The 72,089-nt window shown below is 39.5% G+C and overlaps 1 long non-coding RNA gene and 1 pseudogene across 1 annotated transcript, besides 1 other annotated feature; one reads left to right on the top strand and one right to left on the bottom strand.

The window, feature by feature from the left end:
* The first annotated feature begins 37,146 nt into the window (after positions 1-37,146).
* Positions 37,147-68,220, top strand: LOC105373633 (uncharacterized). Its single transcript, XR_923360.3, has 3 exons — positions 37,147-37,347; positions 66,346-66,389; positions 68,147-68,220. It is a non-coding gene; the product is annotated as an uncharacterized LOC105373633 (long non-coding RNA).
* Positions 66,699-66,869: a silencer, noted in NCBI's record as "fragment chr2:137303752-137303922 (GRCh37/hg19 assembly coordinates)". NCBI's record gives its function as "represses an EF-1alpha promoter that drives an FKBP-Casp9 reporter gene in an ReSE screen in HepG2 liver carcinoma cells {active_cell/tissue: HepG2}" and the evidence as "EXISTENCE:reporter gene assay evidence [ECO:0000049][PMID:32094911]".
* Positions 67,512-68,395, bottom strand: SMC4P1 (structural maintenance of chromosomes 4 pseudogene 1; annotated as a pseudogene).

The raw sequence follows: 72,089 nt of genomic DNA, 5'->3' as shown, positions 1-72,089 counted from the left end.
CATAGTGCCTGTCACATATTAAGCACTCCATAGATGTGTTAGAGGATGTTATTGTTGTTGTTATAATTCAGATATGATTATTACTAAGACGGTAAGTCCCCAGTGACATTGGAGCCCAGGAATGAGCCATGGTCCAGATGGCTCGAGGCTAAGGTTCCAGCCCCTGCTCTGTCCTCTCACCCCAGACCAGCCAGCCAAGCCCAGGAGCAGACGCAGAATGGGGTTACACATGCTGAGGCCTGCAGACAGTGGGGCTGTGAGAGAGCAAAACAGAAATCCAACACAGTGTTGAGCCTTGCCTCTCCCCTTCACAATGTTCTGACTAATTAAGATCCAACACCTTTCCCTCTTGGTCCCACTTCATTTTCACAGGTCGACTTCACAGAAGTCAGTATCAATGTTTCCAATTATTTTTCCTCTATGAAAATAAAAAGTCAAAAAAAAAACACTGCCAAAAATATTTCTCATTGTGTGTTTAGTTTGATTTGCCTAAATATTTTTTCCCCAGAAATTAGAAAAATTGAAGCAGATCAGCAGCTGCTTCTTGGGCATGGACAATACTGGATGTCAGCTTCTTCTCTAGAATTGCTGTCTCTACCCTGATGATACTCTTTCCAGAAGTTCCCTGAAAGAGAAAGTGGTAAGTGGGGCTAAAAACTCCAAGGAAATGGCTGAATGCATTGGCTTACATTTGTAATCCCAGCACTTTTGGAGGCTGAGGTGGGTGGATCACCTGAGCTCGGAAGTTCAAGACCAGCCTGGGCAACATTGCGAAACCCCATCTCTACAAAAAATGCAAAAATTAGCCGGGCATGGTAGCATGCATCTGTAGGCCCAGCTACTTAGGAGGGTGAGGCAGGGGAATTGCTTGAGCCCAGGAGGAGGAGGTTGCAGTGAGCTGAGATCATGCCATTGTACTCCAGTCTAGATGACAGAGCAAGACCTTGTCTCAAAAAAAAGAAAAAAGAAACTCCAAGGAAATGAGGTAGGATGGCATGTATACCCTGAGAACAGCTGGCTCCCCACACATGTCCTTAACAAGGGTTTTCAAAGTCTTTTCACAGATCTATTTTTAAAGGTTGCTCTCCTCACCCAGCTATGTCCCTGACCTTACCACTTCAGAATGTTAGCATTCTTTTTTTTTCTTTTTTGTAAATGTTTGCTATTTATATGTTTCTGATGATGGGTTTCTGCTAAGGCACAAACTTGTTGCCTCTGCTGGTCCTCTCTGTGACAGCACAGGCCTTGGTGAGATGGCAGAAGTGCAATCTTGGCAGCCTAAGGGAAGCTCTGGGCTTTGGAGAAAAGGCCTGGAACCTCCACCTTCTTAGCTCAGCCTTTCCCACCCCAGCAGGAGCTGCTGGAGCATTTTGTGGCATTAGTCTCTGCCTTTGCCCTCCCCCATCTCTCTTGCTGGGCCCTCCTCTCCATTTTCCCTTCCCTGAAGGCTATCTGCAAAACTGCTTCCTAGGAGGCGGCCTCCTCCATCTAGAGGTGTCACAACCTTGTCATTATACCAAGAAGACTAGATAGTGGTCTTTAAATTTTGCTTTTTATTGCTAGCATACTCCCTAAAAGACTTTTTTAAAAGTCTTTATATCCTCTCATAAATTTTTAAGCTTACACCTAGAATGTTTATCATGTGTTTAATAGTTTAAAAGCATGTGACAGGCCAGGCACAGTGGCTCATGCCTGTAATCCCAGCACTTTGGGAGGCTCAGGCGGGAGAATCACTTGAACCCAGGAGGCGGAAGTTGCCGTGAGCTGAGATCATGCCACTGCACTCCAGCCTGGGTGACCGCGAGACTCTGTCTCAACAACAACAACAAAAAGCATGTGACTTCCAGGCTGCATGTTGAATGTGTGCTCTAAATATATCTTCATTAAAACCTTGGAGCTGCAGATGTCACTCATTTAATTTGTAGAAAATGTCTTCCATATAACCCAATGAGCAAGATGGTCTCCATTTTCAAACCAAGCAGCAAATCAAGGTTGCTGACAAAAACATGATTTTATTTCTGAAAATTCAACCCATCTTAATAAGTGTCTCTATGACAAACATCTCATTTCTGAATTTTACATTTAAGGTAGATGAGATAGATTCATCTATCAATCAGTAGACCAGTGGATTAATCAAAGGAAGGAAGGTGTTGGCCACGATTCTGTAGCCAGCTCCCGTTAGTACTTCTTAAACTCTCTTTCCCAAAATTATTTCTCAGGAGTTGTACATTCTCAAATTTTCTCTCATTTTGGTGCTCTAGTTTTTGGGGTTTTTTTTGTTTTGTTTTGTTTTGTTTTGTTTACACCTTGGAGAAAGGAACAATAGTAAAATTCAGTATGGGTTAAAGCTTTTCTTTTAAACAGTGGACAAGGGCAACTGAGGCTATTGAACTCCAGCGTGGGGGACAGAGTGAGACTCCATCTCAAAAAAAAACAAAACAACAACAACAACAAAAACCTCATTTCAAAATTCATTGAAGATTTGAATGTAAAACCCAAACCTATAAAATCTATTTATGCTTTACCATATAAGACAGGGGAAGAAATTTTTTTTTTTTTTTTTTGCTTTAAGTTCCAGGATACATGTGCAGAACATGCAGGCGTGTTACATAGGTATACGTGTGCCATGGTGGTTTGCTGCACCTATTGACCCCTCCTCTAAGTTCCCTCCCCCCACCCCCCATCCCCCAACAGGTCCTGGTGTGTGTTGTTCTTCTCCCTGTGTCCATGTGACCAATACTTTATTTATTCAAATTTTATCCACCCTTTAGGACCCAGATTTCCCATATTTGTCTCAATATCAGTCTTTCCTCCCTCATCTCAAAGTATTCTTTTTTTCCTCCGAACTAGGCATTTACTTAAAGGTGCAACTCAAGTGCCTCCAGGAGTCAGGCATGTAGCAGAAATGGGTAATTAGGAAAACAAGAGAGAACGTGTCTTCCCTAAAGGTATTCCAATACAATTAAAACAAGGAAAAAGAAAAAATACGCTATGCCAGACAAATAGAGCGGTGGTCTGCTAGGCGGTGACCTTTCTAAAATCCACAAGAAATTCATTGATTCTCCTGGTGTTTTAAATTATTATTTTGAGGTTTCACTTTATCTTTGCATCCCCTGGTACAGAGTAGAAATAAAATAAACAGTAATGAATAAAATGTTTTTTTGTGTGGGTTTTTTTTTTTTTTTGAGATGGAGTCTTGTTGTCACCCAGGCTGGAGTCCAGTGGCGCGATCTCCGCTCACTGCAAGCTCCTCCTCCCAGGTTCATGCCATTCTCCTGCCTCAGCCTCCCGAGTAGCTGGGACTACAGGTGCCCACCACCACGCCCGGCTAATTTTTTGTATTTTTAGTAAAGATGGGGCTTCACCATGTTAGCCAGGATGGTCTCGATCTCCTGACCTCATGATCCACCCGCCTCGGCCTAAAATATGTTCTTTAATGTGGTTTCCTGCTTATCTCTCCAGCAAGAATATAAGCTCCCTGCAGGCAAGGACTACACTACACTAATATACTACGTAGATTGTGATACAGTGTTTTCATAAATTTTTGATACAATATACTGTGAGATCTTAGATGCAAATGGAAGGTACACTACAAATTATTTTTATAATTAGTATAGCATAGCATAGTGTATTTGGTTAGTATGCTTAAGTTTATTTCTCCTTAAAACAACCCATGTCATAGTAAAGAAATGCTCAGTCCTAATTATGCAGTTATCCTCCATAAGTGTTATTGTTCCCCGCTCTGGGTGAGTTGGGGTGGAGGATGGGCCAGGCAAGCTGAAAGGGCTCTTCTCTGGTTGGCATGAACTCTCTGTGTCAGCAAGTTCTTTAGAAAGTTGCTAGGTTTTAGCTGACATGGCCTAGGCCTCCATCCTGGCTTAGGAGCAAGTGGCAACAGATTATTCTTCTTTAAATAAAAATCCAGTGTCAACCCTTGTGAATGAGCTCCAATTGCTACTACACCTAGGTTGGACAAAGAAGCTTCTTTTATGGAGATTTTGGGAGTTGACCCTGTCTTAGCGCTTTTACCTGTTTCAATTTCATTCAGTCATGAGCAATTAAATTCATTCATTTTGAGGCTTTAATAATTCCTGTCAGTACACAATACAACCGTCACCATAAAACAACTTAAAAAAAAATCAATCAATCCTATTAACAGCCTCCAGAAGCAGCCTAAGGGCAGTTTTCTTCAGAGGCATGTCTACCCTCAACAAGATTTTTCTAGCACTGCTCCATAATTTTATTATTTCAAAAAGCTTATTAATCTAGCAAAGAATAAAAAATTTCAATAGCAAAGTTGCTTCGACCTTGGGAGAAAGTGTTGCATAGTATTATTAGAACCTCAAAGCAGGCTCTATTCAGAGAATGTCTGTTTGCCACCCCTACTACTTCATTCACTCGCATCTTTGACTTAAACCATTGTCCTGACACTTGGGGCCTGAGACACGCACTCTCATAGCAACTGGAAGCATAGTCACTGTCTTCATCATCACACCCTTCCTCTATTGGTATGTGTGTATTACACTGGACCAGGGCTTGAAATCCAAAGAGATTCAAGGGACCTGACTACATACAGACCCCTGATACGAAGTCAAGTTCCATTCTTGCTGCTGATGTGCTGAGCTGTTACTCAGAGCTCACATTTAAATGTGGCCCTCCTGTTCTCCCACTGTAGCCTGCATTCTTGATCTCTTTTCCCCCAGAACCACTATTCGGGTCCAAGAATCTTTTCCACCCATCTCTGGTTTTTGTTCCTGTTTGTAATATCTGCTCCTTCCTTTCCTAAGCTATCATTCAGGATTTCTTTTAGAACCTACTGATTTTGTAGCATGAGTCAATCCCTTGCTTCTATTGCTCTATGCTCCCAAGACGGAGATAGCTTTTATTTCTTCCTGGGCCTCCATGTATTTGCTATCCATACTATTCCTACTGCCTGGAACACACTGACCCACCATCTCTGAAGACTGGATTTTGGGAGTAGAAGACATAGGTGAATCTGGACTCTAAAAAGTTTTCCTGACTACTTCTCTCCATTCCCCAGATATAGTAAGCTAATCCTTCTTTGTGTGTCCAGACTATTCTTCAATCCTTCCCTTGATCTTATCATTGGCTTTCCTTTAACTTCCCTCTTCCTCACCAGACTGTGAGCTAGTTGAGAGTAGTATTCATTATTTATCTTTATGTCTCAGGCCTCTTGTTTTTTGATTGTTTGTTTTTGAGACAGGGTTTCACTCTGTTGCCCAGGATGGAGTGCAATGGCATGATTACGGCTCACTGCAGCCTTGATCTTCTGGGCTCAAGTGATCCTCCCACCTTATCCTCCTGAGTAGCTGGGGCTACAGGCATGAGCTACCACACCTGTTTAATTTGTATTATTTTTAGTAGAGATGAGGTCTTGCTCTATTGCCCAGGCTGATCTCAGACTCTTGAGCTCAAGGAATCCTCCCATCTCAGCCTCCCAAAGTGCTGAGATTACAAATGCGAGCCATCATGCATGGCTGAGGCCCGTTGTTTAATGAAGAAATGAATGAATGAATAAATTTCAGTGTATTTAAGAAAAGAGTTTCTGACTTTTTTGACCAATATTTTATCCTAACAGCTGATTTCTCTGAAATTTACCAAATAGTTTGAAAATCTTCCTGAAAAACCAAACGAATGAAAATATAAAACACAATTGATAAATGATTACAAATAATCACTTGCTTTTAATTAAAAGTCATTTTAGTTGGAAACTTCCTAATGCAGAATTTTACCTCTCCCACCCATCTTTTAAAGCTGAACAAAGCATTGCATTTCTAGGGCTAGGGATGTGACAGGCTGTGAATCTGCAAAGGATACTACCTTTAGGGGATTTCAATTACTGGTGAGAAATCATTTGCTCTTTAAAGTCAGTACCAACAACACAAAAAGATGCTCATAAATTTTAAGAGTCCGACCAACCAGCAACCGATCCACAGTGAAATTTAGGCAATGGAGTCCAGGGAAAAGGGAAGAAAGATAAATCTATTTACTTTTCAAATAAAGGAAGATTTTACCTCATTTGAAGATAATCTAGACTTTGGATCATATTTGGAAGACATTATCCATGGCCCTTCTGTGGCAAAAGTGCCCCCAGAAAGTTACAGACTTGAGTTGTAGGCAACCTAATTAATGAGAATGGTCTCTAACTGCAACCCGAAAGCATGAATAATGCCTATCTACTTACTTCACAGTTTATGGTAATGAGATTAATAAGCTACTTCCCTGGAATACTAGAGAGAGTCAGAAGCAACAATATATCCTCTACTGTGAGCCACCTTACATTTGTGTCATGGACTGAGGTTTAAATGGGAAGAGTGGAAGTCTAAGGATTTGAGAAGCTCTTTTCATAACTAGTAAAGTCCATCAAATCATCCAAAGATACACAGACAAATCTGCCATTGTAAAGAGATTCAGTTCTGTTAAAGAATCTACACTACATTTCAAATACGTCCTGTAATAGAAACAGAGGGTAGAAGGCAGATAGGAGGCAGTCCTTCCCACCAAGGAGCTCATAGTCTAGAAGGCAAGACAAGCTTTTAATAATTATAAACAATAAATTAGTAACACTTTAAATTTAGAATATTTCCAGTAAGAGGTAAATAAGGCAGATAATTTATTGAGAGAAGGAAGTAATCATCTGTCCAAAACATCATGGAAAGCCTTACATGGGAGATGATAAAGAATAGATTTTCCATGGTGTATATGTGCCACATTTTCTTAATCCAGTCTATCATTGTTGGACATTTGGGTTGGTTCCAAGTCTTTGCTATTGTGAATAATGCCACAATAAACATACGTGTGCATGTGTCTTTATAGCAGCATGATTTATAGTCCTTTGGGTATATACCCAGTAATGGGATGGCTGGGTCAAATGGTATTTCCAGTTCTAGATCCCTGAGGAATCTCCACACTGACTTCCACAATGGTTGAACTAGGTTACAGTCCCACCAACGTGTAAAAGTGTTCCTATTTCTCCACATCCTCTCCAGCGCCTGTTGTTTCCTGACTTTTTAATGATTGCCATTCTAACTGGTGTGAGATGGTGTCTCATTAAAATGATGAGTTCATGTCCTTTGTAGGGACATGGATGAAATTGGAAATCATCATTCTCAGTAAACTATCGCAAGAACAAAAAACCAAACACCGCATATTCTCACTCATAGGTGGGAACTGAACAATGAGATCACATGGACACAGGAAGGGGAATATCACACTCTGGGGACTGTTGTGGGGTGGGGGGAGGGGGGAGGGATAGCATCGGGAGATATACCTAATGCTAGATGACGAGTTAGTGGGTGCAGCGCACCAGCATGGCACATGTATATATATGTAACTAACCTGCACAATGTGCACATGTACCCTAAAACTTACAGTATAATAATAAAAAAAAAAGAATAGATTTTGCAGGATGAATAGGAGTTTTCAAAGTGAAAAGGTAAGAGGGCATTCCTGACAGGATGGCATCATGTGCAAAGGCAGAGAGTCTTGAATACAGTGTGCTCATCAAACTGCAAGAAGACTGGAAGTTCAGGACAAAGATACATAGAAACTTCAGGTTCCCTTACATTTGGGTATCTACATTTGAACACATGGAATGTATAAATGCTTGATTCTGTAGCTCTTAGGCTTTATGAAAATGAGGAGAGGGGTCACCCATGAAATTAAGATTCTCAGATTGTTTCTAAAAAGTCTTTGAGAGCTTGTTGCTGCGACTGTACTGCCAACCCCTTGAATTAGTGACCATTTCTGAGGAGAGGGTTTCAGAATCAGAATAAAGTAAGGGAGAGGTTGGAGAAGGGACAAAGACCTATGATTCAGCAGAACAGGAACAATAACTGGTCAGGTGACCCTTCAGAGATAAGCCCATGGAGTAGGTCTATAAAAAGAATGTTTTGGCTGGGTGCTGTGGCTCACACCTGTAATCCCAACACTTTGGGAGCTCAAAGTGGGAGGATCACTTGAGCACAGGAGATTGAGATCAGCCTGGGCAACATAGTGAGGGCCTGTCTCTATAAAAAAAATCAAAAAATTAGCTCAACATGGTGGCACACTCCTGTAGTCCCAGCTACCTGGGAGGCTGAGGTGGGAAGATCGCTTGAGCCCGGGAGGTTGAGGCTGCAACAAGCTGGGATCCCATCACTGCACTCCAGCCTGGGCAACACTCTGTCTCAATCAATCAATCAATAAAAGAATGTTTCTAAGTCAGGCTGCTGAACAGAAGCAGGAGCAGTTCCAGATCTTCTTACACTCCATGGGTTCTCTGTGCAGGTGGGCTGTGTACACTGTACTAAAAGCTTTATTTTAACAATTTTCTTTGGCTATTGCATTGTTGCTATAAAGACATGTGCATTGTACATCACTCGGAGCACATAATCACAGAGCACTGCAATGTAAGCAGCGAATAAGCAATTTTCCATTATCTTCTTGGTGACAGATAAATGTGAGATTTGTATGCAAAAGCAGAGACTACAAGATGACCCTGCGACAGGGACTATATCATGCATGCATATGTATATTCAAACACACCCCCACAGGTAACTATGTGGGGTGCCTACAAACATACTCATTCTTTTTCACCAGATAGAATTATTTTTACTATCATCTTTACCAGGTACTTAAAAGGTTTTATGCCTGAAATTGGCAGCAAAGCAAATCCACATCCATCACTATCTCCCCTTTTCAAATAGACTTGAGTTTAATAAATAAAGGATAGTGAAAATTGCTCCCACCAATCCAGGATTTAGGATTGTATACTCTAAATCACTTGATTCAGTTCTTCTAAAAGTTTTTTTACTATCTATAAATTCAGCCAGTCATCTGGATAGTGAATCTTTCCTTAGTAAAATTACAAAATGCATGCTATACTTCTAATTAATTGCCTCTTATTCTTGTTAGTCACTGAACTCAATTTCTGCCTCATGAGGTTTTCCCAGAGTTGGCTAGATTGTTATTGGATCCCAGGATTGTACTTTCAAGGGAATTAGGTTGACAAGAAGGTGCAGTTTATTTTTCATGAAGTAGAAAACAGTAATGGAAAACCTTACTAAATAAGAAGGTATATTTCAAAGAAGAAGAATGACCTTAGCCTTTGCAAAACAGTTTTCTAAAGTCATGCTTGTTTTCAGAAAACTTATTTAGTCAAAAAAATCCGGACCAGCCCACTGTGCTTCCTGCTTCTATAGGCTTCTAGTTTGCACCAGCTACTAATTTACCCGACCTCAGAAGACTAGGTGACAATCAATTAATTATTGATGATTGCCATAAATGCATATTTCCACTTAAAAAAAACCTACAAGATAAAATAAAAATCGGAAAAAAGCTAACTTTATCTCAAGCTACCTGTTTGATTTTAGTTAGGTTAATCTGAATATTTGGGGAGTTTCAGGTTGTTTTATATAAACACACACACAGGCCATTGCTGAGATTTGTTGCTCTTATTTAGAGATCGTTGGCACCAAGGTTTAAGTGAGTAGATTGATAACTGAGACTCTCTATATAAGCAAAGAAAGCCAACCAACAAGTGGTTAGATCAACCTCAGTGACATCTATAAAATCCTCCAGAAAAATAAAAAAGCTTCCAATTGCCTTCAGACAGGTTCTGAAACATCAGCCTGCTTCATGAATGATATGGTTTGGCTGTGTCCCCAGCCAAATCTCATCTTGAATTGTGGCTCCCATGATTTCCATGTGTCATAGGAGGGTCCCAGTGGAAGCTAATTGAATCTTGGGGGGCAGGTCTTTCCCATGCTGTTCTTGTGATGGTAAATAAGTCTCACGAGATCTGATGGTTTTATAAAAGGGAGTTCCTCTTCACAAGCTGTCTTGCCTGCCACCATGTAAGACATGACTTAAACACCTTTCCTTTATAAATTACCCAGTCTCAGGTATGTCTTTATTAGCAGCATGAGAACAGAGTAAAACAGTAAATTGGTACGAGTAGAGTGGGGTGCTGCTGTAAAGATACCTGAAAATGTGTAAGTGACTTTGCAACTGGGTAACAGGCAGAGGTTGGAACAGTTTGGAGAGCTCAGAAGAAGACAGGAAAATGTGGGAAAGTTTGGAACTTCCCAGAGACTGAGAGGGCTCAGAAGACAGGCAGATGTAGGAAAGTCAGGAATTTCCTAGAGATGTTGAATGGCTGTGACCAAAATGCTGATAGTGATATGTACAATAAAGTCCAGGGTGCGGTGGTCTCAGAAGGAGATGAGAAACTTCCTGGGAACTGGAGGAAAGGTGACTCTTGTTATGCTTCAGCAAAGAGACTGGGGGCATTTTGCCCCTGCCATAAAGATCTGTGGAACTTTCAACTTGAGAGAGATGATTTCTGGTATCTGGTGGAAGAAATTTCTAAGTAGAAAAGCATTCAAGAGGTGACATGGGTACTGTTAAAAGCATTCAGTTTTATGTATTCACAAAGATTTGGTTTGAATTTGGAACTTACGTTTAAAAGGGAAGCAGAGCATAAAAGTTTGGAAAATTTGTAGCTTATGTGACAAAAAAGGAAAACCCATCTTCCAAGGAGAAATTCAAGGATACTGTTCTCCAAATACTGCAGATCTGTGCTCTGACTGCTGATTGCTGCTTCTGATCACAGAGGGGCAAAGAGGTAGGCACTACTTATTGCACCTCACTTAACTATTGCAGGGCCCTTTCCTCTAGCTGAAATGAATTCCAGAAAATGTAAAGGTCCAGCATCCATTTTTTTCCCTTTTCATTTTTCTTTTTTTTTTAAGTTACTCAGTTTTATTGCAAAAATATTTACTTGGGTAATGCTGTCTAAGGTTATTACAGAAATGCCTTCATTGAATTATTAATAAACATCAAACCTTTTTTTCTTTTTATATTTATTTATTTTTTACTTTTTTTATTATACTTTAAGTTCTAGGGTACAGGTTCACAACGTGCAGGTTTGTTACATATGTATACATGTGCCACGTTGGTGTGCTGAACCCAGTAACTCATCATTTACATTAGGTATATCTCCTAATGCTTTCCCTCCCCCCTCCCCCCACCCCACAACAGGCCCCAGTGTGTGATGTTCCCCTTCCTGTGTCCAAGTGTTCTCATTGTTCAATTCCCACCTATGAGTGAGAACATGCGGTGTTTGGTTTTTTGTCCTTGCGATAGTTTGCTGAGAATTATGGTTTCCAGCTTCATCCATGTCCCTACGAAGGACATGAACTCATCCTTTTTTATGGCTGCATAGTATTCCATGGTATATATGTGCCATATTTTCTTAATCCAGTCTATCATTGATGGACATTTGGGTTGGTTTCAAGTATTTGCTGTTGTGAATAGTGCCACAGTAAACATACATGTGCATATGCCTTTATAGCACCATGATTTATAATCCTGTGGGTATATACCCAGTAATGGGATGGCTGGGTCAAATGGTATTTGTAGTTCTAGATCCTTGAGGAATCGCCACACTGTCTTCCACAATGGTTGTACTAGTTTACAGTCCCACCAACAGTGTAAAAGTGTTCCTATTTCTCCACATCCTCTCCAGCATCTGTTGTTTCCTGACTTTTTAATGATCGCCATTCTAACTGGTGTGAGATGGTATCTCATTGTAGTTTTGATTTGCATTTCTCTAATGGCCAGGGATGATGAGCATTTTTTCATGTGTCTGTTGGCTGCATAAATGTCCTCTTTTGAGAAGTGTCTGTTCATATCCTTCGTCTACTTTTTGATGGGGTTCTTTGTCTTTTTCTTGTGAATTTGAGTTCTCTGTACACTCTAGATATTAGCCATTTGTCAGATGAGTAGATTGCAAAAATTTTCTCCCATTCTGTAGGTTGCCTGTTCACTCTGATGGTAGTTTCTTTTGCTGTGCAGAAGCTCTTTAGTTTAATTAGATCCCATTTGTCAATTTTGGCTTTTGTTGCCATTGCTTTTTGTGTTTTAGACATGAAGTCCTTGCCCATGCCTATGTCCTGAAAGGTATTGCCTAGGTTTTCTTCTAGGGTTTTTATGGTTTTTACATCTAACATTTAAGTCTTTAACACATCTTGAATTGATTTTTGTATAAGGTGTAAGGAAGGGATCCAGTTTCAGCTTTCTACATGTGGCTAGCCAGTTTTCCCAGCACCATTTATTAAATAGAGAATCCTTTCCCCATTTCTTGTTTTTGTCAGGTTTGTCAAAAATCAGATGGTTGTAGATGTGTGGTATTATTTCTGAGGGCTTTGTTCTGTGCCATTGGTCTGTATCTCTGTTTTGGTACCAGTACCATGCTGTTTTGGTTACTGCAGCCTTGTAGTATAGTTTGAAGTCAGGTAGCGTGATGCCTCCAGCTTTGTTCTTTTAGCTTAGGATTGTCATGGCAATGCGGGCTCTTTTTTGGTTCCATATGAACTTTAAAGTAGTTTTTTTCCAATTCTGTGAAGAAAGTCATTGGTAGCTTGATGGGGATGGCATTGAATCTATAAACTACCTTGGGCAGTATGCCCATTTTCACAATATTGATTCTTCCTACCCATGAGCATGGAATGTTCTTCCATTTGTTTGTATCATCTTTTATTTCATTGAGTAGTGGTTTGTAGTTCTCCTTGAAGAGGTCCTTCACATCCCTTGTAAGTTGGATTCCTAGGTATTTTATTCTCTTTGAAGCAATTGTGAATGAGAGTTCATTCATGATTTGGCTCTCTGTTTGCCTGTTATTGCTGTATAGGAATGCCTGTGATTTCTGCACATTGATTTTGTATCCTGAGACTTTGCTGAAGTTGCTTATCAGCTTAAGGAGATTTTGGGCTGAGACGATGGGGTTTTCTAGATATACAATCACGTCATCTGCAAACAGGGACAATTTGACTTCCTGTTTTCCTAATTGAATACCCTTTATTTCCTTCTCCTGCCTGATTGCCCTGGCCAGAACTTCCAACACTATGTTGAATAGGAGTGGTGAAAGAGGGCATCCCTGTGTTGTGCCAGTTTTCATAGGGAATGCTTCCAGCTTTTGCCCATTTGGTATGATATTGGCTATGGGTTTGTCATAGATAGCTCTTATTATTTTGAGGTAAGTCCCATCAATACCTAATTTATTGAGAGTTTTTAGCATGAAGGGTTGTTGAATTTTGTCAAAGGCGTTTTCTGCATCTACTGAGATAGTCATGTGGTTTTTGTCTTTGGTCCTGTTTATGTGCTGGATTACGTTTATTGATTTGCATGTGTTGAACCAGCCTTGCATCCCAGGGATGAAGCCCACTTGATCATGGTGGATAAGCTTTTTGATGTGCTGCTGGATTCAGTTTGCCAGTATCTTACTGAGGATTTGTGCATCGATGTTCATCAGGGATATTGGTCTAAAATTCTCTTTTTTTTATTGTGTCTCTGCCAGGCTTTGGTATCAGGATGAGGATGCCCTCATAAAATGAGGCATTTATTGATTGGAAAGGTTTCCAAAAGAATGGTACCAGCTCCTCCTTGTACCTCTGGTAGAATTCGGCTGTGAATCTGTCTGGTCCTGGACTTTTTTTCGCTGGTAAGCTATTAATTATTGCCTCAATTTCAGAGCCTGTTATTGGTCTATTCAGGGATTCATCTTCCTCCTGGTTTAGTCTTGGGAGGGTGTATGTGTCCAGGAATTTATCCATTTCTTCTAGATTTTCTAGTTTATTTGTGTAGAGGTGTTTATAGTATTCTCTGATGGTACTTTGTATTTCTGTGGGATCGGCGGTGATATCCCCTTTATCATTTTTTATTGCATCTATTTGATTCTTCTCTCTTTTCTTCTTTATTCGTCTTGCTAGCAGTCTATCAATTTTGTTGATCTTTTCAAAAAAGCAGCTCCTGGATTCATTGATTTTTTGAAGGGTTTTTTGGGTCTCTATCTCCTTCTGTTCTGCTCTGATCTTAGTTATTTCTTGCCTTCTGCTAGCTTTTGAATGTGTTTGCTCTTGCTTCTCTAGTTCTTTTAATTGTGATGTTAGGGTGTCAATTTTAGATCTTTCCTGTTTTCTCTTGTGGGCATTTAGTGCTATAAATTTCCCTCTACACACTGCTTTAAATGTGTCCCAGAGATTCTGGTATATTGTGCCTTTGTTCTCACTGGTTTCAAAGAACATCTTTATTTCTGCCTTCATTTCGTTATTTACCCAGTAGTCATTCAGGAGCAGGTTGTTCAGTTTCCATGTAGTTGAGTGGTTTTGAGTGAGTTTCTTACTCCTGAGTTATAGTTTGATTGCACTGTGGTCTGAGAGAGAGTTTGTTATAATTTCTGTTCTTTTACATTTGATGAGGAGTGCTTTACTTCCAACTATGTGGTCAGTTTTGGAATAAGTGCGATGTGGTGCTGAGAAGAATGTATATTCTGATTTGGGGTGGAGAGTTCTGTAGATGTCTATTAGGTCTGCTTGGTGCAGAGCTGTATTCAATTCCTGGATATCCTTGTTAACTTTCTGTCTTGTTGATCTGTCTAATGTTGACTGTGGGATATTAAACTCTCCCATTATTATTGTGTGGGAGTCTAAGTCTCTTTGTAGGGCTCTAAGGACTTGCTTTATGAATCTGGGTGCTCCTGTATTGGGTGCATATATATTTAGGATAGTTAGCTCTTCTTGTTGAATTGATCCCTTTACCATTATGTAATGGCCTTCTTTGCCTCTTCTGATCTTTGTTGGTTTAAAGTCTGTTTTATCAGAGACTAGGATTGCAACCCCTGCATTTGTTTTCCATTTGCTTGGTAGATTTTCCTCCATCCCTTTATTTTGAGCCTATCTGTGTCTCTGCATGTGAGATGAGTCTCCTGAATACAGCACACTGATGGGTCTTGACTCTTTATCCAATTTGCCAGTCTGTCTTTTAATTGGAGCATTTCACCCATTTACATTTAAGGTTAATATTGTTATGTGTGAATTTGATCCTGTCATTATGATGTTAGCTGGTTATTTTGCTCATTAGTTGATGCAGTTTCTTCCTAGCATTGACGGTCTTTACAATTTGGCATGTTTTTGCCTTGGCTGGTATCAGTTGTTCCTTTCCATGTTTAGTGCTTCCTTCAAGAGCTCTTTTAGGGCAGGCCTGGTGGTGACAAAATCTCTCCACATTTGCTTGTCTGTAAATGATTTTATTTCTCCTTCACTTGTGAAGCTTAGTTTGGCTGGATATGAAATTCTGGGTTGAAAATTCTTTTCTTGAAGAATGTTGAATATTGGCCCCCACTCTCTTCTGGCTTGTAGAGTTTCTGCCGAGAGATCAGCTGTTAGTCTGACGGGCTTCTCTTTGTGGGTAACCCAACCTTTCTCTCTGGCTGCCCTTAACATTTTTTGCTTCATTTCAACTTTGGTGAATCTGACAATTATGTGTCTGGGAGTTGCTCTTCTCGAGGAGTATCTTTGTGGCATTCTCTGTATTTCATGAATTTGAATGTTGGCCTGCCTTGCTAGGTTGGGGAAGTTCTCCTGGATAATATCCTGAAGAGTGTATTCCACCTTGGTTCCATTCTCCCTGTCACTTTCAGGTATGCCAATCAGACGTAGATTTGGTCTTTCCCTATAGTCCCATATTTCTTGGAGGCTTCATTTGTTTCTTTTTACTCTTTTTTCTCTAAACTTCTCTTCTCACTTCATTTCATTCATTTGATCTTCAATCACTGACACCCTTTCTTCCAGTTGATCAAATCGGCTACTGAAGCTTGTGCATTTGTCACGTAGTTCTCATGCCATGGTTTTCAGCTCCATCAGGTCCTTTAAGGACTTCTCTACACTGGTTATTCTAGTTAGCCATTCGTCTAATCTTTTTTCAAGGTTTTTAGCTTCTTTGTGATGGGTTTGGACTTCCTCCTTTAGCTCAGAGAAGTTTGTCATCTGAAGCCTTCTTCTCTCAACTTGTCAAAGTCATTCTCCATCCAGCTTTGTTCTGTTGCTGGTGAGGAGCTGTGTTCCTTTGGAGGCGGAGAGGTGCTCTGATTTTTAGAATTTTCAACTTTTCTGCTCTGTTTTTTCCCCATCTTTTTGGTTTTACCTACCTTTGGTCTTTGATGATGGTGACGTACAGATGGGGTTTTGGTGTAGATGTCCTTTTCTGTTTGTTATTTTTCCTTCTAACAGTCAGGACCCTCAGCTGCAGGTCTGTTGGAGTTTGCCGGAGGTCCACTCCAGACCCTGTTTGCCTGGGTATCAGCAGCAGAGGCTGCAGAACAGTGAATACTGCTGAACAGCAAATGTTGCTGCCTGATAGTTCCTCTGGAAGCTTCATCTCAGAGGGGTACCCGGCCATGTGAGGTGTCAGTCTACCCCTACTGGGGGGTGCCTCTCATTTAGGGTACTCAGGGGTCAGAGACCCACTTGAGGAGGCAGTCTGTCCGTTCTCAGATCTCAAACACCATGCTGGGAGAACCACTACTGTCTTCAAAGCTGTCAGACAGGGACATTTAAGTCTGCAGAGGTTTCTGCTGCCTTTTGTTTGGCTATGCCCTGCCCCAAGAGGTGGAGTCTACAGAGGCAGGCAGGCCTCCTTGAGCTGCAGTGGGCTCCACCCAGTTTGAGCTTCCTGACTGCTTTGTTTACCTACTCAAGCCTCAGCAATGGCGGGCGCCCCTCCCCCAGCCTCTCTGCCACCTTGCAGTCCGATCTCAGACTGCTGTGCTAGCAATGAGCAAGGCTCTGTGCGCGTGGGACCCTCTGAGCCAGGCATGGGATATAATCTCCTGGTATGCCATTTGCTAAGAACGTTGGAAAAGCGCAGTATTAGGGTGGGAGTGACCCAATTTTCCAGGTGCCATCTCTCACCCCTTCCCTTGGCTAGGAAAGGGGATTCCCTGACCCCTTGCACTTCCCAGGTGAAGCAGTGTCTCGCCCTGCTTCGGCTCACGCTCAGTGGACTGCACCCACTGTCCGACAAGCCCCAGTGAGATGAACCCAGTACCTAAGTTGGAAATGCAGAAATCACCCATCTTCTGCATCACTCACACTGAGAGCTGTAGACTGGAGCTGTTCCTATTCGGCCATCTTGGAACCACCTCCTTATTTTTCTTTTTTCTTCTTTTGGGAGGCAGATATTAAAGACTAGGATTTTTTAAAGCAGCCACATACACAAGGGGAATTAGAAAGTCACCATGCATGCTTAGGGAAAGGTATAGCTTCAGAAAAGACCAAGAAAACTTTATGTTTATATCTGTATGTTTCTTGGCATAGAGATAGCAGATAACAATAAAAACAAACAAACAAAAACAACAGAAAACCCTGAGGAAGAGGAAGAATCTAATTTCCAGAGTTACCACATTATAAGGTGTAAATGTCCAGTTTTCAACAAAGCAATGGACATAAAAACAGAATAGTAATATCTACTCAAGATTTTTTTGAAAAATAAACAGAAACAGTCCCTGAAAAAGATTCAATGGCAGATTTATTACACAAAAACTTTAAAACAACAATCTTAAAGACATTCAAATAACAAAAAAAAAAATGGAAAATGTGACAAAAATGTATAAACAAAATGGGAATATCAATATAGAAAACTTTAAAATAATTCAAAAGAAATTCTGGGACAGAAAATTATAATAACTGAAATGAAAAATTCACTAGAGTGATCCAAAGGTAGATATGAGGATGCAAAAGAAAGAATCAATGAACTTGAAGATAGGACAATAGGAGTTATTAACTCTGAGGAACAGAAAGAAAAAAAAAGATTGAAGAGAAAGGAGTCACGAGACACCATCAAGAGGACTAACATACGTGTGATAAAAATTCTAGAAAGAGAAAAGAGAAATAAAGTGAGTATGTAAAGAGAAATAAAGTGAGTATGTAAAGATATAATGGCCAAAAACTTCCCACTTTTGATGAAACACATGAATATAAATATCCAAGATGCTCAGTGGAATGAAATCTTGGAGTAGGATTAACTCCAAGACACCCAGATCTAGATACATTATTATCAAATTGTCAAAAGTGAAAGACAAAGAGAATCTTGAAAGCAGCAAAAGAGAAGCAATTTGTCACATACAGGGGACGATCAATAAGATTATCAGGAGATTTCACATCAGAAACCTTGAAGGCCAGAAGGTAGTGGGCTGAGATATTCAAAGTGGTAAAAGAAAAAAAAGAAAAACCTGTCAACCAAGAATTCTATATCTAGCAAAACTGCCCTTCAAAAGTGAGGAAGAAATGAAGATATCCCCGGATAAACAAAAGCTAAGGGGGTTCATCACCTCACCTCTAGATCTGGCCTGAAATAAGTGTTAAAGGGAGTCCTTTAGGTTGAAATAAAAGGACACTAGACAATAACTTGAAGCAATATAAGGAAATAAAGATATCAGTAAAGGTAAATAAATGAGTAATTATAAAATCCAGTATTATTGTAATAATGATTCATAACTCCGCCTTTTTATTTTCTACATAAGACACTAATACATTTTCAAAGCAATTATTAAAATATAAAAATTTAAACATTAAAAAATTTATAAAGCAGTTATTACTCTACAAGCTAGTAATATTGTAACTCCACATTTTGTTTTCTACATAATTTAAGAGATGAGTGCATTTTTATTTTTTTTGAGATGGAGTCTCGCTCTGTCACTTAGGCTGGAGTGCAGTGGCATGATCTCAGCTCACTGCAACCTCTGCCTCCCAGGTTCAAGCAATTCTCCTACCTCAGCCTCCTAAGTAGCTGAGATTACAGGTGTGTGCCACCACACCTGGCTAATTTTTGTTTTAGTAGAGATGGGGTTTCACCATGTTGGTCAGGCTGGTCTCGAACTTCTTACCTTGTAATCTGCCCGCCTCACCCTTCCAAAGTGCTGGGATTATACATGTGAGCCACCGTGCCCAGACTAGTGCATTTTTAAAAATTACAGGTTGATTATTCCTTATCTGAAATGCTTGAAACTAAAAGTGTTTCAGATCTCAGGTTTTGGAATATTTGCTTTATACTTACCAGTTCTCAAATCTAAAAATTTGATATCCACAATGCTCCAATGAGCATTTCCTTTGCACATCATGTCATCACTCAAAAAATTTCAAAGTTTTGAGTGTTTTAGATTTTGAATTTTCAGATTTGGAATGCTAAATTTGTATTAGTTTATGTCTTTGAACAAACAATTAGACATTGTAATTTTTGGACAGAAACTAAAAAGAGTAAGGATAGAGAAGTAAAATAACAAAGTTTCTGTATGTTATTGAAGTTAAACAGGTATAAATTCAAATTAGAGTGTTATAACTTTAAGATGTTAAATGTAATTCTCATAATACCCACAAAAGAAAAACTACAGACTATGCACAAAGGGCAATGAGATAGGAGCTAAAATGTTTCACTACAAAAAATCAACACAAAAGAAGTAATGCAAGAAATGAGGAAGAAAAATAATTATAAGACATGTAGAAAACAAATAGCAAAATGACAGAAGATCCCCCTTATCAGTCAGCCTTAAAACCTGAAAATAGAAAGAAATTTTGACATATGCTATGACAAGTATGAACCTTGAAGACATTATGCTAAGTGAAATAAGCCATTCACAAGAAGACAAATACCGTATGACCCAACTTATATGAGGTACTCAGAGGAGTCATACTCATAGAGACAGAAAGGAGAATGGAGTTGTCAAGGGCTGGAGCGAGAAGGGAATGGAGAGTTACTGTTTAATGTGTACGGAGTTTCAGTTTTACAAGATGAAAAGAGTTATAGAGATAAACGGGGACTGAAGGCTGCACAACAACATGAATGTACTTAATACCACTGAACTGTGCACTTGAAAATGGTTAAGATGGTAAATATCATCTGTGTACTTTACCAGAATAAATTTTTTTAAAAAAAGAAGAGAGACTCAATGCTCTGGGGAAAAAAAAATGTACCATTCCAAAAGAGCTGGATGTTGGATAAATTACTACACAGAAAGTTAAAAACATTGCTGAGATCACAAACAGGGAGCTAAGGAAATTCCCAGTGGCAAAAACAAACAAACACAAAAACAAACAACAATACAAGGGAGGTAAATAAAGTCAGGGTGATTAACAATCCAATGTCTTTATCAATAATCCAGCAATTTGGAATTAATGGTGGGCCACGAAGGAAACTGGAAACTAAGGTTTCCCAAATTTGAAGTGGAATCTAAGGACCTGAGATGTCCTCCTTTCACAATACAGAGAGAGAGAGAGAGAGAGAGAGAGAGAGAGCCCGCCTTGAAAGAGAGATGACAAGGAAATCTGCCCATCTGTGTCACAACTCTGCTAGAACCTTTGTAAACAAGTGTTATGGACTGAATGTATCCCACCCAAGTTGGTATACTGAAGCCCTAACCCCCTAACATCACATGATATTTCCTCCTGCAAGCCAGGAGGAGAACCTTCAGCAGAAATCCAATAAGTGGCACCTTCATATTGAACTTCCTAGCCTGCAGAACTATGAGAAAATTAATTTCTGCTGTTTAAGCCACTCATTTTGTTATTTTTTTAATAGCAGCCCTAGCTGACTAATGCAACATGTAATTACAGGCCTTATTTACATATTTCTTTATATGTATGAAATACTAATCATATTGATTTTATTCTGTAAATGTTGGTGATATATGTTTTGGACAAGAGAGTAGTAAAGACTAGACTATTCCATAATAAGAACTTCTCATTCCCTTCTACCAGTCAATCAACTGAGTTCTTATTTCAGTAATGTTGAAGGAGGTTTAGAGAGTATAATTCTTCAAAAGCAAAGAGCTTATTGAAATATAATACACACACGCACACACACACACACATACATATGTTCAAATTCAACTGCTTATCTAGCTTTTCCATACCTCAATTTCCTTGTCTAAACATATCATTTTCTTTAGGTCATTGTAAGAAATCAACAACAAAACATATGTCTTGGAAATTATAAAGTATAACACAAGCTTAAGGAGATTTTTTTAACAAGAGTAAAGATGCAGCAAAGAATTTTTATGGGTTCAACTTTTTGGCTGCCCATTTGCTAGCTTTTTGACCTTAGGGAAGTTTTTAATAGCTCTGAATCTCTTTTTGTTCATCTAGAAAACAGAAATAATAATATCTACCTCAAAGGGTTGTTGTAAAGACTAAACAAGATGAAGTATATAAAGAATCTAGCTGTTTTCATCATGAATTGTTTTCTTGAACATAGTAAAAAATTAGTCAGACTTTCTTAGACAGAAAAAGGGAATTTATTTTAATGATCAGTCACTTCACGTAACCCCAAGGCCTGTGTATGCAGTACCAAAGTACTTTCAGGAACCAAGACAGTGCTTCAGGCAGTTCCTTCTCTGGAGCTGCACGGGCTCCCACTTCTGCCCGTTTCTGCTCCTGGACTTCATTCTTTCCTATCCCGGACCCTGCAGGTGGGTGAAGATGCCCTTTCTCCCACACACCACAAAATGTCCTTCAAGAATTAGTAGTCATTATCCATTCACAGTCACAATTCCAAATTCTGATAGTAAATTCAAATTGGGTAAGGTTTCCATCACTGGTCCAGCCAGCAATCGCCAGAGATGGAGGGACACAAAGTGCACACATGGCCACTCTGGTATCCTTGTAGCACTTCATGTTGCTTAGGTGCTCAATAAATGAATTTTATAGCTATTACTACCCAAAATGCCAGGATAAATAAATACTGTCCAGTTCATCCTATAACCTTGCCTTCTCATGCATGTGAGATTTATATCCCAAAGATAATTACAGGAAATCCCAGGGAAATGAGTTGTTTATCATGTTCTGCAATACATTATTGAATTCCAAGAAGTTATTCCTTAGGATGGAATCAGAAGACCAGGATTGTTCAAATAAATTGCAAATTCAAACTCATCCAAAACCTCTTCAGCCACCAGACCTGCAGCAAATGCAGTTGTTGAATGGGAGGTGAATTTGCCTCACCAGGATCCCTGGAAGGAATAGGCAGTCAGTGAGAGGTTGTCAATATGGCATGTCTTCATGCTATTTGTTGAAAGGTTTTCTTTGATAAACTACTTATTTACAGGAGCACACTGTGGAGAAAAATCTTTATAGATGCTGTTGGGCTGCTTAAACAAGAGTGAATAAACTCAGCGGGAAAGGCTTGCAACACGAGTTCAATGTTTTCTGGTATCCCTTGGAACAGTCAGAACTTGTGGTCCTGGTGTCACCCGTCCAGAGAACACCATCTGCTCATTCCAGATATCAATGTCAGAAATCAAGACTTTTTCAAGACTCACATGGCACCTGTCCCAGATCAGCTCCTAAGAGCTGCAGCTTCACAGCCAGATGTGCAATGTATACATGGTGAACGTGTTGTGGAAACAGCGTAGGGTTTTTTTGTTTTAACTCAAGTAAATATTGTTTTGAATCTTGACTCTATCACTTACAAGTTTGTGTAATGTTGGACAAATTACTTCATCTTTTAGAGGCTCCATGTCTTTATTTGTAAAATGTAGAGCATAGAATTTTCCCGTGGATGGGTAGTTGTAAGGATTAAACAAATCGATGGACATTCAGCTACTCGAACAAAAACAATTTACATATCTTTAGAAAACTGGAAGGTAACACAAATAAGTAAAGCACAGTAGATATAAAGCAATAGAAATGATGAAAATTGTGTTTTGGATTGGCAATCAAATTCTATTTTTAAAAATTGTTTCTGAGGACAAAATCTCATTCAAGCTCTAAGTTTGTGAACTGCTCCCTGGCATCTAATAAATGTTAGTTTCTTGCCCTCTCTCTCTCTGCTGCTTCTCTTTCATGCTGATAGTGTGGTCTCCTTTTTAAAAAATAAATAAATGCCAGTTATTCTTAATGGGGTGAATTCTGAAAACCTCTGTGGGGATTTTTTATGCTACTGGCAGTTAGCAGGCAGAGAGATAAAGGGTGGTGGCCCACATAATGAATAATCCTACCATTAATGAGGGTGAAATATTGCTTACAATTATCTGAGCCTAGAACAAAAGCCTGTTTTACATAGAGACACAGGTATTTCTGCACCATTTTGTTGTATACACTGAATTTCCAGGAGCATAATTACTAGGGAAATTGAGGGTAGAATGCGTTTTGCTTTTTCTGGAACATCACCAGCAGTCCTTCATCATTTTAGAAAATCATATAAATAAAAATGATGTCACTTGGGTATTTGAGTTCCCAATAGCAAATACAGGGAGGATTTTACATTCAGTGTGATTCTTTATGAAAGTGTAAGCACTTGACAACTTCATTATGTCTTCTAATATTGCCCTGCCCAAGCATTTGCATTTTGAAATACATACTCATTTATTATTAATTACTTACCTCTTTTTTTGTTTATTATAGATAAGACATTATACTAATTTTTAATGAATATGACTAGGTAGATTTTATTACCTACGACATTTATTTTAAGGTGGTGAAGGAGGCATTACAAACTATTTTTATGAAAAAAAGAGGTGTTAAAGTTGTTAGGGTAAGAAAATCTCTGAGGTAGATTTGGGCTTCAGAACAAACTCAAGGAAATTGTCTTCAATGCCAAATGGGTCAGTCTCAAAGTGATAAACTGTTCTGCAAAAACAGGAAAGTACAAACCTACCTTGTTTTATTGTGCCTCAATTTATTGTGTTTTGCAGATATTTCATTTTTTACAAATTGAAAGTCTGTGCAACCCTGCATCAAGCAAGTTGATTGTTGTCATTTTTTCAACAGCATTTGCTCTCTTTATATCTCCATGTCATAATTTGATAATTCTCACAATGTTTTAAATTCTTATCACTATTATTATACCTCTTATGGTGATCTGTGATCAGTGATCTTTGATGTTACTGTTGTAATTGTTTTGGATCGCCACAAACCATGCCTATATGAGATGGTGAACTTAAATTGATAAATGTGTGTGTTCTGACTGCTGCACTGACTGGCCATTCCTTTGGTCTTTCTCCATCTCTCTCTCTGTCTCTCTCTCTCTCTCTTTCTCTCTCTGTCTCTCTCCCCTTTGGGCCTCTATTCCCTGAGACATAACAATATTAAAATTAGGCCAATTAATAACTCTACAATGTCTTCTTAATTGTTCAAGTAAAAGGAAGAGTTGCATGTCTCTCACTTTAAGTCAAAAACTAGAAATGATTAAGCTTAATGAGGGAGGCTTGTAGAAAACTGAGATAGGCCAAAAGCTAAGCCTCTTGGTTAAGCTTAATGAGGGAGGCTTGTAGAAAACTGAGACAGGCCAAAAGCTAAGCCTCTTGCATCAGATAGCCAAGTTGTGAATGCAAAGGAAAGTTCTTGAAGGAAATTGAAAGTGTTACTCCAGTGAACACATGAATGACAAAAAAAGTGAAACAGCTTTATTGCTGAAATGGATATAGTTTTAGTACTATGAATAGAAAAATCAAACCAGAAACAACATTCCCTAAGGCAAAGTCTAATCCAGAGCAAGACCCTAACTTTCTTCAATTCTGTGAAAGCTGATAGAGGTGAGGACGAAGAAGCTGCAGAAGAAAAGTTTGAAGGTAGCAGAGCTTGGTTTATTAGGGTCAAGGAAAGACACCATCTCCATAACATAAAAGCGCAAGGAGAAGCAGTAAGTGCAGATGGAGAAGCTGCAGTAAGTTACCACAGGATCTAGCTAAGATCATTGAAGACAGCGGCTACACCAAACAATATATTTTCAACGTAGACTGAGCAGCCTTATATCAGAAGAAGTGGTCATCTAGGGCTTTCGTAGCTAGAGAGGAGCAGTCAATACCTAGCTTCAAAGCATCAAAGGACAGGCTGACTCTCTTGTAAGCAGTTAATGCAGCTTGTGACTTTAAGCTAAAACCAATGCTTATTAACCATTCAAAAATTGAAGGGCCCTTAAGAATTATGCTAAATCTACTCTTTCTGTGCTCTGTATATGAAATAACCAAGCCTGGATGACAGCACATCTGTTTACAGTATGGTTTACTGAATATTTTAAGCCTGCTGTTGAGACCTACTGGTCAGAGAAAAGGATTTCTTTCAAAATTAGGACCTGGTCAGCCAAGAGCTCTGACAGAGATGTACAAGAGGATTTAAATTGTTTTCATGCCTGCTAACACAATATCCATTCTGCAGCCCATGAATCAAGGAATAATTTCTACTTTTAAGTGTTACATTTAAGAAATACATTCTATAAGCCCAGAGTTGTCATATACAGTGATTCCTCAGATGGATCTGGGAAAAATAAATTGTAAACATCTGGAAAGGACTCACCATTCTAGACGTCATTAATGACATACATGATTTATGTGAGGAGGTCAAAATACCAACATTAATAGAAGTTTGGAAGAAGTTCATTCCAACCCTTATGGATGACTTTGAGGGCTTCAAGACTTCAGTGGAGAAAGTAACTGCAGATGTTACAGAAAGAGAAATATAATTAGAAGTGGAGCCTGAAGATGTGACTGAATTGCTGCCATCTCATGATAAAATTTAAACGGATGAAGAGTTGCTTTGTATGGATGAGCAAAGAAAGTGGTGTCTTGAAATGAAATCTACTCCCAGTGAAGATGCTCCAAACATTGTTGAAATGACAACAAAGGACTTATAATATTATATAAATTTAGTTGATAAAGTAGCAGCAGGTTTTGAGAGGACTGACTCCAATTTTGACAACTTTATTAAATGCTATCAAACGGCATCTCATGCTACAAGGAAATCTGTCATGAAAGGAACACACAAACTTCATTGTTGTCTTATTTTAAGAAACTGCCACAGCCACCCCAACCTTCAGCAACTACCACCCTGATCAGTCAGCAGCCATCAACCTCAAAGCAAGACCCTCCACCAGCAGAAAGGTTATAACTCACTGAAGGCTCAGATGATCACTAGCATTTTGTAAACAATAAAGTATCTTTAATTGAGGCAATTAAGGTATATACATTGTTTTTTAGACATAACGCTATTGCACACTTAATAGAATACAGTATAGGCTGGGAACAGTGGCTCACGCATGTAATCCCAGCACTTTGGAAGGCTGAGGTGAGTGGGTCACCTGAGATCAGGAGTTTGAGACCAGCCTGGCCAACATGGTGAAATCCCGCCTCTACAAAACAACAACAAAAAAAAGCCAAGAGTTGTGGCGGGTACCTCCCAGCCTCCCAGCTACTTGGGAGGCTGAGGCAGGAGAATCGCTTGAACTCGGGGAGGTAGAGGTTGCAGTGAGTTGAGATAGCGCCACTGCACTCCAGCCTGGGTGACTCTGTCTCAAAAAAAAAAAAAAATAGAATACAGTATAGTATAAATATAACTTTATATGTACTGGGAAACCGAAAAATCCGTGTGACTCATGTTATTGTGATATTTGCTTTATTGTAGTGGTCTGGAGCTGAACCTTCAACGTCTCTGAGGTAGATCTTTAAAGGTAATCATTTATGTAGTAATAATAATAGAGACAAGACAAAAGTATTAAAAGATCATTGAATGTTATTGGAAAGAGTCACCAATGCAAGAAAAGGCAGATAAAAATCACACCGCTCCCGACAGAGCACAGCTTCAAGTCATTAAGGTGAGGGATTTGTCAATTTTCTGACTATTTGCTCCTTCACCAAGTCTGTCCTACAACGTTAATGTTATTTTAATGTCACTCCTCTTCTATAAATTTTGCAGGATAAAATCTTATTTAGTTATCACCTTTCAAACTAACTGCTGTAATTAAAGAAAATCACATATTTAATTAAAGAAATCTGCTTATTCACCACAAGTGGAGCAAACTCTGCTGCCTGTGTAATACCCGTGTTTAATGCAAAAGTTTCACGTAATGATTTTGTAAAATAACCTTTTGAAACTGGGTTTTAAATGCAAAGGAACATCTCACAATGGTACAACATATTAAAGAAAAGCTGCTTCAAGCATGTTTTCTATAAGCAAATTTAAGTGAACTCCTAACTTGTAAATGGCAAGAAAAAAGTTTGATCAATCCAGCAGTTATTAGTGCTGCAGAATCAGATTGACTTGTTCACTGAATTGATCACACTTTTGGCAGGGCTGATGATGGATTTGTCTGTGACAGCAGACTCCTATCCTCCTAGCACCTCTGTCACACTGTCAGGTGGGTGACAGCAACTGGCTGAGTGTGGTCCAGGTTTTTCAAGGCTCCTTAAGACTGCTTCAAAATGAGCTGAGCCTCTGTTAAAATGCTGATTCTTGGACCCACTACAAACAGGCTGTATCTGACTTTTTGGATTGGGGCCCAAGAAACTGCATTTTAATAAGCTTTCTAAATGTTTCTCATGCACCTATACGTAGAAAATTTCTAGTGCAATAACTGGCTAGGGTCCCTGTCCCCAGGACCTCATTATGACTTTTATGGGTGACTTTTGTGAACGACCTTGGCATTCTGGCTTTCGTGGGCCCCTTCCTTCATAAAAATATTAAAAAGTATATTTTATGACTCTGTCAGTATAAAGACTAATATATTAACATCACATATTACAACATTTTATTTGACCTAAAAGTTCCCTTTTCTTCTCATTTTAAGAGGAATTAGGCCGGGCACGGTGGCTCATGCTTGTAATCCCAGCACTTTGGGAGGCCGAGGCGGGCGGATCACAAGGTCAGGAGATCGAGACCACGGTGAAACCCCGTCTCTACTAAAAATACAAAAAATTAGCCGGGCGTGGTGGCAGGCACCTGTAGTCCCAAGCTACTCGGAGAGGCTGAGGCAGGAGAATGGCGTGAACCCGGGAGGCGGAGCTTGCAGTGAGCCGAGATCGCGCCACTGCACTCCAGCCAGGGTGACAGAGCGAGACTCCGTCTCAAAAAAAAAAAAAAAAAAAAAAAAAAAGAGGAATTAAAACACTTTGTGGGCCCATAAAAGTATTGTAGGCCTCATGGATACATCAGCCCTGCCTATCCCTATATCCTTTTATTCCCAATAGTCTGGGGCTACTTTAACTTCACCTCTGGGAAAATCCTTTAACAAGATGCTGCAACCTACACTGGTTTTGTGTGGATGATTTAAAAAAAATAAGAATCCAAGTGCATTAGGGAGAAGGCTTGGTAAGGAAGATATTAGAGTCTCCTAGAAAACTTCTAAACTATAATATGCATTCTCTTCCCTGAAACACAATGGTTGAGTTGGGCTGAGAGTATATATGGTTTGCAAAACACCTCAGGCTGACTCTGCAGCTCCTGGTCCCTGCTTAGAAGGCTCAGCACCAGCATCCTGTTACTAATCAAGCCCTATCTATATTTTCATTAATAATTATCTGCCAGTCATTGTGCTAAGTGCTTCACATGCTACATTTCATTTGATCTTCATTACAATAACACCCCCACTTAAGAGATGTGAACACTAAAATACAGAGAGACCAATTGCCCAGTCAGGTAGCTAGGAAAAGGTCGAACCAAGATTCGAACTTGAATTCCCTGATGCCAGAGCATTCATTCTTACCACTTGCTATCTGATGCCCTACAGCTGTGCTCTGTTCCTTCAACCTATTAACTGAATTCCTGTTGTGCTTCCTCATGCCTAAGTTTCTGCCTTGATAACCCACTCAGAAGTCCCCAAGCAGAAGCCTGTCTTTCACTTCACCTTCTGGTCCACAGACCCAGATCTCCACACATTGCCAGCTCCAAACTGCCTATCACCTTGCTCCACTCACCTGCCAGTACAACCACCTCTTGCTGAATCTCCCTGATGCCATACATCTGACTAGGTTTTTATTCAATTTATCATTCATTTTATCAATTTATCCATTTATTTTATTCAATTTATCATTCTATTCATTCATTCAACTGACATTCAATATGTCTCTTTATACCCGCCATCTGCTGGGCACTAGTATGTGACAACTTGGCCCTGCTCCAAGATGCTAAAGCTTGCTGAAGGGAAAGTGTATAGGGTGCAATATAGCATGTGAAGAGTCTTTAAAGGGGTGGGTGCCCAGTTCCATGAGGACACAAGGGACGATATAATCATCCCTGATCCTGACGCCTGTGTTCTGCTGACTTCTGGCCTCTCTGTCTCCTGCCCTCAATCAAAGCCCCACGCAGTGGACTGCTGATCCCCTGACCTGGGGCCTCTTCAGGTCTGTCTCTGCCACTATTTACCAAGCTCCATACATGGGGAGTCCTGGAATGGTCGGCCCCAGAACATGTGGATACATCTTAAGAGATTACCTCACTCATTAGTGATCCTGCCTAGAAAGAGTGATCTTGTCAAATCTTATTTCATTATTTACACTGGCATGTCGCTGTAACACTCCAAAGCAGAAATTAGCAAAGTATAAATTCTTTCCTCAAAAGGATTTATTTAGTGAAGTACCAAAAGATCTCATTATTAAAGTGGTCTCACTGTTAAGCCAGTCCCATACCACAGACCCCACAAACAGCAGAATAAATAGCTTCCCCTGGATATTTTGAAGTCCATTTACTTACTTAAGGTAGAATCAATATTTCATGTTAATATCATATAAAGAAAAATGTCTTCATAAAAATCTCTTCCTGTTGGGGCACCCACAACATTTCTGGACTCTCTTTTCCCAGAATGTATTACTTTTATCCTGCTTGTTATAGAGTTGGAATTTACAGGTTTCATTGCTCCACCATGAGTCCCTTCAGGACAAGGATGCCCCTTCTGAAAAGGATGATGTCCAGAGAGGACAAAATAATGCTTCTCACTCATTTTAGTGTTTCCCACAGCCCAGTGCCTGGCACAGGAAACATTCTACAAGTCAAAGATTTTGCCCACATACATGGATTTTATAGCTCACACGTTGTTTTAAAAAATTTTAGAACTATATATATTAAAAACTCTCACAGAAGTCTCTTTCTTTAAAAAAAAAAAATCAAAGCCAGCAACACTGGGTCTGAGCTCCCATCTACCTATAATCAGTGCACGCAGATAGTGCCCCTTTTAGAATGTTTTTGATAGGCTATCTCCCTCTTGCCTGCTTAACCCACTCCTGGGACCAGCCTGTCCTGGAGGCACTTATGTCTGTGGCCCCTGCAACCTGTGCTTTTTGGAATGAATTCTTCCTACGCCTTGTTCTCCTCTGCCAAACCAGACCCCAAAGCAAAAGACTATCTCAAAGCAATAGAGATAAATGAGCAAGATTGAATTGGAACACAGGAGACAGAAATGGGATGTGATAATGGAGCACAGGTGGATATTCAGACTACAACAGAATCATCCAAGGTGAGAGACTGGAGTCTTTATTCACCAGCTTCCTTTTCTCACTGTTTAATGGTTATCCCCCAGGAACATTGCTTCCCCTGCACTTTCTTGAGTTGCATCAGCGTGGCAAGCTCCCAGGGCTTTGGAGAAGACGCTGGGGCTGAAAGCATGTCCTTCTTGGGTCACTGTTACTGGGAGCTGTCCACTCGTGTTAGTGCTGAAATCAGATGTGGGCTGGGAGATGTGACAAAGGTGCCAGAAATGTCTGCTTATTCTAAAAAGAACTTATGGTGGCCTACAAATGTTTATGCATTAACATGCATTTTAACAAATATCTATACATAATGAGGAGTCAACAGATGCCATTTAATCCTATACACTTCTTAGATGTGGAACTCAAAGCCTTTGAATTTGGAAAGAGTCAACAGGAAGAGCAAAGCACAGTAAAGAACAAATTTGACTGAAAGGCAAAAATAAACTAGTTTTTCAGTAGGAGCACAACTATTTCTGGCACTGATATCAGACAGAAGTTTCTCCTATGGATCCTCAGAGAGGACAAGGGGATGCAATGAATTACATCATTGTCAAAATCTTTATTGTAAAATTTGGTGTGCGTTTTATCTTGCTGTTTCTTATGTTTGAATACAGGCAAATGGATTCCCACAAAGCATGATTAGTAAAAGAAAAGCTAAGGTAGGGTGGGGAAAAGGATATAAATAAGATGCAGTTGTGATTGGTGGTTCTCTGATGGTCCCATTAATAGATGGCCACTTTTAGATACTAGAGGAACGTGCCAACTACTTTCAGAATTAGTCTAACTTTGAATCTGTTTCTTATCCTCTTTTTCTTTTGTCAGCTGCTTCTCATTCTCATTAATTTTTTTCTTTAGACAGTATAAAGAGTAAAATAAAATTCAACAATGAAAACTCAGAGATTGTTAATCAACTGCTAATATAGGATAAAAAATGTATTATCTTTATCTTCAAATTTGCTACCCATTAGCTGTGTGACTATAGCCAAATCATTTAAACTTTCAAAGGTGAGGGACAGAGAGAAGTTGGGGGTGGCTTGCATGTTTTTAGCTTGGTTCAAGCAAGTAAAGAATGGTACTACTACATGATCTAGAAAAAATTAGAGTAGGTTTGGGGGTAAGGAAGATGATTTTGGTTTTAGAAACGCCCAGCTGGGGTGCTCATGGGTTTGGGTGGAGATGTCTCACAGGCAGTTGAAGATATGATCTTGGATCTCAAAGTAGATATGAGGCTTCAGGTACAGATTTAGGAATCATCATTTCATAGAAAGTAGTTGAATCTGGGAGCACAGATGATGATTCAAGAAGATGGATTGAAGAAGAGTAGTGGACTGAAGGAAGGACCTGGAGTCTCTGAGTGGGTAGGTAGAGAAAGAGAAACCCAGAAAAAGTGATGAGAATAAAGCAAAGAAATTCAAGGAGAACCAGGATTGCAGGGTCACCAGGAGCAAGGCAGTAAAGACTTTCAGAAAACAGGGACCTATTAAAGGTGTCAAATGCAGCTGAAAAAAAAGACTAAGAAGAATCTGGTGGAATCAAGCTCCCCTTTCTTTTAGCAATGAGCTTGATAATGCACCCTTATACTGACTTTCCTCTTTCCCTAAGTCACTCTCAAAGTTCTTTCCCTCACTCCTCTTCCTAGGATCATCTCTCAAATAAATCACCTGCCCCCAAGGCCTAGTCTCAAGGCTCTGCTTTCAGAAGAACCCAAACCAAAATGGTGTGGGAGGAGGAAGTAGGCAAATTAACAAATTGCTTGATGTTCATTAATTGTTTCACAAGAGAGAATTCTACCCAGCTTCCTGACTCTGAGTTCCTTGTCTGAGAAAAGTGAATACCCATAAAGTGATCCCCATGCCTACCAGACACACACACCACCCTCCTCCCAGATAATAATGTCTAGACCTTTGGGCAAATAGCAGCTAAAATTTGATATTTGACCAAACACAGTACTGATATGCCATGGATATCCCAAATCCACTTTTAATATTTCAGGCATCAGATGTAGGTGAGCCCTTTGCTAGACATATTGCCTCCTTTGGATCCTTGTAGAAACCAGAGGAGTGGAGCTCTGAGGAATAGGACAGGCAGTGCCAGGGAATCGCTCCCATCCAGTAACTACCCAATATGTGGTCAGTATGTACTGCTGCATGGAGTAAACAGACATCACAGGAAAGGTTTCAGAGGCCACAGGGAGACATTTGACCACCCATCATTTGTCCTAGAGGATACTGAGGATTTTGGAGAGTTCTGGGGTCTTAGAGCATAAAACATTCCACTTTACTTGCTTTGGGAGTGTTTCATATTGCCTTTTGTGTCTCACATGTAGCAGGCATTCAATCAAAGTTTGGTGAACTAATTGAACGAGATGCTTATTGCTCCTTCCCTTGCAACTCAGTCTTGTTTAATGGTGATGACAGTGGTAGCAGTGGTGATGACTGCCATTTATTAAATGCTTGCTCTCCAATCCCCTCACCTGACAATTAAGAAAAAAAAGCCCAGATAGATTAAGAGTCCTGCCCAAGGTAAACACCTGGCTATTAACAATGTTGGAACTTTTTCTCCCAAACCAATATTTGTTCCATTATTATTTGCTGCTTCTACTTGCTGATGTGCAGATGAGACTTTAAAACTAGGGATTTCCATAATGCATGTCATTTTTAAGAGACTATATATGAAGACTAAAAATTATCCTATCTCCCATAAAGTAAGATGGACAATTCTCCCTGGACACTCTGAATTCACACACTGTAAAATAATATCACAATCCATGGGCCACAGTCATCAGTCCTTGAGGTAGAACCTAGGGGAGAAGGGAGCTAATGACCCTCAGCATTACTGAGGGTGGTGGCTCATGCCTGTAATCCCATGACTTTGGGAGGCCAAGGAGAGTGGATCATTTGAGTCTAGCGGTTTGAGACCAGCCTGGGCAACATGACAAAACTCCGTTTCTATTTAAAAAAAATAAGACCCTCCGCCAGCCACCTCTACAATCTCTAGGGGTAAATATGCTTGTCTATTTGCCTCAATATTCCTTACAAGTAGAATTACTATTTTCCATTTTGCCATGGCATAATAACATTGGAAAGAACTATCTTAACATTGGTTTATTGGACATTCTGAACAGTCCCAGTGGAGTTCAAGCATGAAGAAGTTTTATTTTTCTCCCCAGCCACTGCCTTCTCCCTGATCTGACAAATCAACTCTTGATGACAGTTCAGTTTGAACAGATCCAGTAGATTTTCAGGCAGTTTCAGATATATAAGAATAAGTCCCATTCTAGATTCCCTTTTTGGTTTTGAAAAGTACAGGCCAGTGCAAATCAAAACTTGAATCTCACATGCAATTCAATGCTTCCCACTGGCCTCTTCCTTAGGCTCAACCCTTGGTTCAAGACCAGAAGTGGGGAAGAGGATATGGCCTGTTTTTTTCCTCTTCCTCCATTCCTTCTCTCTTCCTTTTCTGTCTTTCACTGGGGAGGAGGGAAGGGAAGTAGAGGATAGGAAACAAGCATTTCACTTAACTGTACTCATTGTTTTGGTTCACTATGGGCTGGCCACCAATGTACCCAGTAGGTAGAGCTGTATCATTGCTAGCTTTCTTGTGGGTTGCAGGAGTAAGTTCTTGGAGAGCCCCTTAACTGTTCCTTCACATGGTGATACACTCTGGCTGACCTCTAAAATACCTCCCTCTAGCACTCATTCCTATCCCAGACGGCATGTCCATAATATGTTATCCTGGTCCCATAGTCTGGCAGGGTACAGTAAGAAGAACTAATTCAGTGCTTTCTGCAATAAGCACTTGGCCCACAGAAAACTCAATCATCCCTGCTGAGTCAAATGCAGTGTGCAGGCTGCCCCATGACTGCCCTCTCTTCTCATCTTGCCTTCAGGCTACTCCAGGCCACTTCTAGACTTCAGGGTTCTCCAGGTAATCAGGAGACATGGTTTGGTTCTCACATGCCCCCAAACTCCCAAGACAGATGTGAAGAGGCAGAAGCCTTTCTCATCATACCCTACTCTGCTCCAAATGTGGGTCCAAGCAGAGACATGGATTCTGCTGCTCCACAGACACCAGCTCAAAGGGGAGGAAGGGACTAATCTTCCCTTATTGCAGGCACCCACCAATCTCCACAAACAATGCTCTCAACTGGCTTGGAAGAAAATACCTCAGGATAATAGAGGGCAAAATCTCCCCTAGATCTACAACCCACAGCTCACATTCTTTCCAATCCCAAGGCTTTTTTTTTTAAATATAGGCTGGTGGAGGAGGTGCTAGAGTCTCTGTAGTTTTCCACGTTGTCTTCATGTGTTGTGGACCATGTCCACTGTCCTTTTTAGAATATGATGTTATTTATTCCCTGCTATTCTCAACGTTGAAGCTTTATATAAAATTCTGACATGAAGATAATGCCTTCTTCAAATTCTGTTAACAGAAAATTTATATTTTAAGATCTATAAAAGGGAACATGCCCTAAAGAGAATGTTACTCTTTAGATAAAACCTAAAAGTAAAAATAAATAAATAAGTCAGGTAAACTAGACAGAAAACATTCTCTACCAAACATATCCCAGGTGCTTTAAAAGCTGACTGGGAAAACATACACTAGAGATGCACAAGCCCTCCTAGAAGAGTGGGCCTGCTGAGTCGAATTCACCAGCACAGCTTTCCTCTGTCTTCCTTCCCCAATTACCAGACACCCATAGATACCACATCTCAGCCCCCAATATTTCATTCAAGGGCTGCAGGATGGGATAATCCATTTTGAACACTTTTCTGCAGCTCAAAGTTCGCAACTTTCAATACACTTTCCATAGTTCTCTTATTTATCCTCTGTCCCCAAGCCTCAGTCCAACTTCATCGGTCTGTTCGATCCAGACATCTACCCCTCGGGACCTTCCCACCATGGGACCCCCTCCACAATCTCTATAAGATATGTGGTCCTCAATTTTCTCTCCACATCAGCTCTAAAATTAAAGTTCAGGAAAAGCAAAAAGGAGCTATCAGACTTAGTAGCCAACAAAGCAGCTTTTGCCTGAAATACTCTGGGTCAAAAAGAAGAAAATGGCAACGAAAATCAACCAACAAAATGTCACGTCTCCAAATATCCACAGATTCATATGACTGTAGCACACAGTTTAGCACTTGCCGCTGATCTTGTGAAACAATTTTAAAAGCTGGTTGTTTTCACTGAATCTGAATGCTCACTTATTTATCTATTCTTATCTTCATAGTGCTCTTGGTGCTAACACCTGGAAAGAAAAGGTGAAGCAAACTGTTTTGTGGTCTTATTTTGTACCTAGAACTGCATCAGGCATTTTGCATGCACTGTCACAGGGACTGAGGAGGAAGATTTATCTTTTTTTTTCTTTTTTTTTTTTTTTTTTTTGCCCCTTCCCAGCTTACAGCTGTTTTCATCTTACAAGTATTTTAGGTATTTCATACTAATGCTCAGGCCTCATCAGAAACGCAATGCCATCTTTAATTTTTTGGTTGTTGAACCTGGTGCCAGGAGCAAGTCAAGAGGGTGGCTACAAATCATGCTTTATTTATGCAGAGGAATAAAAATACACTCGTGTGAGTGAAGGGTGAGATGCAGCACAAGGCAGTGCATTTTTACAAGGCAAACGGAAGCCTTGATTTACTTCCCATTCCCTAAAACTTTATGGCTTCCTCATCAAAAGAGACAGGTTGCTTTCTATCTCTTAGATGGTAAATATGGTTAATGTGCTGAGCAGTGTTGCACCCACTCTCGGGCGCTTTATTAGGAACAAGAGTTATTTAGTGACTCTTCCTTTGTCGCAGAGATGAGTCCCTGAGATATCATTGAGAGCCCTAGAAATAATGCTCAGCCCAATACACCATTGCCTGGGGGTCCTCCTGGATAACAACAGTTGAAGGAAGAGGCATGCAGGGTGTTCCTCATTTCCAGAATCCTCCTTCACTCTGGAAGTTGAATATTCTCAAGGACTTCAATGGTAGAGAGGTAATTATTCATTTTAGCTTATTAATATCTTCTGAGTTCACAGTGGGGCACACGAGCAGTAGTAAAAAGAAGAGGGATGTGGTTTTTGCCCTTCCTAAAAGTATGGTCATGGGCAACTAATTACCTTATTAGAAATGCTCAGGTCAACTTAAGTTGGGGTTTAGAATAAGGTGGGCCTGGGGACACACAAAGCAATCAGAGTTCTAGGGATCCCATGCTCTAGCGTCATGCTCTCTAGCAGAAATAGAATGTGTACCACATAGCGGTTTTAAGTTTTCTAGTAGCCACATTTTTAAAAAGTAAAAAGTAGGTAAACTAATTTTAATAACATTTTTATGCTGTATATTACCATATTTATTAACATGTAGTCAATACAAAAAAAATCTTTTAGATATTTTACCTTTTTTTTTCATGCTAAGTATTCAAAATTTGCTATGTATTATATGCAACAGATGCATGTAGCTAACAACTACTGTATTGGACATGCAGTTCTGCTCAAGCTTTAATATGCATAGGAATCATCTGAGGAGCTTGTTCAAATGCAGATTCTAATTCCATAAGCCAGGGTAGAGCCTGAGAGTCTGGATTTCTAAGAAGCTTTCAAGTGATGGCAATGTTGATGGTCCATGGACTCTACTTTGAGCAGCAAGAAACTAGGATCCCCTTCAGTGGTGTGCTGGCACTGGCTCCTGACAGCCAACTATGTCATCTCCCAAATCTACATTCACTGTTGCCAGGTTGGTAGCTTGGAATCAGCCATGGTGAAAGTATTTACACAATAGAAATTGGTGTCACATTAGGACATGACTTTTCTGGAGAGCCAGTTGCTAAACATTTACTGACACACCCCTGCTCATGGTCCAGTGGGTAATCCCACAGTCTGTGGCTCTTCTCTGAGTAATGGGATCATGAGTAACCCTTCTCTTTCTTCTTTGCCTTCTGTTGCTGCTTCTGCTTCCACGCCTCCTTCTCCTTCTGCTGTGATTTGAATATTTGTCCCCTCTAATCTCATGTTGAAACTTGATCCCCATTGTGGCAGTATTGAGGTGGGGCCTTTAAGAGGAGATTGGGTTATGGGGGTTCTGACCTCATAAATGGGTCAATCCATTCATGGATAAATTGGTAGATAGCTGAATGGCTTATCATTGGAATGGGACCAGTGGCCTTATAAGAAGAGAGACCTGAGCTAGCACACACAGCCCCCTCACATGGGCCACCTCAGTACTCTGCAGGGTCCCCACCAGCAGGAAAGCCTTCACCAGATATGGCCCTTTGACTCTGACTTCTCAGCCTCCATAACCGTAAGAAATTCCTTTTCTTTATAAATTACCCAGTTTCAGGTATTCTGTTAAAGCAACAAAAAACAGACTAAAATATCTTCTCTTGTTTTCTTTTGTTTCTTCTTATCTGCAATAATTACTTATATAATAATTAACATGTACAATTCATGTAATTATTTTTAAAACATATTTTTCAAAACTAAAAAGTATACAGTGCCGAGAGATGTCTAGTAGTTGTTATGCTATGAATTAGCTTTGTAATCTGAACAAGTCTTGGAGTCTGGCACTCACTTTCCCCACCTATACAATGGGCATAAGCACATTTGCCCTACCTGCTTCAGGTACATGTTTGAAGAATAAAGTGAGATGATACATATTTGAATTTCAATGTGACACAAAGCCAAGGAAAACACTGAAAGTGACTAGCTACTTCAATCACCAACATCTCCATTGTTCTGGTATGGCCAGATTCTCTTTTAGGTTAGAGCTATTATCACGGGCAGAGATGTCTTCAATTCTGGGAAGGGGTATGTTGGGGAGTGGGGACAGTTATCTTGCAATCAATTTGCCAAACTCAGATGCTTGACTAAATCCTAGCTATCCCTGATGGTTAAGAAAGCCTCATTGGCCAAAACAATATTGAAAAAAAGGACAAAGCTGGGGGATACAAACTTCCTGATTTCAAAACTTACTACAAGGCTATACCGATCAAAATAATGTGATGCTGGCATAAGCATATATACATTTGTACCTATGTGTGTGTGCATATATCTCTGAACTCTCTCATACATATACATATGTGTGTGTATATATGGAATACACACACAATATATATGGAATACACACACATATGTATATATGTATATGAGAGAGTTCAGAAATAAACTAACATGTCTATGGTCAACTGATTTTTGACAAGAAGGACAAGACTGTTCAATGGAGAAAGAATAGTCTTCCAATAAATGGTGCAGGAAAAAATAGCCACATGCAAAAAAAAAAAATGGATTTGGGCACCTACCTCACATTACATACAGAAATTAACTCAAAATAAATCAAAGACCTAAATATAAGAGCTAAAATTATAAAACTCTTAGAAGAAAAGAGAGATGTAAGTCTACGTGATATTAGATTAAGCAATAGTTTCTGAAATATGTCACAAAAAGCATAAGCAAACAAAAAAACTAGATAAATTCGACTTTGTAAAAATTAAGAAATTTTGTGCATCAAAAGACATTGTCAAAAAAGTTTAAAAACCCACGGAATGGGAGAAAATGTTTGCAAATCATATATCTGATAAGAGATTAAGATCCAGAATATATAAGAACTCCTGCAACTAAAAACAATTCAAAAATGGGCAAAGGATTTAAATAGACATTCCTTCAAAGAAGATATTCAAATGGCCAATAAGCACATGAAAAGCTGCTTAATATCACTAATCCTTTAGGAAATGCACAACAAAACCACAAGTAGATACTTCAGATCCTCTAGGACAGCTATTTAAAAAATAAATAAATAAAAACAGAAAATAACAAATGTGGGCAGAGAAGTGGAGAAAATGAAGTTTGAGCCCTTCTGCGTTGCTGGTGAGAATGTAAAATGGTGCACACACTGTGGAAAATTGTTTAGCACTTCTTCAAAAAATTAAACACAGAGTTATCCAGCAATTCTACTCCTAGGCATATACCCAAGAGGATACTTGTACATAAATATTCACAAAAAACTTGTACATGAATGTTCATAGTAGCATTACTTATAAATAACCACAAATTGGGAACAACCCAAATGTTCATGAACTGATGAATGGATAAATAAAATGTGCTTTATCCATAAAACAGAATATTACTCAGCACTAAAAACAGAATGAATCACTTGCTCACAATACAGTTGGATAAATCTTGAAAACACTATGATAATTGAAAGAAGCAAGCTACAAAAGGCCACATATTATATGATCCTATTTATATAAAATGTCCAGAATAGGCAAGTCCACAGAGAAAGAAAATACATTCACTGTTGACAGGGCCTGGAGGGAATGAGGAGTGACTGCTTAATGTGTTCAGGCCTTCTTTTTGGAGTAATAATAATTGCAATGATCGTAACCTTTAATCCACTCAACAAATAAGACCACCCATGAGCTAGTTGTTGTGCTGCATGCTCAGGATAAAATGTCAAGGACAGTACTATCTATACAGTCTCTGCTCTCAGGGATCTTACTATTTAGTCTGCACATCCACGTACCTAAGCTTCATCATCAGCCCAGCCTGCTATTGTGACTCAATTAACGTTACACTCTACCATGACCAGAGTTGTACTGGCCCAAGATGTTGGTTGAGGTTGCTACTGACACTTAAATATTTTTACATGTGAATGTATGTCTATATTTATACACTATATTTTATACTGTGTTAGTTTGCTAAGACAACAGAAATTTACTGTCTCATAGTTCTGCAGGCTAGATGACCAAGGTGCCAGCAGGGCCATGCTCCCTCTGAAGGTATAGGGAAGGCTCTGCTTTAGGTCTTGCTCCTAGCTTCTGGTAGTTCTTAGGCTTGGGCAGCATACCTTCAATCTTCACACCATGTTATCCGTGTGTGTGTGTGTGTGTGTGTGTGTGTGTGTGTGTGTACACGTTTCTCCTTTTTATAAGGACACCAGTCATATTGGATTACGGCCCACCCTACTCCAGTATCACCTAATCTTAACCAATTGCATATGCAATGACCCTATTTCCAAATAAGGTCACTGGGGAGGTACTAAGGATTAAGACTTCAGCATGTGAATTTTGGAGAGACACAATTCAACCCATAAGACACACAAATGTGCACATACGCGGGTACGGTGTTTACAAAACTGACCTTAATATTATCTCTAAGAGATCAAAAAGGCAATTTATTTTTGTTCCTGTGCTGCAGAAAAGACGGCTGAGGCTCATAGAAGTTAAGGGATTAGGGGACTCCAAGGTCTTGAGGCTCCTAGTGGGACGCACTTTGTCCTCTGTTGGGGCAGTATGTCTCTTCTTGTGGGATCACTTCTGCTGTTGCAGTCTCCAACAAGCAGTCAAATTCCTGAGGGTTTTGACCTTGGCCAACCCAGGTGTCAAGCTGGTGGGCAGTCCCTGAAGCATTTCTTAGGCTGTGCTGACAGCATCCTGGCAGCAGAGTTGGCACTGGGATAAATGCCTGTTCCAACACATGGCATTCCTCTCAGACTGCTTTCTCCAGCAGCTGAGAGCTGTTGGCAGCTGTGGGTGCAGAGAGCCAGCGAATTGAGTCCATAGAAACTGTGGTACAACACATTTCCTACTGAAAGGACAAGCTTCCCATCAATCCAATTCCACTTAAAGCTCGCTAGTTATCACATGTTTCTGTGTCTTCAAAATCTTCATCAGCTCCAAATTTAATTTATTGGAAGCAGCATCTGAAAATCTGATATAACCTAGTCTTCATGCTAGATTAGAGGACAAAATCTTTCTCTAATCTATTCCCAGGACAAAATTATTATCTTTAAAACATTGCCTTAAAAGAATAAGGCTGTTGTCTTCAAACACTTGGGGAGGTAATTAGCTCTGCAAAAACTCAAATAAATGCATAGCACATAAGTGTCCCCTCCCAAAAATAGGTCATAGAAACATGGATATCCAGACAAATTAGCTGAAAACCCAAAGCAGAAAAAGAAGATTTCTACCCAAGCCACCCACTCAGAGGTGGTAGCATAGACATGCTGGAAAGGGAGGAAGGGGCCGGAAGTGCTGCCCCTGCCTTGGGACCAACTGTGGAGACTTGGCTAAGTTCCTTCCTCTCCCTGAGCCTCAATTTCCCCAGTTGCAAAGTGAAACAGTAGGATTCAAAGATCTCCAATGTCCCTTCTGGTTCTAACATTTTGCCTGGAAAGAAACCAGGTAATAAATTCGCAACAAACTCTCTAAATGAACAGCAGATTCCAAACAGGCACATAACTTCCATGCTGCTGAAAGCCACCAAGTTCCAGTAAACACCTCCTCCCACAGAGCTACCTTAGGCACTGTAAAGTCCTGAAGATCAAAGATCCAAGACTCTGAGGCATCACACAGTACTGACTCTGATTCTCCTGAGAACATGTAAGCCAGCAGCCCCCAACACCCAGGCTATGTAAGCAGTGTCAGATATGGAGACAATACAGACTATAGGAGCACGAGCTCTCTCTCAGAGAGGATGGGGATTTGGAGGAGAGGCAAACATTGCTATAGACAAAGTGCATCAAAGCACAATGTTCACCACCAAAAAGTTACACAAGCATCTCACAGTTCAAAGAACTGAACCCTAGAAAAGTGAAGATCACATTCAATAATAAATATCTACACTAGAGATTGCAGACTGGCCACTGTTGGGCCAGATTTGGGCAGGAGATCTGTTTTGTTTCATCTGCACATGTTTTCCTAAAGAATTAATTCATTTTCATCCGTGAAAAGTTGGGAGAACTTTTTACATAAAAATATGGATTTTCTGCTTCTCTTGAAAATTAAGTTATTTGCTAACACAGGTCCTACATTCTTACCTGGCCACCACCATTTGGGGCTGAAGAGCACCTACCTGAACCCATGATAAATGGAACAGGGCTCCCCAGTGCTACACAGGCCCTGCCATCAGTTTCACTGGCCTGTGGTCATTCTGAGGGCTCACCCAGGAATAAAGTGAATGAAGCCCAATCACAGCAGTATTGTATTTAGAAAGATACAGCCTGAGTTTTGTCTTTGCAAAACATTCATCTTCCTAAATGATAACCATGGACCAAGGGCAGCCCCCATTGAAATAATCAATTTGACAGCAAAAAAAGATACTGGGAGTAAGTTGCATGATCACTAGGAAAGGAACTATTGAATTAAAAGTGGCAGATCCATACTGTGGAATGTAATACAGCTATTGAAAAAAAATCAGATCAGTGGCTCTCAAACAGGGAAAATTTTTGTCCCCCCAAGGAACATTTGGCAATGTCTGTAAACATTTTTGGTTGCCACAACCAGGGGTGATGTGTGACTGTATGCTAATAAGTAGAACAGAGGTTCTCAACCCCCAGGCTGTGGCCTGGTCAATGGCCTGTTAGCAGCTGGGCCACACAGCAGGTGAGCAGCTGGTGAGCTAAACCACCTGAGGTATGCCTCCTGTCAGATCAGCTGCAGCATTAGATTCTCATAGGAGCATGAACCCTATTGTGAACTGTGCATGTGAGGGATCCAGGTTGCATGTTCCTTATGAGAATCTAATGCCCTGTGATCTGAGGTGAAATAGTTTCATCCTGAAACTATCCCCTCCCCCATCCACATCTGTGGAAAAACTGTCTTCCGCGAAACCAGTCCCTGGTGCCAAAAAGGTTGGGGACTGCTGAAGTACAGGACAGCAGTGGTACTGCTAAACATTTTACAATGCACAGAACAGCCCCTGTAGACAACACACAGGATGGCCCCAGGGACAGCCCCTGTGCACTGTAAAATAATGAAGGAATTATCCTACCCAAAGAGCCTATAGTGCTGAGGTTAACCATGAGTTAGATCCATACTGGTTAACATGAAGAAATTTCCAAAATGTTAACTGAGAAAAGCAAGATGTAGAGCAGTGCATATACACCACTTTTAATATGACACACACAGAAAAACTATGCCTATGAATCTGATAAACAGTTATAATTTACATGAAATTAGATATTTCTAGATCCACATGCATAAAAAGTTGTATGAAAGAACAGATCACCAAATGTTAATGCGAGTAATCCCAGAATGTTGGCATTCCAGATGATTTCTCCTTTTCTCCTTATACTTCTTGGTATTGTACAAGTATTTTTAAAATGAGTATGTATTATTTACAGAATCAGAAAAAATAGTATAGATGTTTTTTCATTGTGAAAATAATCGCTAGGTAATTCTTATACATAACCTTCAAAGCTAGATTTACCAGCCACCTCACCAAATCTTACTCCTGTGTCATTAACAAAGACAACTGTAATTGGCATCTGCCTCTTCTCCCTTCTCCTACCTGACCTTGAAAGGGCTTTTCTCACCAAGGCCCAGAAAAAGGACATGTCTTTCTCAGCAAGAGGAGTCCAGATGGCTAATCAGCTAAACAGCCAGCACCTGACAGTCAGGTGGCAATCAATAACTGACCATCTTACAAGACCACAGCTCCTCCCTCCTCTTCTGGTCAATACGTTTCCCCTGAGTAAAAAGAACTCCCAGGGAAATAGGACGGCAAGGAGACATGGGTCCTACCCCTAACAAGCTTACACACTATTTAACAGATATGCAAAACACACAGCAGAACTTGATGAAGTTCAAGAGCTCTCAGCCCAGCTCTGCCTGGCATCAGATCAGCCTCCCTGTCTTTATATCATGCCAACCACTTTGTGGTCCAAAGGGTAGGGCTTTCTGCAGTGTCAGAGACTCCAAAAAGCTGGAATTCAGTTAGAATGCATTTGTATCTGCTGGAGCAGACACCAGTACAGGGCCAAAGGCTCCTCCTGCAATCAGCTCTCAGCTTCCCTTTCCTGGGCATCACAGCATCAGCATCAATGGGTTGAGTAGAAAGTGGCATCAAGCTCTGTGACCCACCTCCCATCCCCTTATGCACGTCTTATTAGTAGGTGCTAAAAGCAGAATCAGTCTAACCTTAAATTGAGTGGGTTTGTGGGTATTTGTATATAGTTATATGAATGTGTAAAACTAATTTGTGTGTAAACACAGGTAAGAGTTATGACTATGCACATCAATGGGCAAAGGTTTTAGGACATGTGAGAGGGGGATCAGTGTAAGAATGTATATATATTACTCAGTTAAACTTCAAGCTGGAGAAGTCAGCCAATGTGCATAAAAATAAAAATGAGCTTCTGAATCATGCTTTGTACCAGGAATGCTAGATGCTCTTCAAGCATGTCTTCAACCTTCACAACAAATCTGTAGAGAAGGTATTTAATAGATAAGGAAACTGAAGCTCAAAAAATTTAAATATATCATCTAGGTTCACCCAGCTATTATGTGTCAGAGCTGAGGTTCAAACCCATGCTTATTTACATTCAACATTGTTTCCACTACACCATGCTTTCTTCATGTTTACTCCGCATAAGGTATTTCAAGCAAAGGGCAGCATACAAAGTCAGTCAGAAGAGTTACAATCAAAAGCTGGTGTTTTCTGGAATTTATGCCTGTGCCAAATACTTGTCTGCCTTTTGATAAAAATAAACAATTGATTATATGTTATTATGTAGGTAAGATGTAATATTCAAAGCTGAATATCCAAAGTATCAATATTGGGAGATTCACTTGAGTGAAACTAGAGGGTTTTACGGTTATGAGTTTGGCCAGCAGTTCCACTTTTCCTAAAGTATGATGAAATAGCCAATAACATTGGGGCAAATAATAGAAAAACCCAAGGAAGGTTATCATCAATTTCATATATCCAGTTCACACAGGGATTGTTAATTCTACTTATTGAAGTAAAAAAGTGGTGCTTATTATGATTGAGACTTCATGTGAATTTTCTGTAATGGGCAGATAAACATCAAATTAAAATGCCCCAAACAAATACAATGGGCATGTGAATCTCAGTTGGTTTCTCTTAGACCAGCTTCTCATTAAATAGAAACGGGTCTCCTAGGAGCCTCCAGGTCAGGCTGTCTTGCTTGGGTTGTGACGACTGTTTTGCTAACTCCATAAACAGTATTTCTCATCAGTGTTTGTACTTTTTAAAAATGTATTCTCTGTTTGGTGAATATTCTCTATGCAGTTCCTCCTCAAAAAACAAAAAGAATAATTGAATACTAAACCCTCCTACTGATAATCTATATTGCTCCAAAGATAAAGTCTATCTTCCGAGGGCTTTTTTTTTTTTTTTTTTTTTTGCAGTTTTATTTAAGAAATCAGTGTTTGGTTTTATTTGGTTTTGACTTAGTCTTAAAGTAGTACTATAATAGTGAATGTGCTTTTCAACCCACCTGTCCCTTCCTCAGAGAAATCCTGATTTTCTCTCTAGGATGTCTAAACACCCAGGTTGACAACCACAGTCTTAATATTTCATTAACTCCAGAAATAGAAGAAAGTGTCTAATTTCAGCAGGATTGGTGTATTCTCCCTCATTCTTGGTGGAAAGAAAAGTGCTTGAGATAGAGAAGCTGGGACGGGAGCAGAAGGAGGCTGTACACCTCCCCTCAGAGGAGCAGTCCCTCTATAGAAGACCAAAAGCGGGCAGAGAATATTCAAACTTGCCCCTGTTTGCCAAGGAGACTGAGTAAATGTCCAGCTCAGCATGAAAGTGATAAAGCCCAAGTGGAGTCCACAGACTGCTCATCCTCATTCTGTCTCCATGCTAGAGAAGCAGGCCAGGTCTTCATTTATGAGAGAAGGGATTTATGAGAGATCGACCAAAAAAAAAGATAGAGAGAAATGATGACAAGTGTGAGAAGACTGACTTATGAAGGGATAAGACGATAGAAGAGGAGAGGGAGGAAAAAAGAAGAGCAACCAATGGAGCCACCCAAGAAGTTTAGATCTTAGAGAACAGGAAGGATCACAATGACTCTTCTTGCATTAGTAACAATAACTACCATTTATCAGGCCCTTGCCATGTGAGACAGGGATGAATGGATGGATGAATATATAAATAGGTATGCAGCTATGCATATATGTACATAGATGTCATGTAGTTTAATTCCAGTTAACTTAATCCTTATTTAGGAAGAGTCACTAAATAACTCTTGTTCCTAACAAAGTGCCTGAGAGTGGGTGCAACACTGCTCAGCACATTAACCATATTTACCGTCTAAGAGATAGAAAGCAACCTGTCTCGTTTGATGAGGAAGCCATAAAGTTTTAGGGAATGGGAAGTAAATCAACGCTCACTGTAACTTCCGCCTCCTGGTTTCCAGCGATTCTCCTGCCTCAGCCTTCCAAGTAGCTGGGATTACAGGCACCTGCCACCACGCCCAGCTAATTTCTGTATTTTTAGTAGAGACAGGGTTTCACCATGTTGGCCAGGCTGGTCCCAAACTCCTGAAATCAGGTGACTCACCTACCTTGGCCTCCCAAAGTGCTGGAATTACAGGCGTAAGCCACTGCGCCCAACCCAAAAAAGATATTTCAATACCCATTGTCCCCCTGCAGAATCTGAAATTCTCATAGCTAATGACTTCTCCAAGGTAGCAGAACCAGAATTTAAACACAGTTTATCTGGCTCCAAATCCTATGCTGTTGATTACTATATCAAGAATATGTACACTTAGTTGCATATTTTCTTGTTTAAATTTGTCATCTTGAAATATGACACTGTTCCAATGATGTTACCATTCATGAAAATCCCCTAGGGACCCACTTTTGAAATTTCCATTCTAGCCTTGAGTACATTCTTTTTTTTATTTTATTTTATATGAGCACTCATTTATTTAAATCAATTGGAATAAAATTTCTTAAGGGATTTTTTTTATTATTATACTTTAAGTTTTAGGGTACATGTGCACAATGTGCAGGTTAGTTACATATGTATACATGTGCCATGCTGGTGCACTGCACCCACTGACTCGTCATCTAGCATTAGGTATATCTCCCAATGCTATCCCTCCCCCCTCCCCCCACCCCACAACAGTCCCCAGAGTGTGATGTTCCCCTTCCTGTGTCCATATGTTCTCATTGTTCAATTCCCACCTAGAGTACATTCTTGATTATCTTCAATAATGACAGAGCCTTGTGCTTTCAGAGCGGAGCTTACTTAGGGGACAGCCAGAAGTCACACAGAGCAAAACCGGTAAACACTGTAGGTGACACTGTTGGGTGATAATCATGTAAGGTTTAAGAGAAAACAGCATGATTATTTTATGTGTTTTATTGACTGTCTCAGAGAAATTCCCAAAGGAGAATTGCTATCAGATTCTGAGCAAATGTCCCATTGCTGCAATAAAAAGGAACCTAAGATTGTGCCTTCAAACTTCAACATTGAACTGGTATAGTTAAAATACTATGCTTGTGGCAATAAAGTCACACTTTATTCATCCTTCAAGGCAAATCAATTTGAAGTTGTTTTAACTACTGCTGAATGGAACATTCTATAAAAAGAAATAAAAAAACTGAGTGAAAACCTAATAGTCTTTGATGTTAATTCTGTTAGGTCACCTGGTGCCCTAACTTCTTGCTGAAAAGTCCAAAGAGAAATGATAATGACCTTGGGACATTATTGCCCTTAATTTGAAAACTTCTGATCATTGTGAGCACCATTATGGATGATAAGACATTTGGGACAGAATGTTCAGCCCACCTCCTGTGCTTAGACTGACTGACCTCTGACAATCTAACAGGGTTTTCTCTAATACATTTGAAGAATGGCATCATATTTGGGCTGGAGAGGTTCTTGTGCTGTTTATGGTCCATGTAGCAGGTGCTCTCCTCAAAATGGTTACTGTTTTTCTCAAAAGCTGCCAATTTTCATTACAGCAGTGAACTGGAGGAGGGCTGAAATGTCAGAGGAAAAGAAAATTACTGGGCAGCCCCCTTTTTCTCCCATTAGAATTTCAGCAAAGCAAGTGAGGCAAGGGCAGACAAGATAATGAAGGGGTTGCACAGGCATTTATTTCACTTTTATTTTTCCTTTGAGAAAGTGTTAATAAAATTAGCAGCGTTCCAATAACAGCAAGGATTATAAAAGATACATTTATCAACAATGTACAATTTTCCTACTGGAATGTATAATAAAACTTTTCAAATGCAAATCTCCTATCAATGAACGTACAAAGGGGCAAGATAAAAAGGAGGAAAATGACATGAAGCTAATTCTCTGTCATCTCTGAAAACTAGATGGATTAACATTGTTTAAAGTTAACTGATAAATCTCCCAAAACTTAATTTTAAACTTTCATTCAGTTTTCTCTCTGTCATGGCTTTAGCCAAAGCTTCTTACAAAAATATCATGCTAATTCCGCTGATTTTCAGGGATTGGGTCAAAATCAGCAATGCCTTCTCATTGCCTACCATACAAAGCCAAAAATCCTCTTATATCAGGTATTTTCCAACAATCAAAGCCCTTTGTAATCCAGTCCACACTGTCTCCCAAAGTCGCTTCTCCTGTTTGTTCATAGCACATCCCAGCTGAAAAAAAAATGATCCCTTGAAGGTCTATGATGCTCTCCTCTCTATCTTATTTATGTCTAACTCTTCTTCATCCTCCAAAGTCTTTACAACTAAGATGCAACCTCTCCTCAGCCTATGCATTAGGAAAAGCCTAATGCTTTTTCCTTCTAGGTTTCACCCACCTCCTACCCTTCTCACATAGTGTAGACCACCAAATCAGAACCTGATAACAAACCACCTTGGATCGATCACAACTTTTTCATGGATAGCACTTTCTAAGAAGAACAGCAAGTTTTCATTAAGCAGGGACTGCACTGGGCACAAACATGTGATCAGCATTTGTTGATAGAATGATGGATTCTGTAGTCAAATTCCTCCTTCTGAGGAGGAACAAACAAATCACAAGACAGGAAGGAAGCAAGGAAGGAAGGAAGGAAGGAAGACTAGAAACTCCATAAACTGGAAAATCAATGTTTAAAGTACTAAGAGTTTACTAGATATATAAGAAAAAATACAGATAACCAATGTACTTTATATTAAAAATGTTTTTGAAAAGTGTGACAGTTTGTTAAAGGTTGATTCAGCAAGTCTTAATTTAAAGGGTACTTCCAGAAAAAGCAAATATAAAAACATAAAATATTTCCCCAAATCAAATACTAAAACTGTAAATATGCTAAAGAATTTCTCCCCAAAATCATTCTAAACTCAAAAGAGTAAACTAAAGTCATTATTGAGACATTCAGACATGCTGATGATGTTGCTCGCCCCTGCTGCTAATCAATGAAAACACTGAAGTCTTCCAGGAACATCATGAGCACCGTTTTCACACAACCTTTGAAGTCTCCATCTGTCTTTCTACAGGCAAAAGCTGCATGTGCCTTTCATGACAAACCCACGGAGATGTTGCCTTTGGCAAGAATGATGCCAAAGTTTCTACCAAACCAAAATAATAATTCCTTGAAAATGCCAAGTAGCAGGTTAGAAAGTTGAACTGGTGCTAATCTGGAGATGCCAAAATCCATGATATTTTGTGTAATGAAACAGTGTCCATCTTGCTGAAGTAAACCCCACGAGTGCAGCACCGTTTCTCACCTCGTCACATTCACGGCAGCAAAGTTTCATAAACACAAGGGCTGAGATTCAGCCCACAGCAAGTCCCCAAGAGTGATTCTATAACTGTAACATGTGGCATGTCAGCCAACTTTTTCATCTTTTACTTAGAACTTTCTACTCAGCAATATTTCTGAGAGCAACTCCGACTTGGGGTGGTTATAAATTTCAACATGTTACCAAGACATGCTTTTAGAAGATTAAGTACCAAAATAATACATGATGCATGTCTCTAACCCATTCCCATCCCACAAAATATCCTTGAAAGCATGTATGTATTTGTATGAAAGGTCATAGAAATAGAGAAGACACAGGCTCTGAAAAATACTGAAAACAAGAAAAAAGAGAAAAAAAGTAGCACAGCATGGGAGATGACTACATTTCTATTTCCATCTGAACACAAATGACCGCAAAAGAATTGGCACAGGATGACAAATTAAAATCAAACTTACTCACCCAGGATGCAGATGTCACACCTAAGTTAAAAAAAAAATCTGGAGACCAATTGTACTTCAGTTAGGGAGTCAAATTAGCATTGATCAGAACTACCTTCATATCACTATGACTAGATAATGCCTCCACCGTCCATTTTGCTTTGTCAATTGGCCTCTTACACATGCAAAATACATTTATAGAAGGATGATCAATCATTTCTAAGATTCCTCTTGTGTGCAACAACTATTTACTGAGCAATTGATATATTTCAGGTCTTGTGAATGAGACAGACCCTATCCCTGCCCTCAGGGAGCCTATAACCCAACAAGCATAAAACCATCAATTAGAAGTGAGATTTGTGCTACTATAAAGTGCAGTATTTTATAAGGGCTTAAAGAAAGATATTCCAATGTAGACAACGCGATCGGGAAAGACTCCACTGAGGTAATTAAATCCAAGCTGAATTTTAAATGGAGTATGAATTGGCTAACTGAAGGGGGGTGGGGATGAGAAAATGTTTCCAGCAGAAATAACTACATCTGCCAAGAAAAAAGGCAGGAAAGTACGGACTGTGGGGCAAATGGGGGCAAGATCAGGAGCAAGGACACTGAAGTGCTCTTGCAGTAAACCAGGAGAGAGAGTAATAGCTTGCACTAGGTGGATGGGAAGAAGAAAACAGATTCAAGCAATATTTAGGACGCAGAAACCATTGGTCTCTGTCATGGACTGGATGTGGAGAATAAGGGAGAGAGAGGAGCCAAGGTAGACTCAGAGGTTACTGGTTTGAGAATCTATGTTGGTGTCAGGGCCACATACCAGGAAATTTCAGGGCTGAGGGCTGGGTGAATAGAGGTTACAATACTGAACATCAGATTTAATGTCCTGAAAACAGGACATGTTTTTAGTTCACTTAGACCTAGAAATGAGTTCACAAAGAAATTTAGAAACTTCTCCATTGATCATAGACCTACATAGTTTTAGACCAGTAAGGAATTATGCAGATTTTCAAAGTGAAATGGCAAGTCTATGGGAAGTGGCCACCCAGAATTTGAAGGTAGAATATTAGTTCTAACAATTTAACTGTTACTAGAATCATTAATATTTCTAGAAACAAGTGATTTATCCACTTACGTTCTGGGCACATGTTCCAAAGTTCTGTTAAAAATAGATTTCACACTGAATGCGAGTATTCTTGAGCAAACAAATCCATCAGTTGCTACAGAATTTATGTTAAGAGTTCAGAAACCAGAATTCTTCTTGTGGGAATGCCAGGGGTCTTTTGAATTTCTTCATTGAACAGGGACCCCTGGAGTTTTTATTGATTGGACAAGATCAAGCAGAAAGCTTTCATTTACCCCAACTGTCTACTTCCCTTGTCATATTCCTTAAAAGATAATTCACTTAATTATTTTAGCCCTGATAAGAAGTGTGTGGTAATAACATTTTTTAAATTGCCTATTCTTAAACAATTCTTTCACAGAAGAATAATCAATTCCTGAAGCCCCTGGATCACACCTCACCTTCAGCTACAGCCTTTGCTCAGCACATGACTTTTTCTTTTCTTTTTAACGTCACAGGTTTCAACTCCAAAGAGCACTGCCAAATCTCTCTCTTCTCTATCATAATCTCCTCTTACTGCTTTGAATGAACATTTCCTCCTGGGGCCTATTATAAATAACACAAGAGAGCAGCTGGGAAAGAGAAATGGGCACTTTACAGGTGATTTGGAAATGCAGAGAAACACAAAAATTCTGGGCAGAGAGAGATGCAGGCACAGAAGTGAGGTTAGGAAATATAGGACAGGGCTCACTATATATGGCCTTAATGTCCCTGTGACACATAATTTCTGGTAACAGAGTTTAATAAATCCAGACCAAATTGATAGAGGTGCGACTCTCAACAGTGCCTTGGCCCAAAGGCCCCTCACCTGTGGGGTAAGGATGGGGAGGGGGTTGTGCTGCATTGCAACGTTGCAGCAAATATTTATGCACAGCAAAAGCCCAGGAAAATTCTATTTAATGGAATAAACAAAAGGATATTCCACCGTTACAAGCCGACCTGTTTATGTGCCTGAAATTAGTTCTTTGGAGGCAGCCCGCTCTCTTCTGCCAATATTCTGGGACTCCTATGGAAACAATATTTTTTTCTCTCTGCTATTAAGCACTCAGTTTTCAGAGGCAAGCAGAAGGGATATTGAGGTAATTTTTAAAATGCTCTTCATAAAGAGATTTAATTAACAACTATTAGCCCACAAGTCAGTTATTTAACAACTAAACTGTCACTCAGCCCAGTAAAGACCAAGGATGCCTGATTTCAGTCAATGCGTAAGTGTTACATTGGCCAAAAAGGTTAAGGAGAGAAAGCTCTACTGTGCTTTGCCACAATTTTTGTCCATGTGACACACCTCTTCTTAGTCTGGGGTTAATGATGCTAATATAGAGACTGCGGTCCATTACACCGCAGTCTTCAATTACATTGAAGCCTTCATCTCAAATGAGAAATTACTCAGGAAGCTAGAACAGAGGAAGTTGTCACTTGGTTTGTGTTCATCTGGGGGATTTAGAATCAAACTCTAAGTCTTGATTCTGGTGACAGAATCCTTGCCAAGCCTCCTTTGATAGCCTGTCCAGTGTCACAGGTCCTATGGCACCAAGGCCCTGCTTTTCCATTATCATTGACCTCACCTACCCCTTTCTGCTCCAGTGACTGGCATCTTGTCTGTTGTCTACCCGATAGTTGATGGAAATATGCAATAGACACAGTTAGAGAACATATTCATTAGACAGCTATTTATTGAATACCTTCTACGTGCAGATTCTGTTGTGGGCACTGTGAATATATCTAGAAAAAGTTACGGACTTGTATGCTCATGGGGAAAACAGATAACAAACAGATGTAAAGTACATTTCACGGCAAATAGGGAAATTTATTAAAATGGCACAAAAAGGAAGCAACAAAACAGACACCCATATGGAAATATGATCCCCAAGTCCCCACAGGAATGTGCAGCCACTGGTGATACTGCCCATGATGGGAGAGGGTACAAGAAAGTGTAAAGTGGCTTCCTTTTTCATCAACATGGCTGTCCAGAGTGTCTATAGGCTTTAGCTGCAAGCCTACATCCTCAACAGGTGCAAAAGGAACTACTTGTGTGGATTATGGGACAAAAGAAATAAAAATCAGTTTTCCTGGCCTAATATTCCTCAGCAGACCCTAGCCTTAGGCCTGATTGGAATTCCCCCTAAGTCAGGGGAATTTCCTAATGCCTTTTTCATGATCACCTTCAAGAGAAATGCAGGAAGAGGAAAGCAGATGGCACTCTGTGAAGACATTTTTCACTGAATATTGCAATGACTATTTCATACTAGAAGTAACATTACTCTCATTAGGTTAGATCTTCAGTTTTAGATTTGGTTTCAAAGATACAAGGAATCAGAGAAAATGTAGATGAATCAATGAGACCCAGATAGAAATAGGTTTTGATTTCTAGTATTGGTTAAATGCTTTCCTAAATAAGATAAATTAGCAAACACAATAATGAGATAGCCATTCTTCTGTCTTAAGAGAAAATAAGCTATGGAAAGAGTTTATTATTGTATCTGAGAAGGGGTGGACCACTCATAGTTTAAGGACAGGTGTCATGGATAAACTCATCATAGAGGAAGCTTATTGAAGACCTCAACATGGTGACAGTAGTTAACAATACGGTACTGTAGATTTGAAATTTGCTAAGAGGGTACATCCTAATAAGAAAGTATATCACCAAAAAAGGTACTATGAAGATATGTTAATTAGCTTAATTGTGGTAAACATTTCACAATGTATAACAAAACATCATGTTGTACACCTTAAAACATATAATTTTTAATAATACCTCAATAAAGGTGAAAAAAATTAAAAAGAATGCCTCTGGATATTTGGCTGAAGAGATATTTCGAAGTTACAGAAGATGCACTTGTAAGGGCTTTCCAATAACCAAATTGCCATATGACCCAGCAGCCTCCATTTCCTCTACAGAACACAGGTCTGATGCCTGTGGCACCATCCAGGCATGTGACTATGAGGCCGCTTTGAGAAGCCCTCACATCTACCAAGAGCATGTTGAATATTTCTTAGCTTGTTGTTAACAGTTTTACATGCTGTTGAAATTATATAGCTAAATATTATCTAAGCAGATAAAATGTGAGTGAAAAAAGAGATTTAATTATATGATAATTAAATACTTTGGAAAGATTCCCAAGTGTGTTTAATTAGGTGAGGGTAAAAGATTTGTAAAAGACTGGGGAAATGACCATACATATCTAGAAGGGTTCTACAGTCAAACTGCTTTACAAAGGTATAGGTTTTCCTTGCATCTCAAGAGATAGAAACTGAGTGTTGTAGGCAATGTGTATGCAAGAGTATTGAATCCTCCCAAATCCGCCCCCATCCCATGAAAAAAGACCTTGACTTTATATCAAAAGGTTGGAAAAGGGGTATGCATTCACAGAATTTTATACTCAAATCAAATGGTGAGCTACGTGTGCACAATTTATTCAAATTCTTCTTTTTAATCAATCTTTAAAACAACTACCAGTCCTGTCACATTAGATAAGAAGGCTCTTATCCACCCACTCATACCTTACTCCCCAGAGCTCACCTGAGAAATTACTCAGGAAGCTAGAACAGAGGAAGTTGTCCACCGGTTTGTGACAGAAAATGTAACAAAGAGGCCAGTGCTAGAGTTTCTCTTGGTTTCTGTTGGTTTTCATTTTTAATCTTTAAAAAAATATATATGCCATGTGCTTTTGAAGTTTCTGGGTCTATGTAAAATATTTATAGAAACACAGCACATAATTAAAATCAATAGCAACAAATAGGAATCATAAATTACCTGCCAAGCTGAGCAATTCACCTTCAGCAGGTCACTACACAGATTCAACACAGCCAAGCTCTCAAACAGTCAGTTAAGCAAACAGCGTGTGTAGGATCCGGAACCATGGTTCTGGTGTGATACACAGAGGAGATTAGACATGGTCCCTTTCTCTGCAGAGCTTACAGTTCAATAATCAAACTGGGGCCATCAGGTTGCATTTAGTTTTCTGTAATGACAGCAAATCAGGATTAAGGTGAAGAGGAAGGAGGAAACGAGCCAATTTTGTGCTTCCCTCCTTCAGTAATTCCATATTCACTGCCAAATGGATGTTGGAAAGTAGAGATCATGAGGGTGGAAATATTTTGTAGACTATCACTGTAGAAGGGTTTTTCTTAGATTCATAAAATGTTAAAACAGGAATGGGGATCTTAGAATCCTGTCTCACTGCCTTGTTTTACAGATATGGAGACCAAAACACAAAGTCATTAAGTGAGGTAACCCTGCTTATTAGGAGCAGGGTTAGGAGCAGAAGTCAGATATATCCTACCTCTCTTTCTAGAATGCCGCACAGCACTGCTCTCCCTCTTTTTGGCTAACATTATTTAGCATGCTTCTTTTTTTACTTCATTTCATTACTCCAAAACTATCCAGAACACACTTTGATCAGAACCCCTAAAAGCTCATTTCTAAACAAAGTCAAAATTCCCAGATAAGTTCATTTAAAAATTGCAACTGGTTGAAGAAAAGTTTAACAAATTGAAGAAAATGTCAGCTTTGACAAAAATTTCATGCCAATTGTTTGGTTTCATATAGACAAAAGACTTACAGTTCTGAAAGAATTGCTGACTGAGCTATCTATCTTCAGAATGCACACACCCCATTTGCCTGGACAGAAGAATTACTCAGGTTTCTTTCACTCAGCATATACTCCCTCCCCTCAAAAAAAAAGTAAACCTCACTTATTACAAGAACTTGTTGTTACTTTTTGTAATGCTGGTGTCTGATTACTTCAGTGTAGCAACTATTTTGTTAATGCCTACGGTTGCCAATCCAAGGCACTATGTGAATACCCACCGAGTACCAGTTTAGTGTTGTGACATCAAGAAAAGGATCTCACACCTCATGAAGCTTGCAATCCAGTCCTAGAAACTGTACCCAAATCACAAACACAGATTGGATGGTGACAAGGGATACAATGGAGGTAAGAATGACCTGGAAGCACAGAGAAAAAGAGAGATATGGGGGGAAATTTCATAGACAAGATTATATTTGAGCTGGCCTTGAAAATGGGAGAAGATACTACCATAGAGATCAACCACCATGACTTTTTTTCTCTGCTCTTTACCCCCTGCACATCTCCTAACCCCTTGAAACTTGCATTCCATTCCTCACCTCTAAATTAGAACTGTTCTCAACAAATTCTCCAGTGACCTCCTAGTTGCCTGATTCAATTGTCATTTTTAGTCTTGACCCCAAATTATCTCTTTGGAAACCCTGTTGTTGATCTTGACCTTCTTGAAATTCTTCTCTGGTTTTCATCATCTGCTCTCTCCTGCTTCCCTCTCTCTGGAAGCTCCCTCTCAATCTCCTGGTCCTTGGTAACATCTCGCTCATTTTTTTTTTTTGGCACAATACAGTCTACCTAGATAATTTTACCACCTCCACAACTCCAATCCCTTACGTTGACACTGAAAACATGCAGATTTAAATTTCTAGTTTCCTATCTCTTTTTAATTAACAAATCATAGTTGTATAAATTTATAGGCTAAAATGTGATGTTTTGATACATGTCTACAATGTGGCATGATTACATCAAGCTAGTTAACTTATGTGTCTCCTCGTTTACCTTTCATTTTTATGATGTGACTTTTGAAATTTGCCCTCTTAGTTATCTTGAAATTTATAATACATTATTATTGACTATAGTCACCCTGCTGTGCAGCAGATCTCAAAACATATTCCTCTGATCTAGCTGAAACTTTGTACCCTTCGATCAACAACTCCCTTTGCCCTCCTTGCCCCTGGTAACCATTGTTCTACTCTTCACTTCTATGAGTTCAACTGTATTAGATTCTACATATAAGTGAGATCATGCTGTATTTGTCTTTCTATGCCTGGCTTATTTCACTTAACATAATGTTCTCCAGATTCATCCATGTTGTAAAAAAAAAAAAAATGACAGAATTTCCCCCTTTTTAAGGCTAAATAGCATTCCATTGTGTACAACGTATGTAAATGCATGTAATGTGTGTAAAATGTATAACATTTTCTTTATAGATTCATCCACTGATGGACACTTAGGTTGCTTCCATACCTTGGTAAATAACGCTGCAATAAACAGGGGAGTAGAGATATCCCTTCAACATATTGATTTCAGTTCCTTTGGATATATATCCAGAAGTGGGATTACTAAGTCATATAGTAATTCTCTTTTTAGCTTTGTGTGGAACCTCCATACCATTTTTCATTATGGTTGTACTGATTTACATTCCTACCAACAATGTATGGTCCCCTTTTCTCTGAATCCTGTCCGACATTTATTATCTTTCATTTTATTTAATAAAAGATATTCTAACAGGTGTGAGGTGATCTCTTATTGTGATTTTCATTAGAATTTCCTTAATGATTTCTGATGATGAGCCCTTTTCATGTACTGGTTGTCCATTTGTATGTTTTCTTTTGAGAAATGTCTGTTCAGGTCCTTTGCCCATTTTTTTAATTGGGTTGTTTTATTATTATTGAATTGTTTGAGTTCCTTATCTATTTTAGATATTAACCCCTTGTTGGATGTATGATTTCCAAGTATTTTCTCTCATTCTGTGGGACCTATCACTTTCTCAAACTCATATTTCCAACTATTCACTGAACTGACAATGTGGGTAGCCTATAAATGCCTGGAACTCAGCATGTCTAAAGCCTAATGCATCATCTTTCTCCCTAAACTTCCTCCTCCTCTTTTGTTCCTTCTTTCTACTTAAAACTCTAACGCATACTCTTTATGCTTTTTTATATTCTACTCCCTGTGCCAGGAATTCTCTTCTGCATATTAACTACCAAGAAAAGTTCATCCTTAAATGATTAACACATGTTTACCCTCTTTTGTAACAGCATAGGGGGCAATGTAGTGCTCTGGAAAAATAACAGATTCAACTTTGAATCCTGATTCCAGCATTTATTATGCAGTCATTTGACCTTGACCCCATTGAGCTTACCTTGCCTTGGCTGTAAAATATCTACCTCAGAGGGTCATAAGCTTCCACTGAGATGATATATATGGAAAGCCTAGTGCAAAAACTGGCACCTAGCAGGTCCTTCATGAATATTCATCGTCTTCCCCTCCCTCCCTACTCTGGGCTGCCAGAGCATGTGTACCTGTTTGCTGCAGCCCTGGCTATGTGGTGTTCTCATTCTAATCCACTAGACGATGAGCTCTTCGATGAAAAAGCCTATAACCCAGCACCGCCAAATGTAGTCAGTACATGCTTATTAAACTGCAGTATGATTGGATATAGCTCAGCACTCCATTCTAGGACTCAGGATCTTCAGCCAATGTCCCTGGGGAAATGATGTTCCATTAAGAGAAAGAATGAAATCAAGGATGAACTCCTCTTAGGAACAATGTAAAGAATTCAATGCAGGGCATGTTAACTTTTAAGGAGCAGAAAGAAGACATCCAAGCAGGAAGTTGTGGCTGTGCCTGGGTGGAGTGGGGCACACATTCAAGGAAAAGGGGAAGGAACAAGAAACATCAGCAAAGGAAGGGGGTAGGGGAGCAACATGAGAAGACAACGACAGAGAAATGGAAAAAGGAAAGAATTTCATTAAGAAAGCAGAGGGTCGGTGGTGCTGAATAAAAAAGACAGGTTCCTAGAATTAGAACAGTAAACAGGCTCTGGGGTTCTGGTCAAGGAAAAGAAAATAGTTTCGATAGAAGCAAGAAGGAAGAAATAGATTTGATAGAAGCAAGAAGACAAAACAGATTGCAAGGGGTTAAGAAGTGCGTAGGTGACAAACTGAGGGAAAATCTCCAAGGTAACTAAATAATGGTCTAGCATTTGTATGTGTTCAAATGTGTGGCGTTTTCAATTCCTAAAGTATGATGCAAGAGCCCACGTTTACTGCCTCCCAGTTGTCCCTAGTCTACCATGCCATGCCACATGCAAGTGTCTTTTTGTGTCCTCTTACTCTCCCCACCCCCACCCCATCACAGCTACAGGACTCTTATCTACACATCGGCCGGCAGTCTCACTTGATGAGAATCTGATGGATTCCTGCCTCGCATCGTTGACAATTTCATCACTCAGAAGACTGAAGAAGCCACCACAGGAGCAGCTTTACCTCAATTAATTTTAATCAACAGCCTGGCTTGAATGATGGAGTGGAAGTGATAGGAACTTTGGGGGGAAAGTGATGAAATTGTCTTGTAATAGTCAAGAAAAAGAAAGCTGGTCATGGTCAGAAATAATTCAAGCAGTTTAGAAAAGTAGATTTTTATGTTCGACTCTCCACCCTCCAGCCCCAAGGCATGGAGTTCCTAAATAGAAAACAATGGATCCTGAACCTAGCTCTATTACATATTTTTAAAATTAATTACTTGGGTAGACTCAGGCGTAATAAAGTTAGGATGGCACAAAACAGGAGGAGAATCCCTCAGCACTGGATTGGGACCTCTTGATCACTCAACAGGCTATCAGGATGAACTGAAACTAATGAGATTAATTTTAATTAGAAAAATATAAAGATCTGTCCTAAGATTAAAAAAAAAGAACAGAAGAAATACAGTATGGAATAGGACAAAGACATTAAATAAATATAGGCTTTAAAAAAGTTATGAAGGAATGTTAAAATTGTTAAAGATAAGTACTTAAAAACCGGAAACAATCTATAACCTCAAACAGAAGAAAACAGAATAGGAACTTAAAAACAGAAAACAGGAAAGGTGAATAAAAGTACAAAGTACATGGCATAAGTAAGTCCAATTATATTAGGTTTTCAACAAATACAAATAAGCTCACCTATTCACATTCAGATTATCAAATAAGATTTTAAAAAATCAAGCTATATACTATATATGAGACACCCCTAAAACAAAATAATACTGAAAATAGAAAATAAAGGCAAAAGATATTCAAGAAATACCTTAGCAAAAATATTCTAATATGGCAACATTTTTATAAGACAAAATAGACTTTAAGGTGAAAAGCATTATTAGGAACAAATAGGGCCACTATACATTAATCAAAGAAACTACTGGAGGAACAGATAAAAATCATCAAATTGCCTGCAGAAATGTGAGATGGAAGAGACTTGCTTTAATAGCAGTTCATGTGAAAATGATGGTGTTTTGCTTTCAGAAGTTTCCTAATGGCCAGGGAGTTAACATGGTCACCTCCAAAAGTCACTGCAATCTTTGCTAACACTAACAGTGTGCAGAACAGTGCAAGTTAAGACCCACTTTCTCTGCACTGTCAAAATTTATCTGGAATGGAAGCTGAGATAGACATTGTCATACTGGAGAATTTCCAGCAGAGGTTGACCAGGATGAGAAAGCATTACCTAAGAAACAGTTGAAGGAGAGGAGATATCAGGAGAGGAGATATACAGGGAAAGTATAGAGATACATGTCAACTAAAAGTGGGCACAGTAGCAAGTGATGGAGCCAAGACTTAAACAGAGCAGATCTCACTGCAGACAGACTCCAACCATTCTGATCTACTCCATCCCGCATTGCCTCTCTATAAAAATACTGGAAGAAAATATAAGAAATAGTTTTTATAATATGATAGTGAAAAAGACTTTCCTAACCATAACATGAAGATCACCGCTATAAATAAAAAAGAGGACTTTTTTAAAAAGGTAAATTTTTGAAAGTTTGCATAGAGAAAGATACAATAAGCAAAGATTAAAAAATAAACAACAGAGTGACAACAACAAATGCTGGTGAGGATGCAGAGAAACTACAGTACTCATACCGAAATGGCCAGAATGGAAAATGGAAAATAGTTTGGCAATTTTTATAAACTCAACCTCCAATAGCCATACAACCACCCACTAATTGCATTCTTGGGCATTTATGCTGGAGAAATTTAGACTTATGCTCACACAAAAACCTGCAAATAAGTGTTTATAGCAGCTATAATAGCCAAAAACTGGATACAGCCCAGATGTCCTTCAGTGAATAAATGCTTAAACAATTTAACAAATTGTAGTATATCCACAGGACATCATCCATGTTGTATGTATCAATAGTTTGAAAAAAGTCAATCCCCAAAGGTTACTTAATATATTTTTCTGTTTACATACTAAGTAGCCTTTGATTACTTCCTGTGATTCCATTTTTGAAATGACAAAATTTTAGAAATGGAGAAAAGATTAGTGGTTCCTGGAGTTGGTAAGGGGTTGGGAGGATGTGGAAGCGAGGTGGGTGCAGTTTTAAAAGGGCAACATGGCCGGGCGCCATGGCTCATGCCTGTAATCCCAGCACTTGGGAGGCCGAGGTGGGCGGATCACTAAGTCAGGAAATCGAGACCATCCTGGCTAACACGGTGAAACCTCGTCTCTACTAAAAAAATACAAAAAAATTAGCCGGGCGTGGTGGCGGGCGCCTGTAGTCCCAGCTACTTGGGAAGCTGAGGCAGGAGAATGGCGTGAACCTGGGAGGTGCAGCTTGCAGTGAGCCGAGATCGCACCACTGCACTCCAGCCTGGGCGACAGAGCGAGACTCTGTCTCAAAAAAAAAAAAAAAAAAAAAAGGCAACATGAGGGATCCTTGTGTTAATGAAACTGTTCAGTATCTTGACTATGGTGGTGGACACATGGACCTATACATTTGATAAAAATATATAGAACTATCAAAAAAGACATATGATTACAAATTTTGGCCAGGTTGTAGAAAAACTGGAACCCTCAAACATTGCTAGTAAGAATGTAAAACGGTGCTATCACTCTGGAAAACAGTTTAAAAGTTATTTAATGTTAACATGGAGTTACCATATGATGAACAATGGCACTCATAGGTATATATAGAAGTGAAATGAAAACATATGTCCACACAAAAACTTGCACATCAAGTTTCCACAGTTTTTATAGCAGCATATCTATAATACTACCAAAGTGAAAACAATTCAAATGTCATCATCCGATGAATGGATAAAGTGTCCATACCATAAAATATTATCTACAATAAAGAAGAATGAGGTACTGATACATGCTACAACATGAACCTTGAAAACATTATACTAAGGGAAAGAAGCCAATTGCAAAAGACCACATATTATATCATTCTGTTTATATGAAGTGTCCACAATACACAAATCCTTAGAGAAAGAAAGTAGATTACTGGTTGCCTAGGGCTAGAGGGAGAGATAGAGAGTGACTGCTAAGGGTAGAGTTTCCCTCTGAGGTAATGAAAACATTCTAGAGTTAGATAGTAGTGAAAGCTGGATAATTTTGTGAATATACTAAAAACCATTGAACTCTGAATTAGTGAATTTTATATTTTGTGAATTATATCACAGTAAAAATGTGAATAAATTGTATATAACTAAATACACACACACACACACACACACACACACACACGCGTACAAGTAAAACCAAGGAATTCTGAATAGGATAAGTGAATTGTATCAATGTCAGCATCTCAGTTGTAATACCATATGACTATCTTGTAAAATATTACTGTTGTGAGGAACTATGTAAAATGTATACAATATTTCTCTATATTATTCCTTACAACTGCATGTGAATCTAAAGAAGCCACTGCAAAAAATTCACATTCACCATATGTAAAGCCCACACACTCGCCCACCAGTGCCAGAGAAACAATACTACCTTCTGCTTCTTTCTGCCATCCATTCATTTATGAGCAGCAGAGTCTAAATTAGATGCCTGCTGGCAAAGGATTCTGGGAAATGGTGTCCTAGGCTTCCAGAATCTCTGATATAGGAGATCATAGAAGGGAAGAGGGATGAATGCCAATGTATTATATATAAAAATATTTATACCTAAAATACATATTTGAATTTACATATACAAGAATATAAATTTATATACACTTATACAGCAATTCACATACTATTCAAATTTATAAATACGTATACATACATATATATGTATTTGTGTGTATATTCTAAACTCATGGCATAATGTTTAAATCTGTGTCTGAAATTGCATATACAATACCTTAGTCCGTGTTTCTCCCCCACTCCCAAAGTAACATCTGCAACAAACTTTGATGTGTGGGTCATTTATTCGGGATGATGATTCCAGGAAGCAAGGGAGGAATAGGAGGACTGAACAGAGGAGGAGAGAGAGAAAATCGAAAGATGTATCACACCATTGATGACTATTGGGAGAAACTGATTGTTCCATCTCTTTCTGAGAAGCCCAAGGAACAGAAGGTCACTTATCTTTGGTCAAAGGTTTAGATTGCACATGTTGAGCAGATCCCTTAGACACATCACACTGACACCATTAGGTCAGAGAAGCAAGAGGTACAATGGTCTTGCCCAAGGTGAGGTGCTGTTGGCTGACGCCTGTGGGAGACTGGTGGAAGCTTTCATAATATGGGGTGATGATGAGAGGGTTTGAAGCCATGCACAAGAGGTATCTGAATACAGGATGATCCCAATTACATGAATTACATTATTGGACAGACAAAAAGTCTGAAAGGAAATTTAGCAATATGTTAGTGGTGGGTTATAGAATTATAGATAATTTTTGCTTCTTTTTTAATATGTTCTTATACTTTGAAGTTTTGCACAATAAGTATATATTGTTTCTGTAGTCACAAAATGCAACCAAAATTACATTTAAGGAGCTACGCCCTATGGTTTAAGGATGAAAGTTGATACGAAGACCACAGGATTTGGATATAGGATTCTTCTACTGGATGGGAAAAGGGACCAAATGACCTCTCAGATCACAGGCTAGGATTCTATGAAAATCAATTTGGCAGAAATGCCCAGAGGAGTACCAGGCACAAAATAGGCCCTTGACTCACATTTGTCAAAGGAATGAATGTATGTACTGCAGCAGCACAGATAGAGTTGGAAAACTTTCTGCTAGAAGCCCACAGGGTCTTAGAGAAAACAAACAAAAAAAAGAAACTCAAAAAGATAAAGTTACCATAGATAAAGTTACCATATGACCCAACAATTCTACTCCTAGGTATATCCTCAAGAGAAATGAGAACATATATCCACACAAAATCTTGCACACCCACAACAGCACTATTCACAAAAGCTAAATATGGAAACAATCCAAATGTCCATCAACTGATGAATAGATTAACAAATTGTGGTATATCTAAATAATGGAATGTTATTCAACCATAAAAAAGTGACATAGTGATCCATGCCACAACTGGACAAACTTTGAAAATATCCTAAGTAAAAGAAGCTAGATGCAAAAGTCAACATACTGCACAATTCTATTTATGTGAAATGTCCAGAAGAGATAAATCCATAAAGGAAAAATAAACAGATTAGTGGATGCCAAGGCCTGCCGAGAGGAAAGAATATGGAGTGCTTACTTTGTAGATAATGAAGTTTCTTTGTGAGTAATGAAAAGTTTGGGGCATTAAATAGTGATGGTTGCACAACATTGTAAATATACTAAAAATCACTGAATTGTCCACTTTTAAATGGTGAATTTTGTGTTATTTGAATTTTATTCCAATCAAAAATGATAGTAAACAGTTTAAGGGAACATATAATGTGTGGCAAATAATGGTATTAGAGTCTAGGGTAGAGCGAGAGAGATCATATAGGTATGGGGTCATCAGGATGGCTGCACGGAGTGGGTAGGAGTTTGGGACTTTGAAGAAGCGGGATAATAGACATTCCAAAAGATGCTCAATAAGTGCTTGTGGAACTGAATTCAGCTATAAGCACTGCAGGAAGAGGTATCCACTAAGGCATTAAAACAGCAAGGGGCAGGATGAGTCCTGTAGATAGTCATCCTCATGGATATAGAAGATTTTAACAGTGGAAGAAGGGTGGCAGATAAGGCAGAAGAAAAAAAATCATCATTCATGTAAACATTTTTAGAACAAAAAATCTGGCCCAGATTAATGTTTTCTCCAATTTCAACTGTTTTTTTTTTCACTTCTAATTATAGAAATAATATAAAAGAAGGCATTCTGGTATAATGGCTTAAAGGTTCTGCACCAGTCGGACAGCCAGGCTGCAGAAAACATAACCCCAGAGTTTCAGTGACTTACAACAGCAACAGTTGATTTTTCATGCCCTCCGCATGCCTGCTATGGGTGGGCTGTATCTGTACTCTATGTCTTCTTCACTCTGGGACTAAGGTTACCTGGGCAGCCTCCACCTGGAATTGTCATCACAGCGGAGAACAAGGCAAACTGTGTACCGATCTTCAAGCTTCTGTTCAGAAAAGACATCCCTTCCACTCTCCTCTCACTAGTCAAAGTTGGCCACGGACCCACACCCAAAGTCAACAAAACAGGGAAGGGGCATTAAACATGGGTAACTGGAAAAACTATTTACCACAGGCTCCAACCCTGTCCCTGCGACTTAATGGCTTTTAGTAAAGTTGCTTATATTCTCTGAGCCTCAAAATCTTCATCTATTAAATGGGGATGATTACTCCCATGCTATGAAATTATGATGAGGATTAAATGAGATCATGTCAGTAAAATACTTGGTGCAATGCCAGGCACATAGTAGTTATTCAATAAAATAAACTGCTCCAACAGATGATAAGCTCCCCGCAGGCAAGCACTTTTTACCCATTGTTTACCCTAGCACAGCACCTAGCTCACTGTAAATATTTCAATAGATGCTTAGTAGAAGAGTGAATAAAGGAATATGACTGTATGCTCATTTTTGTAAAACTGGAGTACACAAGAAAGTATTTAGAAAAAAATAAACTTACTATTTTTAATTAATGGCCAATGAAGGGGAAGTAGGCCCTCCTCTTCCTTATCACTGATGAGCAAGTTATAGCTCCTTTTTAATTCACAGCCTTTCTTGCCCCAGCTCACATCTGATGCAGAAATCAAGGCTGAAATGTGCAGACTGTGGATGTCTTTTGGAGAATTGAGCACTGTCTGAAGAATGTTTCTAGCTCAGCAGAGGTCTGGCAATAAACTATCCTTATGGATCTCGGTGTCCAGATGGGGTGCTGGATTGCGTGGGAGTCCCCAGAAGGTGAAGACAAGAGACAGGAAATAGAAATTACTGCCTGGCCTGAGGCCTTTCCTGGGATGGGGTCTCCAAAGAATAGAACCTTCTGCCAGAGTTCCGTCTGCTTTAATAATCTTTGCCAGGGTTCCACATACTATCATCAATTCAGGATAACAGTGAGATTATTTTTGAGATTTAAAAAAGTTTTATTTAAAAGCCCATAATTTTAATTTATACCAGTAGATATGAGAAAGAGAAAATGCAAATAAAAATCACAACTAAATCTCACCTTAACTAAATGCAAAACCACATCTACTTATTTTTTGTAGTCTTCTTTCAAATGTATGAATTATACAGTAAATTTATAATGTAAAAATTTTTATTACTTGTAGACCTTCTGATTGGCATGGTCCATTATTACAACTGTTTACTACAGGTAAGATAATGTGCCCACCAGGCACACACACATGCCCAAGTGCTCACACATACTCACACATACTCATTACCCATGTTACATGTATGAGACGAAACATAATGGCTGTCTAAGAAATAGAAAGCTTTGTTCTTTGCAGACTAACTGGTAGAAGCCATAGGGAAACATTTTTCAGTTAAATGGGAGGGAGACTTTTCAAACAGATGGTCTTTAAAGCCCCTTAACCCTGAGATGTGATGATATTGGTAATAGCCTGATTTAACTTGAGGAGCCCACCTGGCAATTCTTCCATTTTATTCAGGGTTCTTTCTGTTCTCTGTGGGTCTGACAACAAATGCTTATGGACACCTATGCTCTGCTGTCACTCTGTGAAGATTTATGAGGGACACTTGGGCCGGGACCATAGCCCCTCCCTCTGAGGGGTTTGGCTTCTACCTGGGCAGCTGATGGACAGCCATGGGAAGCCCAGTGAGGCGGCCCACAATGACACACAGCTCACAGCATCACAAGGAGCGGGGAGGTTACTTCCAAGGAAGTGCCACAGATGATTAATGCTGTGGAAATTCAGTAGAGACATGGATGAATATACCAAAATTCACTGTGGCTGCTTCCTAACAAATTTAGATTAAATATGCTATCAGGAAAACAGTTTTCCAGTTCCCTCAGACAGAAGTTTCAGAAAAATCTCTACCCCACTCTCAAGTCCCCAACTCCACCCCATACCAACACCTCATACACATACACAGGTGTGTGCAAGCACACACACACGTGCACGCACACACACATATTATCACTGTGCAGGGAAGGCTTTTCAAAGGATGGCTCCTGCATGGTGAATCCATACCACCTTTGTGTTTCTCTTCACTTTTGTCCCCTTTGGTCTGATCACCTGTTCATTGCTCAAAGCCAAATGCTTCCTTAGAGAGCTTTAGAATGTACTTGGACAGTCAAACACTGCATCTGATCCTCTTGTAGAATACAGGCAAGATATGAGAGAGATTTAGAGGGTTTCTTCCCAGTTTAAAAATATGTATTCTATATAACTCATAATCCTTTACAAATAGAAAATCAGTAATACAATACACCAAATCTATGCCAACTCAATTGGAAGAATAAACAAGTTCAACAAAGTCCTTTAGATGCAATTTATTTGGGGCTTACTGCAACATTTTTTGTTATATTGTAGATCTTGTAAATTCCAGTAAGTCTATCTGAAATTGCAAACATATTAATATTTCAAGGAGAAATTATGAACTGAGTATTTCTGTTTGTTCATATTTATAAAATGCAACAATGGACACATCTTTAAAATCAACGGCTGCATCAACCTTGTCCCTGAAGTAGAAGGGAGTGGGTTTATAGAGGGGAAGAGCTAATACTAAAGCCATGGCTGGGGATAGTGGCTCATGACTGTAATCCCAGCACTCTGGGAGGCCAAGGCGGGTGGATCACTTGAGGTCGGGAGATTGAGACCAGCCCGGCCAACATGGTGAAACTCCGTCTCTACCAAAAATACAAAAATTAGCCAGGCATGGTAGGTGCCTGTAATCCCAGCTACTTAGGAGGCTGAGGCAGGAGAATTGCTTGAACCCAGGAGGCAGAGGTTGCAGTGAGCCAAGATCGTGCCATTGCACTCCAGCCTGGGCCACAGAGTGAGACTCTGTCTCAAAGAAAATAAGAAGTAAATAAATAAATAGCCAATGAACTAAGCATTTTCTCTCCTGTTGAAAGGCTGAAGATGTTCTTCCAACTTTTCATAGGTAGTCAAACAGTGAACATGATTCCTTCAGAGAAAGGACCCAAGCTGCCTACAAGCTCCAGTTTGGCATCCCCTCCCAAAGTAAGCATTTGGTAATTCTCCTTTAATGTATTCAGTACTACATAAAAACCTGCCATAAATTCATTAATTTGTTTCTGAAGCTCTTCATATGTCTGTCTAAAATTATCTCTTTGAGAGAGTTTTGAATACGGAGGATTCTGAACACATGGAAGACATACAATTGCTCTTTCAATATTTTAAAGGAAAAAGTAGACTTATCACACCTGACGTCAAAAGGTAGACATTAGGGTAATAACATTTGGCTTAACTGACAGCAGGTCTTTGAACAGCCAGTGAAGCCCAGTAGTGGCAGAAGCTGTCTTAGGGAGTAGTGACCTAAGTGTTCAAACTCAGGCCCAGCAAATGCCCAGCAAGGATCATCTAGGAGCCTGGCCTGCAGGCTTTGCAGGCCTCTTGCACACCTGAGAGTCCCTTCTATGAGATCCCAGAATTGCTTTATCAAGGAAGAGGGACTGGAGCTGGGTTGTGACCATCGAGGAGTAGGTAGGAATGAATGGACAAAATTCCTGGGACAAAGGCATGAGAAAGAGCATAGCAGTCAAGTCCATCTAGAGTATGGAGGGACTCAGCCTTGTATCTAAATGAGAGGCTTCAGAGAGGTGGTGACTAAGAGATAAAAGGGAGATATTAGTTTGGGATTCAGTTTTAGATAACCTTGAATGCTGTGAGAAAAATAATGAATTTTGTCTTCAGGGCACTTGGTTACAAACTAGTAGCCAACTTACGCTTTATTACTTAAAGTGCCCAGTGTTTCAAGAGGCATTTGGTCCCCACATAAGCAGTTTAGAGCGTAGTGTCTTCAACAGACTTCACATATTTATATTACCTGCCTGCCACTGTTACTGCTGCTACAGTTGATGATAAATCACTGAAGATGTTAACGTGGGAAAGTGGAATGAGCCAAATCTTGGGGAAGTCAGTGCAGTAATGTGCAGCTAAGGTTTGAGGGCAAGAGAGTCCAGAAGGTTTTTCCACTGCAATAGTCCAGGCACGAAACACTTAGGACTAAACCTGAAAACTGATAGTGGGAGAGGAAACATAAATATAGATGAAAGACAGGTCTGCAGGAAGAGGTGGCCAGACAAGAGGAACACCCAAAGGGGGAATGTCTGTACTACATTCCAGTCTCCTTTCAGCCAAGACAAGCTGTGTGACTTTGGGCAAGTTACCTAACAGCTCTAGCTTTATTTTCCTAAGATACATAATGGGGATAAAATTATCTATTCTGCCGTATTGTTTTAAGAATTTGCAATAGTTTATATAAATCTACATAAAAGTTCCTAGCACAAGGCCTGCCATACAGAGAGCATTCATAAAAGATTTAAATTTTTGTATGCTTGTTAAAATTGTATAATTTTGTGTATGTGTAGGGTGCATTAACTGATTGAAAGTAGGGTAAGTCAAAGATTTCTAATTATTTCCAGTAAAAATTTGAGAGGTATATTTGAGGAAAAAACAAGTAGTTAAATTTTAAATGTTTTAGGCTGAAAAATAATGCCTTACAGGATATATCCAAGTAAGATTTTCTAGCTGGAAATTGACAATATGTGTATGCAGATGGGAAAAAATGGGATGAAGCTTCAGATTAACTAGGGAGGTTTAGGCTGCAAGTAACCAAATACTCAAATTCAACTGGCTTAAATGATAAAGAAAATGTATTAGCTCCCATAATGGAAATTCAGTCTGGTATTACTTACTTCAAAGGCTCTCTAGTGGCCTCAGGGATCCAGGCCCTTACCATCTTCCCCTCAGCAACCTAAACATATCGGCTTATCCCCAGGCCTGCTGCCTTCTTAGTTACAGCATGGCTGCAAGCATTTCAGAAGTCTCGTCAAGGCATGACAAAGAAGAAGAAACATTTACCAGACACCCCTCAGTATATTTCCCCTCTCTTCTACTTGGCTAGATTTGGGATAAATTCTCCTCCTTAAATCAGTCATTGTCAAGAAGAACTGGACTCCTAAGTTTGGCTTAAATTAATCCAGATTTACCACCTGGGCCAAGAGAAGTGGACGCTCAAGAGGAAGAATGAGAATGGCTGCTGGGTAGGGCATTCCACCACCTTGCACCTCTGGCTGAGTCTTGGGGTCCAAGGCCATGGCTCTTGATGAGCTGTTCTCACTGTCACACAACTCCTGCTGAAGACAGCTTTCTTCTAGCTGCTGGCCCTTCCACCTGCTGTCTAGAACGTGGGTTTCCAAGTCCTTCCAGGTGAGACAGCTGACCCTCAGCTCCTCCAGGCACCCAGATTGAAGTCATTGTCTGAACTAATTCATGAACTAATTTAATGGAGCAAGGTAATAAGTGGTAGCAGTTTCTCACTTCCTTACCACCAACTGCAGCAAACCCTGCTCTGGCAAAGTTTCTGTAAAAATCGAGATGAATTAGATTAGTGTTGAGGACTCCCTGACTCCCCCCACAGAGGCACACAGCAGGTAGGAGACTGGATTGGCTGGTGACTGGAAGATAGTGGCAAAAAGTGGCTAGCAGATGGTGGAAAGTTGTCTGGTTGCCAAGAGGAGAGTAAAGCCTAGTACTAGAAGACCATAAGCACTTTGTCTTATTGATACACATGACAAACTCACTTTCAATCAAGCAAACCATTCTTCCTCTTTCCCAAGGTCTTGCTTATTGATTGACTGGAGGTCGTATCTGAGCCTTGGAAAACAAAGCTGGCCACCTGCAGTTCTCTGGATGGGGCAAAGGGGAAAAGGCCAGGTTAACTAGGGCCTCTCACCTCATTTTCACTGAACAGGAAACTCATAATAAGCCAATCTAAAAATGTCCGCAGGAAGCAAGCATTAACTCACCTCCCTGTGTCTTGCAAGGTCTAAATCTAAGTCATCCTGGAATGATAACATTCTCTTATATCTTTCATGAAAATGCCACAAAATGTCTCTGGAAACCCTTGGTAACAAACACACTACAAGGGAGACAATTTGTTTTAAAAGTTTAGCCTACTGGCCCTGAAACTTTTTACAAGTGTGTTCCCCAGGGACATTTTTCATAATTCTCTGCCCTGGGTTGAGCCCACATTTTAAAAGCATTACAAACAGTTTTTCCAGCAATTATTAACTTCCTCTCCCATCATATATTATGAATAGTTACATTTAATTGCATTTGCAGTAAAAATCACCAATAGCCATAGCATAATTCCCATTTTTAAATTTTCCACATTTTTAAAACTTTAATTGAAGTATTAACGTAACATACTACAGAAAGCACGCATACCAAAAAATGTATTGCTCAATTCGTCCTCACAAACCAAACATACCCACATAACCAGCACCCAGATCAAGAAACAGACCATCATCAGCACCTTGGATTACCAGCACCCTCAACTTCCCTGTCACTCACTAAACACTATGCTCCCATAAGGATAAGCCCATCCTGATTTCCAACAGTATAGTGTAGGTTTCCCGGTCTTGGGACTTTGTGTAAATTATTCTTACAGTATATATTCTTTGTGTCTAGCTATTTGCACTCAGCATCAGCTAAGATCCATGTTACACATAGCTAAAGATCATTCATTCTCAGTGCTTAGTTCATATTCTACTATATAAATATACTACATCTATCAGTTCTACTGTTGATGGGCATTTGGGTAATTTCCCTGTGTTGTCTATTTCCAAGTGCACTACTTTGAACATTTTGAACATATCTCTTGGGGAATATATGTAAGAATTTCTGTACCTAGTATCCATAGCTAGTAGAGGAATTGCTGGGCCCTGGGATACATGCATATTTGGCTTTAGTAGATAGATTCTGCCAATCTGCTGAAGTGGCTTCATTAGACATTTTTGAAATGTGGAAAATAGCTTATGTACCCAACGATTGCCTTTGTGGATCCCTGAGAAGTGTAT

This window comes from Homo sapiens, chromosome 2, assembly GCF_000001405.40.
Source record: "Homo sapiens chromosome 2, GRCh38.p14 Primary Assembly".
Classification (NCBI taxonomy): Eukaryota; Metazoa; Chordata; class Mammalia; order Primates; family Hominidae; genus Homo; species Homo sapiens.
Note: the sequence above shows the minus strand (reverse complement) of the source record. Positions and strands in the feature narration are given on the sequence as shown.